Source organism: Tenebrio molitor, chromosome 4, assembly GCF_963966145.1.
Source record: "Tenebrio molitor chromosome 4, icTenMoli1.1, whole genome shotgun sequence".
NCBI lineage: Eukaryota > Metazoa > Arthropoda > Insecta > Coleoptera > Tenebrionidae > Tenebrio > Tenebrio molitor.
The window spans coordinates 14,342,216-14,414,304 of NC_091049.1; the positions used below are offsets into that span (position 1 = coordinate 14,342,216).

General features: G+C 37.8%; 1 protein-coding gene and 2 long non-coding RNA genes across 4 annotated transcripts; 2 read left to right on the forward strand and 1 right to left on the reverse strand.

Annotated features, from left to right (window-relative positions):
* The first annotated feature begins 5,835 nt into the window (after positions 1-5,835).
* On the forward strand, positions 5,836-7,252 carry LOC138129629 (uncharacterized). Its single transcript, XR_011159287.1, has 3 exons — positions 5,836-6,100; positions 6,150-6,248; positions 6,307-7,252. It is a non-coding gene; the product is annotated as an uncharacterized lncRNA (long non-coding RNA).
* A 2,698-nt stretch (positions 7,253-9,950) lies between these two features.
* On the forward strand, positions 9,951-11,492 carry LOC138129826 (uncharacterized). Its single transcript, XR_011159404.1, has 2 exons — positions 9,951-10,666; positions 10,719-11,492. It is a non-coding gene; the product is annotated as an uncharacterized lncRNA (long non-coding RNA).
* Positions 11,493-30,534: 19,042 nt separating this feature from the next.
* On the reverse strand, positions 30,535-35,868 carry LOC138129370 (probable multidrug resistance-associated protein lethal(2)03659). 2 transcript variants are annotated; one of them, XM_069045657.1, is made up of 8 exons: positions 35,769-35,868; positions 35,487-35,720; positions 35,007-35,437; positions 34,806-34,962; positions 33,038-34,752; positions 32,760-32,990; positions 32,689-32,705; positions 30,535-32,640 (listed from the first exon to the last, which is right to left on the reverse strand). In XM_069045657.1, exons 1-8 carry the CDS (start codon positions 35,831-35,833, stop codon positions 31,786-31,788), a joined length of 3,705 nt encoding a protein of 1,234 aa, XP_068901758.1. In that variant the 5' UTR covers positions 35,834-35,868; the 3' UTR covers positions 30,535-31,785. The 2 variants fall into 2 exon arrangements, with proteins under 2 accessions (XP_068901758.1, XP_068901757.1); XM_069045656.1 differs by having other exon boundaries at positions 30,535-32,705.
* Positions 35,869-72,089: the final 36,221 nt, after the last annotated feature.

A 72,089-nucleotide genomic window follows, 5' to 3' on the forward strand; every position in this document is an offset into this window, starting at 1 on the left:
CGTCGCATGCTACATGTTGCCAATTGTTGTCTTGGTGTAAGGCCGCCTTAATTAAAATGGAACAAAAAGTAGATGCATAGTCTCTTACAATTCCCTTATGTAATATCTAAATTAAACAGATGATTATTTTTCGAATTATACTAATGGAACATTGAACCAGATGTTAAAGGTTTGAGTGTATGAAGCGATAATTATTTTGATTCTATGAGATTTTGCACTTGATCATCTGTTCTGCCATTATTGATACGTGTAAGTGAAGCAGTAACGTTTTGGAATAGTGATAAAGCATTCGATCAGTTAAGTTAAGCAATATTTAAAGCGGTCTGTGTTTGGGTGTTTGGACTGCCGGAGGAAACTGTGTCATGTTGTAATAGTTTATAGCCTCCTGACTTGATTTTAGTATTGTTTGTAATCCGTATTTAGTAATTACGTATGAATGCACACATTGATGTGTAAAAAATAGATAAATAGCTATTTACAATCGAGTGTGGGAAGTTACATTTTGCAGCGCGAAGTTTCATTTGAAACACGATGTGCAGCGAAGTGTTTCATAAACTGAGCGTTGCAAAATGTTTCACACACAAGGTATGTATAATGTTTTTTGGCCGACGTTTTTTAATTTAAAATGTTAAAAACAATTACAATTTTTCACACACTTACCACATATCAAGAAGAGCCAAAATGACATCTTCCCTTACCTCCGTGATGCTTTTTATTGTTCCGGCCTTGAAACGAAACATACACCTTTTCGTACTATTGAGGACAAATTACTTTGGTCGTCAAAGTCATTTGAGTGACATAAAGTTGTAAATCAAACATTAGGATGGTTAACCTTATCTTTTACTGTCAACCATTGTCACTGACTGTCACTGTCAGACTCGTCATTGCAAAATATTAAATATCGAAAAATGGGGCACTGAATGAGAAATTCCAAGGAGGAAAACTTGAAAAGGTTTTCACAAGGCAATTTGGTTCATGGACATCCCTCAGAAGCGAGGGAGACAATTCTAAATTTTTGAACGGTGGAAGGTGGCATATTTTTGACAAGAGAAAAGTCAATAATTCGAAATTGTCATCGATGTTGACTTGACGTTAATGCTTGGTTTACATAATTTTTTTTTTGAAGTGACGGAAAAATGATGACCAAAGAATTTTGTCCCCAATAGTATGCACTTTTAGACTTCATTCTTAACAAATTCCCATTTTTTATTATTTCTTCTGGAACGTTTTGGCACATTTCAACGATGAAGATTGTTTTTTTTTTCCAAATTTGTTGATATTATTACGATAGTACCCACGGCAACGTTGGCATTTTGAGTATTGTGATGTGCCTCGAATAATTTCAGAATTTATTAAAATTTCTGATAAGATGTTAGTGTTAGAAAAAATCTTGAAGACAACGCGTGTTTTATAGTTTAAAAATCTCGGGCCTATTAAATCCTCGCTCCCTGATTTAAACTACGACCTCGATTTTTAAATCGTCTATAAAATCCTTGTTGTCTTAATAGCTATAAAATAAACGAGATCAAAGCTGCGCCTTTTGAGCCCCAACATCTTCAAATCTTAGAGGTATAGAATTTATTTATTATTTTTCTCATAATTTTCTAACATGAGTTGACATTGCCCCACTGAGTTGTTCCACGAATTTTGAGGCACCCAGTATAATTGTTTCGGGTTAAAATTTTATTGTAAAATTTATTTGCTAAAAAGAAAATCAGCCTAAACGAAAATCAGTTTTCAAGTTTTTTAAACAATTAGCAGCAATTTATCATTTGAAATTTAATGTTGGCAAAATTATTACAACGTTCCAATATTTTCAGTAATTCTGAGCATAATCAATGTTTAGAACTGTGGGAGTTAAATGACACAAAAAGATATATTGATTCCAAGTTTACCGTCACCACTTTTCAAGAAATACACCAACAAAAGTAATTATCAGCAAGTACAATACATTTTATACCAACTAGGTTTAATAAGTAAAACCAAAACAGTGCTAAAGTTTAATTTTCGCCGATTTCGGAATCGATCCATTCGTTGAAATCGTAGACGTCTGTGTATATATCTGGTACACCTGTTCCACATGGATAACCAAACGACACAACACCAGTCAGTTCGTCGTTACAGAGTAATGGACCTCCAGAGTCTCCATAACAAGTTCCAGTACCATCGGTTGTAGCACAAATAGTTTTTCTTGGAACAAGTCCTCTCCAATCGTAATCACACTGTATTTTTGATATCGGTCTCACATTCGTTTTTTTCAGTTTTGGTGAGGCTGTACCGTTAGGGTAACTAGTTAGTCCTTTTCCAAGTGCTGTACAACTAATATCGAAGTCGTTCAATTCACTTGTCGGCCTTTTGGGAAATTCCGTCACCTCTGTCACATCTTCCGTTAAAGTCAAAACAGCTATATCGTTGCGATACGAAGGAGATCCGGAGAAATCAGGATGTGGTACTGATTTTTCTACGTCATACTGACTTCCACCATATATAAGGTTATTGCTACCAACAACTATGTATGAGACTCTAAAAATATAAAATTTTGTATGACACGAAAAAATTCGAGGTATTTATGATTTGACATACGTTCTACGTGCCATACTGCCATTATACTCCATTCTTTATCTTGGTGAGTGGTCGATGCGATGAAGCAAGCCGTGGGTAGCTTTGTAAGTTTTACTTTTTCCACCAAATTTGTGTGTCGTGTAAATCAAGTATTAACTGTCATCGCTGTCATTCAGATTCAGAGTCATCGTCAAGCATTCATGTCCAAATCTCACAATCTTATGTCGCGAAAGGTAAATATATAAGCCGTACACATCGATTCTTAAATTTAACCGTTCCCGATATGAAAATTATCGGCGTCCGTCATCAGTCAATCCGACCGAACATTATTCCCGTCCCGTGCCGGGCAATATTGCAAGGAAGTTTGGGTGTGAGAAATCAACCGGATTCTTAAACCATAAACCGGACCAAATTTGACTGGAAAGTGTGTGGCCGGTCTAGAACATTTTAAAATTCCCAAGCAAGTTATTAAAATTTTAGAAGACGATGCGATATGAAGATGACACGTTTGAGGTTATGTCTCGGTGCAAATGAATCATGAGCAATTTAACCTGGAAAATAATAAATAGAAAGACTGCGGCGTCTCTGTAAGTACATTATTGTAATATTTGAATATTTTTCAACAACTACCAACGCACTTTTCCATTGGAACTTTCAAAAATCCCTAAATTCAACTTGACAGCTGAAAATTTCCCAAGGACCACTCACCAAGATAAAGAATGGTGTATATGTGTTCTTTTTAAAATTTCGTTACCTTACTTTGTCATCGTCGATGACCAAGATGACGACGTACGGCCCAGTTTCCAATTTTATAAAATTGCAAAATAAAAGATTTATACTAACCCTGGGGCGCAATGACCTGCCGTTATTACATGTCGTGGATCAATCAGTGTTCCCCCACATAAACTATAATTCCCATTTTGTAAAGACAGAAAAGATACCACAAACATGTAATCGCTGAGATCCTCTAATTCTTCGCCTCCAACAATCCTTGTATTGTCTTGACCATTACAAGTGGCTAAATAAACAAATAAAATCTATTACTTTGCTTTTAAATAACAATTTGATATTTTTATTCACACACCATTTTCGAAGAACTAACTGAATCGCTGATTGCAGAAAGGGTACAAGTCAGTGACCAGAAATTTTGAGAGACACGCAAAAAAATTGCTTTTTTTGGGACTTGCGTATGATAATTGATGGAACTTCAATCAAAAATCAAATACATATTGAAACACTATCCTTTCAGCAGTATTTCAAAATATTTGCTTTACTCGCTTAAGACTTAGTGATTTTTTAAGTAATAATCACAAAATGCTAGAAAACATGACGTGTATCCTTTCTGCAATCAGCGACGATTCAACTGGATAGTGACTACGGTACGTAGAAAATTGTCGACAATTTTTACTTCTTCCTTGATTTCTAAATTTCTCATGTTTATTTTTAATCAGCAATAAAACTATGAAGCCTTGTATAAAAATTTAATAAATTTCGTTACGCTTAACAAGAATTTTCCTACGAGCTTTCTGACAACTTTAACTTATGACTCGCTCTGAATAAAGTAGTTTAGAAGTGACACAGCTAAAGACATAATTTAGTTATTTAATTCCTTGTCACAATAATATATTTCGCAGCAAGTTTATAAATGTGATGTTTTGCTGAATGAGTACGGCTGGTTGGAATACGAGCGCAGTAAAACCACAGAAATGTGAAATATTTAATCAATCTACGAGAAAATCTGAATATAAAATTTGGAGAAAATGGAAGCCCAAGAAGGTAAAGCAAAAAGCACAATTTCTTTTAGTGAAAATATTTTAAAAGCAGCTCCTCAAGTTTACTCCTAGAACAGTCGAAAGGAAGGTATGAAAAGAAAAGCTAAATTGGCTGCTAGGCGGTAATGGTTGCCGTGCTGTAAAGTACCACTTCTCTAATTCATTTTGATGTGAAATACGAAAAAGTATCAAAAAGACGTATGATACTTACCAAGAAATATTATAGTTAGAAACAGCACTGTTGCCCTCATTATTGCTTTACTGCTAAGACCAGTTTGAAAAAGTCCAGTATGTGGCTCCTTTTATAATGCGAATGAACAGGCAATAATTTTGCATTTCAAATTAAAATAAATAAAGTACAAGAATATACCCGGTGGTTTCACTGTACTTTTATTGATCGTTTGAACGATGTCCTTGTGTTTATATCGAAATAAATAAATAAGATAACTTCAAGGTAAATAAACGTAAAAGAATATGGAAAATACACCAGAAAGTTGTTTGGAAAATGACAGTTACAAGTTATATTTTGATAGAACAATTTTAACTGACATTCATATTAAGCATAACAGACCAGACATTATAATTTTAAATAAACAACAAAAGCAAGCATATCTTTTAGATATAGCTGTTCCAAATTCACATAATATAACACAGACATATAACACAAAAATTAATAAATATTTAGAGCTGTCCGTTGCTATGAGAAATCTTTGGTGTTTAGAAAAAATTTCGATTTTACCACTTGTAATTTCAGCAACGGGAATAGTACCGCAATCTCTTTTTAAAAATTTAAAAATTCTGGATTTAGATAACACATTGGTAGTTGAAATTCAAAAAGGTATATTATTATACTCATGTCACATCGTGAGGAAGTTCCTTAACATTGACACAGAACATAATACACAACAAAGTCAAAATGCGGAGGCAAGACGCCGGTAATTATGTTGATAAGCACTGCACTATTACTTGATAGTAATATCCGTAATAGTGTATGTACTCCGGCAAAATTGCCGTGCCGCCGGGTGGAGGTGGGATAATAAATGGAAAATAGTGATAAAAATAAGTGAAAAACAAATTAACCTTGAAGTGACCATGGGGACATTTTAATTATAATAGTAGACAATCTAACACGTTGGCACGAAAATAATATTTGGTGTTTGAGAAAAAATAATGCAAAACATGAGTGTCTACAGTGAGAAAAACTGAAAAAAATTGTTAACATATAAGAATGTTATGTCACTTGTTCTTTCTTTTCTTGATACATTAATACTAGATATTCTAGTACAAAAACAGCTCTCTCAAAGAAAGGAATTACTTAAAAATGTAATAATAATGATTGTCAAATTTCTCTTTCAAATCAAATGAAATTGACACAAACGCGAAGGAACAGTGAGCTGTTTTCATGTTGTACGGACGTCAATAATGTTCCCCACATACCGGGTGACCATTTTTGCGATTACGCGGTTTCTAATTTGTCACCATTTTTTTTTCTATCGTTTGGTTTTTGCAACATCAAGAAATCTATGGTTAGCAACGGACGTTTCTTTTTTTTAATTTGTTATTCTAAAAAAATCTTGCCTGTCAGAAAACAGAGACGCTAACCTGTGCCGTATCTGAATTGGTTATTTTGGGCAAACTTTACCATTAAATTGGGATTTCCAAAGTACCATAGTCTTCAAGGGTCAAGGTATACCGTCTGTTTAGAATTACCGCGCCTTGTACCCTGTAGCTCCATTTGGAGGATCTTACGGATATAGGCATTAGAGGTATGTGTCTCTCGCATAAAATCACCGCGCCCTCACGATACTCTTTTAGCCATTGACCATCACCAGCAGTCTTGGGCACAACAGAGCGAGTATTCTGGTTTCCCATTATCCTCGATAACTACCCGTTAGGTATTTTCTCTGCCAAGAGGTATATGCGGATGATGTTAGATATCGCCTCTTTACAGCAGATTTTTTTTATTTTGTAGAATATCTCAGTCCAAGAAATTCCAACTATCTCAACAAGTCCAACAAGCTCAACTATCCCAACAACCTCAGTCCAACAAATTTCAACTATCTCAACAAGTCCAACAAGCTCAACTATCCCAACAACCTCATCCCTACAACCTCAATTCAATAATCTCGATCATCTTGACGACTTACGAATCTCGCCACGACCTGCAGCAATCGCTATAACCGAGGAGCTAAGTTCACCTGCACTAGGAGGAACGGCAAGCAAATGATCAAACAGTTCCCATAATTTCAACTTTGTCACTACCCTTTTTCCAACCGCTCCTTCAGAGCAACCTTACCGTAGCCTTTCATATTTTACTGACTAATCATTTCGTTATACATACTAATAATTCTGTAAGAGCCTTGATAGCTATCAACCTCCGCGTTTAATCTATAATCATTAATTGTGCATATCAGTAATTTAACGCTTAGTAACAACTAATTCACTAAGGCCGGTATTTATAGTCGACAACTCAAGTCCAACTTGGGTAAGTTGTACTCAAGTCCTGAGTTTTGCTCAAGTCTAGATCCGTATTATAGTCATTATTTCTGCTAAACTCGTAAAAGTTAGACTTGAGTCTTGCTCCAATTTCGTTTGAGTTGAGTTGCCATGGTTATACCATACACTTTGTGACAGCTTGTTTTGAATTCCTTTGCAAAATGAAAATCCCGTACAGTTTAAAGGAGAAAATTCTGTTGGCTTCTCTCATATACGATATGGAAGAGGCAATAGAAAATAAAAAAGCAGATACAGTTTCCGTAGAACGAAAAAATAGTGTTTAGGAAAGGATTAACACCCAGTACAATAGCTAACCAGAAAGTACTACAGTACGCACGGCCCAGCAATTGAAAAAACTCTGAACCAATATACAATACAGGGTATTTCACGAGTGATAATGAGCCTAACGGAATAAAAATGAGACCCACACTACATTTCTGAAAAAAGCCGGCTACTGAAATTGAAATGTCCGGCTTTTTTTGAAAATATATTGTGGGGTGCATTTTTTATACCGTTAGGCTCATTATCACTCGTGAAATAGCCTGTATACAAAATACGTTGTTGACGTATATGTATTTGGAACTTCTTCTTCGTAAATAAAGTCAAAACAATCTTCCATCCTGCGATAAATAAGTATTTAATGTTTACATCTAAAATTCAAATCTGAACATTAGTGCCTACCCATATAATTGAAACGAAATGAATAACAGGAAAACAGCAACTATCAGACAGTACAGAGACAATTTTGGACCTCTAAACTCATGTAAGCAAGACTTGAGTCTGCCTAACCCCTAATTTGGGCCTTGAGTCAAACTTGAGTGCTCATCAATGCTCAAGTATTGTTTATAAGACACAAATCGGAACTCAAGTCTGTCTCAAGATTGAGTCTAACTTAAGTTTGGACTATAAATACGGGCCTAATAAATCCAAGTTCGAGGACCCCCCTCTCCAACTACGTTGTTTATTTTTTTAACTTTATAGTAATTTAACATCATCTGGCCTAGTTTGAGTCCCTACCTGCGGAGGTACCTCATCGAACCCAGCTCTACCGCGGGTGGCGCCCTAACCATCACCAAACGAGCTAGCCAAATTATGCCCTTTTGGCCAGATTGTACCGTGGCAAATTAACGAAAAAAATTGACGCTTGGCTACGAAGAGACACGCATATGGAGCCTTCCCAATTATTTTGTTTATTATCAATTGTGTTGCGCGTCAGGAGGCGATTAACTGAAATTAATCAAAATTCGGAAAACATTTTTTTATCTAAATAGGTTAAAACTAATACAGAAAACAGATATCTGAAAATAAAAAAAATTAAAATGCATCACATTGCCGATTATTTGCAACTAATGAAGGCACCGCGCAACTGACAGGTACAAGTATTAAGGATGAACTGGAGTAACAATCTCAGCAAAAAGTTGCGGAATTCTTATAATGCTATGAAACGTTTATTACGAGAAATCAATATTTGAAAAAATAGTTTTTAATTTTTGGAAACGAATTGTAATGAGTTGCAAGTAAATTTTGTGTTTATTTTCTTGACATTTAAATAATTACTTACATGTGATTTTACAATCTTTTGACTAAGACTGTACGTGAAAGTAAACAAAAGCACACTGAATTTCAATTTTCATTGATTTCTGTTAAAGTTCTTAACTGCAGTAAAACGTGCGATATGAGTGTAATGTTGCATACCGACGTCAATTATATGCATTTTGTTCACTTTTATTGAAATTAAAATAGATACATAACCTCAAAAACCGTGTTTTTCCACATGTAATTAGCGATTACAAGGAAAATTCTCGACCAACTTTTTTTGTAAATTCATTAGAAAATTCTACGATATCGATACTTTATGTGTGAAAAATTTAAGAAAAATTGGCCTTTTTGAAATATGTTTTTTATCAATTTTTATGCGACCATTGCTCCATTTCTCATAAGAACACGTGTAAAATATCTCGAAACTTTAAAAGGTAATAACTTTAAAATTCCTCGACCAATTTTTTTTAAATTTGGCACAGTACTTTAGAATGGATGAAAGGACTATTGTACCAATTTTAAGCAAATTTCGCCATTTTTCAATGTTACTCCAGTTCACCCTTAATGACGTAGTTACACTAAAGCCCGGTTGTATAAAGCTTAGTTAACATCGTGTGAGCTAACAACGCGTCAAGTCGGAAATCCGTCCATTTGATTGGCTGATTCAAATAAAATGTTAAATATCCCCCAGTCAGATCGCTTAACATTACGTTAACTTTAACGACTTGACATCGCTTTATACAATCGGTCCGAATGTGTCTAATCACAAACCAATCCAGAAGTAAGATTTACGACCGGTGTGCTCGGTTTGCGGCGATGGTCATACTTATCTTGTACATGGCTGGCCGTTTTGCAGCGGATTTGAAATTGTACCTAAAAAGGTAGGGGCCGGATTTCAGCCATTTGGCGAAATTACTCGGCATCTTTTTGGAAGATATTTAATCCTAAAACGCCCATTGCCTACCATAAAAGCAGTGTTTAAATATCCAGCTTTTCAAAGTCATGGTTAGCCTTAAATTAGTTAACGACACAAGTGGAGAAGTGAAAATCGGAGTGATATTAAGTGATATTTAGGGAGGTGGTAAAGAGTTGATTTTTTTGGGGTCTTTTAAATACTCTGAAAAAAGTGCTACTAGACAAGGTTTGAAGTGGTGTGGCACAGTGAAGAGCTGCAATGCAAAAATCTATGTAGACGAATCCGTTTATCACCTTTCCAGGTACATTTTAGTCCGAGAGCTGATGATGAATTTTCGGATGGTATTTTAGGCAATCAGAAATTTAAAAGATTGTACTATTTGAATGTTAGTGAATCTGGAATCGAGAGTCGCTAAGGGCGTTTGCGGTTATTTTACTACTGCGTAGCATATGACATTTGCAAAAAATTAATTCCAAAAAAACATACTTTAGGCAACTTGAAATTATAGAGATTTTTTAGTGTAGCATTTACAGATTACAGAAATAAAAATCCCAGATTATTTGGACGGTTTTAAAGTACAGCCCGACTGCCCCAATAGTTATTTATGTATCAAGGGCTTTATGAAGATGTTTATGTTCGAGGGCAACCAGTTTAAAAGTTTTTAAGTTGCCCGAGAGCCTAAACATCGAGTAATGCCCGTGGTGCATACAACGTTTTATGTTTCACTGCATTTGAATTTGTGAACATTTAAAAAATTTATAAATTGTGAACTTGATTTTGCTAAATTTCCTAGTTTGCGGTGGCTCGTATCTATGACGACTTGTTTGAGCGGGCGTAATAAGCGGGCATCCCGTATTCATAGACAGATCTCAAGCATTTGCTTGAGAGCGTCTTGGTCAAGACGATCTTACTGCTTGAGATGATCTTATTCGGACCGCATATTCATAGTCATAAAATAAGAACATCTTCACCAAGACGATCTTGTTCAAGTTCATCTTATTTCAAATAAGACCGTCTTGAATAAGACGGCAAATAAGATCATCTTATTTATATTTCGGGCAAGATCGTAATTTGAACCAATAATATTTCTTCTAATAAAATTATTATAGCGGTATCTACAGATACACAAAATAATTGCAAGTTGTTATAATTTTGTGCAAAAAGTTGTATTTGGTGGTGTCATTATTATATGATTGTAAAATGTCTTCTCACTGTGGCAGCAAAGGTACTCGCCATGGAAAAAACAATATTTTTAGAAATACTGAAACGATTTGAAATCGTTGAAAATAAAAAGAGCGATGGTGTTACGTTGCATCAAAAAGAAAAGGCTTGGAAAGATATTGCTGAAGAGTACAACAACAGCCGTGATGTGTTGGAAAATGTAAATTAAATATAATTACTTACTACTTTCGATTTTTTATAAACATTTGTAGAGGACAGTAATGCAGTTGAAAAAGCTGTGGTCAAATTTAAAACATACCCAAAGGGAAGCTATGACCAAAGAGCGGCAAAGTCGTTTAATGACTGGAGGCGGTCCTGCATCACCACCTGCACAACTTGATCCCGATATTGCAGCAATTGCGCCCCATTTAATGGTAACGGCACCTACATTATTTTCGTCTAATATGTCGGAATCTGAACTTCTAGGTATTTTCAGTAAATTTTTCTTTTAAATATTATTTCTATTAAAGATACTTATATTGAATTATATAGAGGCAAGTGAACATATAGAGGAAGAAATTTATAGACTGACGGATAAAACGGATAAGGACGGAGAAAAAGTGACGAAAAATAATGAAGAACCAGAACAAAATACGGATGAAGAAATGCATGTTACAAAAATACGTATATTTAACAACTACAATAATAAAATAGTTCGTGACTAACTAAATTTAATAAATTTAAAGAAAAGAAAAAGAATTCATCATCGACAGATAACTGTCTTTAAAAAAGGAGACTAGAAGAACTGACGCAGCACGAAAAAAAAAGATTGACCTAAGAATAGATGAAGAAAAAAAGTTGGTAAAAATTCGGTACGAAAAGGAGATGGAAATTTGGGATTTGAAAAAACAACATTTGGTTAAATTGCAACAAATAGAAATCAGAGAAGCTGAAGCAAAAGCTACATTGGCAGAACTAATGTTAAAAAAATTTACTGAACCGAATTTATAGCTTAAATTAAATTACTTTGTAAATTTATATTTTTGAATAGGTAGTTTTTATTTTCTTTGGTGACCTACATATTTTCAGTTTTTAAAATTTGTAATTTTACTTGTTATTGTTAATTTATTTTAATAGGATAAATTAAATATAAACATACAAAAATACACACAAACTCTAATTATTATTATTATTATTATCATTAAACAAACGTTCTAGAAGAGCTCGGCGCATAGCTAGGCCTTCTGCCGGTTGCCACCGAGGTGGATCTACCGGAACTTCCTCCTCAACCTGTTGCATTTCATCTTCAGGAAGATCGTGGTCAATTACTATTGATAAGTTATGTAAAACAGTACACGCTACAATTATTGCCGTGGTACATACTAATTTGTTTCCAAGACCTCGTGATAAACAAGGAAATCTTCGTTTCCAGATGCCAAATGCCGTTTCTACTATTTGTCTAGTTCTTCTTTGAACTACATTATATTGTTCTTCTGAAGGATTGCGAGGATTTAAGACCGGTGTTAAAAGAAATGGCAAACATGGATACCCGCTATCACCCACAAGCGTTCCCGTTAAAGCCCCAGTATTGTATCTTATAAATATTCTTGAATTTCTAAAAATTCTGCTATCATGCTCACTTCCAGCCCATTCAGGAACGATATCCATAAATTCCATCCGGGGTCCTACCACAGCTTGAACATTGAAAGAAAAATAACCCTTCCTGTTTCTATATACCTCGGCATGTCTTTGGAAGACAGTATTGGTTAATCTGACGTGCGTACAGTCAATGGCCCCGTCAATGCCTGGAAGACCAACTACTTGTCTTCCCCTAACCCCTAGGGCACGGAATAATCGTCTGTTCTCTGCTACTGCCTCGTTAATCCTAGGCATCCTAACATGTTCATGCATGAGGCTAGCAAGCAGAGTAGAGACTCGAAAGACAACTCGAGACACAGTTGGTTGCGACAGACTCATAAGATCACCAACAACAGTCTGCAGAAAATAGTACTTTGTAAAAATATTACAACAATTAGAAAACATTAACCTGAAAACTGGCTGTGGCGAAAAATCTTAAGCAAAGCAACAATTGCATAACTGGCTGTACTGGTAATCCCCGGTTGTTGTTTTTTGCCGGTAAAATTCGAGTGGATTTAAAGCATCTCTAATGTAGCGCTTCGGAATATGATGTACACGGACTTCTGCATCGTCTTCTTCGCTATCTTCCGGAGAGTTTAATAAGAGCGGGTAATATATGTCAGCCATAATTACTAGTGACAGTTAAAGATTTTCTTGACAAATTCTTGAATAAGAACGTCTCAAGTCCACATCAGACTTGACTTGATCGAGATCGTCTTATTTGCCAAATAAGATCGCATATAAGAATGCTTATTTGACTATGAATATGATGTGTCTTGAGACGCGTCTTATTTCAAATAAGAACGGACTGTGAATCTGAAATAAGTCTATCTTCAAATAAGATTTGCTTCGTCAAGATGATCTTATTCATTTCAAAATAAGACCGTCTTGTTTGACGACTATGAATATGAAATGTCATCTTAAGCATTCAAATAAGATCGTCTTGATGAAGCAATTGCTTAAGACCTGACTATGAATACGGGCCCTATGATTTATACACTGTGATGAACCAAGTGGGTAATTCCAAAATCCCACCAAGCGGCCATCTCATTTTTTTTTACCAACATACGCAATGAAAATAAAACCCGCGAAATTCAAAAATGGCCAAAAGCGCGTGATCGTACCTCGTTAACTTCCCTACGTTGTGTTTTTTTTTTAATACGAATTAAACATTACCAGATTCGTTCCAACAGGGTTTGTGAACCACACAGAAGATTGCAAATAAAACAACACGATAATTATAAAGAGCTGTTTATTCAATGGTTATGATTTTTGTTAACGCCGGGATTAATGAATAATAAAAACGTCTCGGGAGAGGGCACCCAAGTCTCCCCAAATGTGAGAAGACTACTCATTTAGAACTCTAGGAAAATGGTGAGCTCTGGCCATTCTCCTAGACCCCCGAATGAGGCTCCGCTAAAACCTCTCCTGAAAATACGAACAAGTCCGAAGTGACAATGTGGACGGGACAGTTAGTGAAAATTGAGCAATGCAAATTCAGAAAAAACAGGATGGTCATGTACATTACAAACAAAACAGTTACTTCGGACCGTTCGAGCGGGAGCGGGCACTAGGCGAGAACTTCAGCATGTTTTTTTTTTCCAAGTTAATTTACAATATGCGGCAGATACGCTATAGAAGGAGTGAGTAGCTTTGGGTGGTCCGGTGGTCTGTAGCACCCTATCCTTATGACTTTAACATTTCCCGCCTACCCGTGATTTGGTGCTAAGGGAAAATCGCAACTGCTTTACGTTAAGTCAACAAATTGAGGTATCCTAAGTTCATCGGTTGAGTTGAACATGACTAGTTCAAAGCAAAAACAAACGACGCTTGTCAAGTACCACAAACTTCGGGAACAGATTACCATTCCGGAAGTTCTGTCCCAAGGAACTCGGATTCAACTTACACCATGAGCGACGTTGCGGACCAGCATTCAGCAAGCCCCGCCAAGCGTTATGGTTTTCGGGTCTCTCTTGGGGCACAACATGTTAAACGTGGGGCCCCGGGGTCGTGTTCAACGATTGGATGTTAGGAGAAACTAAACCCCTCAAACAGAGAGAGACCCTCGCGATAAGGAAAAATTGACATTTACAGCAACTGGAAAATGCAAACGAAACCGCGACAAAGCTTTGTTGACGGAGTAATCTAAGAACACTTTCAGTTTGGGATGGAAAAGTGGTAACAACCAATAACACATACATAAAAATAAAAAAAAACACAGTCCGGTCGACCCTAGCTTAGTTGAGCCGGTTTATCAACAAGGGGGCCTCCCGAATAATATGGAGGGCGCCCCGGGACTAAATGATGGAAATACCTAAATGTGGAAGATCCCTGGATAAGGAAAAGCCCGCGCAGATACCTGAAATATAAACCCAATTGGTTGCTACCGGGATGGAAAGTGGAAACTTTAATATTTTGATTTTGATTAAAACAATCAATAGATACTTGTTACACCAAAAGCGTCACTCGGAGTAATTAAAAAGGGGATCAAAAATGAAGGAGTGCGCTTATAAAAAGTGAAAGCCACAGACCCACGCTAAAACTTTTGACAACAAAAAGAAAACGTGATCCGTACAATTTTATAAAATTTCCAAAGCTAGAACCAAGCTGTCTTACGCTCCTTCGCAAGCTTATAAATGTTAAAAGTGTAATACATGGGGATGGTCAAGATAATTGTGGATTTTGTAAAACATGGCGGAAATATCACAAACCCACGTGCGACCCATTTGTGTCTTATTATTGTTAAACTACATTTCGCGCGAAACAGTGATAATTTTAGTACCCCAAACACATACCTAGTCCAAAAACAGAAGCTGGACAGCAACATTTAGCACAGTTCATACATTAAAAAAAAACTAAAATCGCACAATTTGAAAACAGACAAATACAGCGTACTTCTGTACTACTCTGCAGTCAAGACCAAAGTGTCTCCAAAAAAAAAACATGGCCGTTCATCCCCTGTCGACTTTCACCCCCGCCCCCAAGCGGTCGCCGACGGTACCAACACCATAGCTTTTATTGGCGGTTAGTTTGAATTCAACAGCGGGTATCTCAACACCCTAGGGCATTATAGCCTACTTAATATATCTCGTTGTCAAGGTATAAAAAACAAATAATGATTCAGTGAAAACATAAAGTTATTATTTTTTTTTGGATACGCAAAAAATATACTTTAGGCAGTCTGAAATTTTTATGGCAGATTTATTAATTGATATTAAAAATATGTGCAAAAAAGCTAGACGAATACGAGGGTTTTAAATAATTCCCCGACGCGAATAAACATTTTAAATAAGTGCGACAAAAAAGTCTTAGGCGTATACATAGGTCCGAGAGAGATAGTTTATGGACGTCTGCCAGTAGCAGCTAACGAAGGCCCCGGCTCGTTTTTAAAAATAGTTGTTAAACAAATCTTTTCTTCAGCAAAGCCGTTCTTTAGAATAGAGCTTATGTATCTGCTTAGATATTTTATCTTAGGTAGAATGTAGCCTAAGGAAGTCCGCTTCGGCTCAGGGACGCGAGGGTCGCGGGTTCGATTCCGACCCAGGGCGGAAAAAAAGAGGCTATATTCTATCTCGTGATTCGGAAGTCACGTTAAGCCATTGGTCCCGGTCTATTGAGTTGGTCATCACGCCCCTCATAGATTTGTAAACCAGTCTTAGACTGTGTAACAACATTTTATATAAATGTGATGTCAATTACCTAATGTTAAAAATTTGATAGACATAGGGTCGGTTGCACCAACGTGAGTTAAATTTAACTTCAAATTAAAATATACGAAAACATTGTTATAACAATAGGTAACTAAAGTAACCAAGCATTTTAACCTACAGTTAACTTTAACTGGCGTTGGTGCAACCGGCCCATACACACACATCCATGGCCCGGCGGAGGCTCCTTCCTTCGAAAAAATCCTCCCCCTTCGGTGGGATTCGAACCCATTAGCACCGGGACCGCGACCTCGGAGCACTGTCTCCGACAACCATGCGGCCACCGAGCTACCTTATTAAAATTAGTTTAATATACAGTGCGTTCGTAAAATTCGGAATAAATTCGATAAAACTGTAAGTGCTAATTTCTCGAAGATATCAACTTTGTTTTTAAAAAGTGCATATTGTTCAGTACTTTACTTATGCTGACTACCTTATCGAGGATGTTTAAATGTACACTTGCTTTCAAAACTTTCCCGTACACATTCAAAATCAAGTAACAACGATTTTGCAAAATTTAAGCAGTGTGAACGAGTAATTTTGAGATTAGGTTAAAGATGACATTGACAGCAATTAAAAAAATTATAATCGGTCTTCTACTCACGGTCCCTTCTTGTTCCCACCTCTTCTTTCCTTGTTACTTGTAGAACAGTGCTTTTATTTAACCCATTATGAGTAGCAACCCTTCTAATTTGGAAAGCATCAAAACTTTGTCTTGCTCTGTCAGTCGAGGCATTTTGACTTTTCAAAAGTTTAAATGTCAGAGTTGATTAATTACAACCCTGATTTAATAGAGTGAAAAATAGGTGTACGCGAAAGTTTTGAAAGTAAGTGTACATGAAAAAATATGGAAAAAATGTTTCCGACAAAAAAATCAATTATTTTTATTATTATTATTAACGGTAATACAATGTAAACAAAGATATATTCGTACAACATTACCTTGAAATGTTACCGTAGTGGATTTAAAATAATTTTTTCGATTTCCAAAGCTTCTAAATTCTCTATTATGCAAGATTAGGTATTGGTAGTGAGTAATCTTGTACTTTGTGATAATATGTACGATGAGAGGTAGCTGCCATAACAATTTCATACATATATTTCAAAATAATTGACCTGTTAAGTGACACTTTCAAAGACCGCCAAGTCAACAAATAAGTCCTATAGAATTTTTTTAACATTTTTCTGACGTTTACGGTAATCTCTTCTACACCGTAGTGCACCGTTAGTACGCCTTTTTTGGGACACCCTGTATATAAATCACAGCCTACTCTAATTCCGAATTTATTTGAAGGCACGGTATTATCAGAATGTGCGTGGCCTTCGAACCAAAACTGAACAATTAATTCTAAATACTTCTGACGGTAATTTTGACATCTTGGCATTATCTGAAACTTGGCTGAACATCGACATCCTGAACTCGGAATTGTTTTTTAAAGATCAATACAAAGTCTTCCGGTGTGACCGCAGGATTAATCTTTTTGGAAAACGTCGTGGTGGAGGAATTCTGCTTGCGGTTAAGTCAGACTTTCTTCCTGAATCAATTGACGTGTCCATTGCTGTTGAGAGGTTCCATCAATTAATTTAGTGGACGTAAAGATAAATTTTTCTGCCATGGTGGTTCATATTTTCTGTGTTTATATTCCGCCGACCACTTCTATCTCGGACTACGAGATCTTTTTCGATAACTTGTCTGAGATTTGTTTCAATCCGTCGAGTATCGTTGTGGCAGGCGATTTTAATTTGCCAAATTCATGAGACGTCACAAATTCTAAGGGGTATCTCCTTCACAACTTCATTGATTTTCTTAATCTCCGGCAGTGGAACAGTATTGTCAATAGCTATGGTGATATCTTGAAGTTTGTTTTCAGAACATTCCATTCTGGATGCGGATCCACATCATCCAGCCATTGTTATGGAACTTAAGCTAAATATCAGGGCCAGAACCAATTTTCCCACATCTACTCAATCAAAAACCCACAACTTTCGCCGAGAAAACTTTCCGCTTTTGTGCTCCTTATTGTCTGAAGTTGATTGGTCACCCATTTACCAACTGCATGATGTAAATGAGGTTTGCGCGGCCTTTTATGAGAAGCTATATTTTGTTTTTGACGAGAGCGTGCCATGCTATGTTCACAATGATGGACTTGACCACAGATGGTATAGCAAGAAGTTGAAGGGTAACATACGTTCAAAAGAACGCTGTTATAAGAAATATAAAAGGTTTAGAATAGAAAGTGACTACAGGGAATACATGAGGTTGAGAAGATTGGTGACTATAACGGCTATATCAATCTTGTCGAAAACTCATTGCAGAAGGACCCAAAAAGGTTCTGGTCATATGTACACGAGAGAAAGGGTCAAACCAGGATTCCATCAAAAATGACCTATGATGGTGTCACCTACAGTCAGCCACAAGACATTGTCAACTCCTTTGCTGATTACTTTATGAGTGTTTATTCTACGTCTTCTGTTCCCGGTAAGAGTACAGCAGGGACGTATACTAATAGCTTCTGGTCATCTATCACGTTAAACAAACTTGATCAATCGGACGTAGAAAAAGCGTTGAAACTACTTCAACCCAAAATTTCTTTTGGTTGCATGGTTTCTTGGTCAAGGATTGCAAAAGTGTATTCATCGAAACGTTGGCACACATTTTTAATCTGTCCCTGGAGCAGGGCACGTTTCCTGATGTTTGGAAAAGTGCTAAGACTGTACCAATTCATAAAGAGGGAAACTCGGCTCACATTAAAAATTACCGCCCAGTAGCTTTGCTGTCTCGAAAGTTTTTGAAATTGCCATTTTCAACTTCTTGTCTTCGGTCTGGAGAAGTATTATAACACCTTCGCAGCACGGCTTCCTGAAAGGTCGTTCCACTGTAACGAACTTGGTGTGCGTGACTCAGTTTATCTCAGAATGCTTGGACAATAGGCAACAAATGGATGTAATATATACAGTTGTCGCCAAAGCGTTTGATAGGGTGGATTGTCACCAGACAAGTTCTTTTTTTTTAAGATTGTAACGGGGAGTTTTTCGGGGATTTCTTTAATTAGAGTGAGTAAGGATGTAGAAATAAAATACAGTCTTTGTGTTAAGAGAAAGAGCGACTCAGAGGACGATGTGTTTCGGTACCACGTCTCAAAAGTCACTGACACTCGAAGTCGCGAAAAATGTCACCTATTATATTATTTTTTTGGTCCGGGCGGCCGGGCAAGCGCGTCCCAGGATTGCGACCTGCCGTCCGCCGGCTCTGATTGACCAGACCTGACCTGACCTGACCAAATTCTGTTCCACTCTTGGAACGTTCGGTGTCTAGCGTCTCCGAACGGTATCAGGATCACTATATTTTGCTTCAAAAACTTTCCGACTTCGGTGTCCATGGAGTCCTCCGTAACTAGTTTTCATCCTATCTCATTGGGAGGCGCCAATTCGTTTCCTGTAATGGATTTTCTTCCGGGTAATATTCTCAGGTGTCCAGTGTTCCCCAAAGTTCTATTTTGGGTCCGCTACTTTTCAGTGTATAGGTACTGTTACGTTTTAAAAAATTCCTGATCACACCAAATTGAATAGTCCGCGCAAACCCAAGCATTTCCCCCGACAACTCTTTGCGGAAAGCGCTCCCGCGTTCGAAAAGGAAATTTTTTTGCCGGGATAAAAGAGGTACGCGAGTTTCGGTTGAGCAAGTCAAGAAGCCGTGGGTAAAGAGGGTGAAGGTTGGTGCGGTCAAATAGGGGTGTCGTTTCCGGTGCAGTTCCAGGCAGGTAGGAACCACCCCGCTCGTCACGGACGGATAAAGAGACCGCGCCGCCACGAGGTTCCCTTGTGGGAGAAATCGCTCTGTGCGGATCAAAATCACTCTCCCCTTTCGGCCTGCTCGACGGAAAACGATCGGTGGCAGGTCCACCCCCGCGGCGGATCTCCTCCAGGTCCTCAAAGAATCGCCAGATATCTACAGAGAGGTTCTCTTGCTGATCCACGTCCTCCCCTTCGTCGGAGCTGAGCCTGAACGAGGAAGGTCACTCAGTCTAAGGGACGTACTCTGGAGCAACCCCGTCCTGTTGTCCACGCCGCCTCCGGAAGGACAGCACTCGCCAACAGATAATCAACTATTTTTTTTCCACGGTCTTATCTCGGCGAGGTCTCGGCCCGCGATAAGACCGATCAGTCGGAGTTCTTTTGCCGTCTTTCGCCATTTTTTTTTTTTTTGTTTAAGAATTAATTACATATTGGTTTGAAAACTCATCATTACAATTAATTTATATTTTCGATTGTCATTAAATTTCACATCATTGTACATCACATCATTTTTGTAAGTCAATATTTTTAATTATTTAAGTTTTGTTGTAAACATCAATATAGCGAGGTCCTCCTTCGGTTTGAGTTCCAGCGGTGCCGTCTTCTGTCAATTCCTGGTCACGACGCTAACCCCTAAATCGTTATTTTATTCAGTCATTGGACTGGAGCATAAATATATAACGTAACAATACATTAATGATATAGTTGCCGATTTAAAGTCTCATGCCTTGCTGTTCGCTGACGATCTAAAGATCTACCGACAAGTAGTCAACATATGATGCTGCAAGAGGATTTGGAGGCAATCGACAAGTGGTGTAGGCAGAACAACTTTGGTCTGAATATCGGCAAATGCGCAGTGGTCTCTTTTTCTCGAAAGGCAGATGGCAACACAAATGTGGCACGACATTCGATTCGAAAGGATTTGGGAGTCTGGTTTGACAGTAAACTCTCGTTTCACGACCATGTGCATCGTGTTATAAGCCAAGCTTGGATTTCTTCTGCGCAACAGTAAGAGTTTCAAATCGGTAGATATCCTGAAGACACTGTATTCTACGATTGTCAGGTCCGGACTAGAGTATTCATCCACGGTCTGGGCACCATTCTATCTGCATGCGAAGGCCGAACTGGAAAGGGTGCAGAGGCGCTTCCTGAAGTATCTTTTCTTTACGGTTGAGGGACATTTTCCACCTAGGGGTTCGGATCAAGCAGGGTTGCTTAGGCTCCCTGCAATGAAGGGGAAATATTACAGACGCGAAATTTCTTTGTAAATTAATTGTTGGCGAAGTTAACTGTCCGGAGCTATTGGAAAGAGTCTCGCTTCATGTGCCCAGACTTAACTCGAGAGACAAGTTTAATTTTCTTTTGCCGCGCCCGAACACAAACACAATGGCCGCGTCACCGAGGGTCAGAATGTTCCGCATGGGGAATTCGCTTGCGGAGGAGGTTGACCTCTTTAACTGCAACACCAGGAAAGTTACCGATGCGGTGATCGTGTGTTTTACGGAAGTTTTGTAGTTTTGGCTTTGTCGTTTTGTAATTTTGATTTTGTGGTTTTTTATTTGATTTGTAGTTTAGTTCTTTGTAGTTTGGATAATATTACTTCCTTTTAATTTTCTCCGATCCAATAAGTGTGCCTGGTCCTGTTGGAGTCGGAACTTCTTCCAAGGAATAACATCGGCCGAGCCTGTTAGCAGGTAAATAATATCCGGCGCTTCACGCTTCGATAGTGCACCCTTCAGTGGGAACAAGTCAATTATTATTATAAAATTATTATAAATAATTGATGGAAGACCATCTCGCAGAATCCGAACCGCATGTCCAACCCAGCATAGCTTCGAAATCATTTTTTCGTTTAGAAAGGTTTTTCTTCAACCAGGTTATTGTGGCAGCATGCGTTTGATTTTCTAAAGGTTTGAATTTATATGAAGTATTATTCAACAATAGAGCTTGCGTAAACGTTTCCAGGTTTTAACTGTCCGCCTGGTACGCTGCTCGACAGATACATTCATCGATGCATGCGTTGATGTCCTTTGTATTCTTCAAAATATTTTTCACAGGATGCTCCAAACGATATACGTTGATAATATTACATCCAGATAGTAATTTTATAACATGTACAGTTAATTTCAAAATTATAGAGTACACCTAATTTTCTACAGTGTGCAATGCACTTACACTTTTTGTCAATGATCAATGTCAATTTTGACAAACAAAATGCCTAATCTAACCGAAAACGCGAAAGTGCTCATTCTTTTCAAATTAGGAGAAGGGGGGTCGATCCGGAGGGTAGCCCAGGATTATAACATCGCGAAGAGCATCCTGCAGAGAATAAAACAGAGAATATTATGGTGTTCTAAAATATCAGCGACATTTTATGTTGTCAAACTTACCTAACCTATATAAAAAAGATGACGCTTAAATTTATTGATATTTGAGGTGTACTCGATAATTTTGAAATTAACTGTAGTTTATGAGAAATATCACGTTCCAAATTATGAGCAATAAAAGTTGATCTAGTTTGATTACACGTAACTTTTCACAATTTTCCTTTACACATATATCAACAATGTTGATAATAATTGACAATAATTATCTACATATATTTTTCGGTTTAGCAAGCGACACACTGCAAAGAGACCAATTTTCTTCCCATAAGGGGCGGCATATAGTACAATTTCACTTGATGTACCTAATAACATTTTTCTTGTTCAACAAAAATTCAAGATGACTATTTGATCACACTATTTGGTTCCGTGCGAGAAATGGCACATTGAAAGAAATTTTTTTGTACGACACTGTCAGAATTTCAGAATTTTCTCCTGTGTGAACGAATTTTGATAAATGTCACAACTTGTCAAAACGAAACATCAAATTGATTTTAAAAATTTTAAGTGATTTGGAGCCTTTAAGGGCCTCGTCGAACAAGAAAACGTTAAAAAAGCTCAATTTACACACGAACTCGTTAAATAAACTACTATTAAATTGAAATCAGTTGATAATGGCGCCACCAAATAACAAGTCAAATATTTTTTATTAAACCTTGTTCACGTTGAGTTGAACATTATAAGGTCAAATAATTTAATTTTTTGGCCGTGTAATTATGTTTTGTAAATAGAGACATGCAGCTAACCAACATAATGCGATTTGATTTAGCAATGCTTAATCCAACGTGAACGGTGTTTACCTGCGTGTCACTATTTACAAAACATAATTATAGAGCCAAAAAATAAAATTATTTGACCTTGAAATTGTCAAGTCGACGTCAATAACATACTATATTCACGTTTTCTCACAAATTGTATATCTACAGGATATTTTACGAGTGATAATGAATGAGCTCAACGGAATTGCAAATGCAACCCACAATACACTTGTTTTGTATTTATGCCCTGTGGATTCGGCCTGTGGTGCAACTGTTCATTTCACCGTGCGCTTAAAAACCTCGTAAAATTTGCTCACATTTCCCAATTCCCTTATCAAGACAACGAGACAACACGTAAAATTAAATTACGAATTAACATAGAAGTTGATAAAACAGAAAAGTAGTGTAAGCGATTAATTCAGAGGTGCCTTTCAAGACTTTATAAACGTTTTCCAGGTTCTCCTACTCAGCGAGCAAGCTCAAGTTCAAATTAATTACAAATCCTTCGTCGTTAGTTCTCTCTTTGTAATTCAGATATACCTTGCTTTCGTCCGTCTTTGGTTCGATGCGGATTATTTTGAAGGGGGCCACTAGGTGAGTCTCCACCTTAAACCTGCACTCCTTTTCGAAGAACTGGTGGAAAGTTTTGGCCAACAACTTGATCGATTTCAATAGGTACCACTTTTATTGATAATTGGGAAGCAACGCCAAGTACCTACATGGACGCAGTACCGAACGTCCAATGAAGCTGCGGAGAAGCTGTCGATAGAACTGCTCACTCCTTCGACCGCGATGAACTCGGGAAGAGAAAATAGTTTTCTAGTGCGCCAGGAAATTCCCTCTATCAGCAGAAACTTTGTAGTTTTCTTTTTTCTTTCTCGCCCACCTCCTGGACCTTGACTTTGAAGTCTTCGGGGTCGTTGTGGGCAAACTTCACTTTGCTGAGAGCAATGTCTACATCATGTGTGATTGTTAAATTTGCACGTTCGTCTACAAAAACTACGTTCCTCTTTCTGCAGAAAGCTGCAATGGAATGCGAAGCGTTAAAAACCCGTAGCAACAAACAATGGGGTCGTCCATACGGAGAGACTTGGTGATACGCTCTTGCAACTCGAAGTTCAAGTCGGTGGTGCCTAAATTGACAGCTTTAGTCAAGAAGGTTGGAGATTTTGATAAGTTTACTATGGAAAACTGGAGGTCCGGACGTCCCCACACCATATTCCCTGATCGTATCTTTCTAATTTCGTCGTTGTCCAGAGATTAAGACAATCCACTTTGGCCAAGTCGATGTTGATGTCGTCTTCTGCCACCGTGAGGATTTCTATTTCTTTTGTTGGGTCTCCTGGGGTTATTAAAGGTTCTCATTTGAAGTCGTCGAGACGTTATTGGAAAAGAGCTTCGCCAAACATGTTGGAGCTACGTAAATTTTCACTAAATTAAAAACAAACAGCACATAGAGAAATTAGAATGGGACAAAAAGAACAAATACCTGGGGATCAAAAGAATTGCATTAAACATTAATAATGATGAAACAACTGGAAGATTTTTCTAAAGAAGCAACTATAGTTGACTCAAGTTCCAAAAAAACACTTTGCCTTTGCTACAGCATTTTTATGGTATTAGTCATTTGAAATTCCTTTAACACTGTACTTATATGGAAAATATTCAATCCAAATTATGATTTTCTGGTCTCTTTGTGCCTTTATTTGGTTCAAACACATTGAAAAAATGCTGTTGCAAATGACAAGTGGTTTTTTGCAACTTGACTCAACTATAGAAATACGTAAACACTAATTAAAAACCGCAGATTGAAACAGTCTGAGACAAGTAAAAAAAAAAACATTTTCAAGAACAAAAATAAGCTTACTTACAAACGTAGAAGACCACAAATACAAAATATATGTACGTTCTGAGGCAGATATCAGACATGACAAAAACGCAAAAAGAGAGAAAACGGAAAAAGAAAGAGAAAAACAAAGATAACCAAATTAAGGTTAGTTGTTAAGTTTAACATGTAACTGAGAATGCAAATTATTAGAAAAGTTCAGAAAGATATTTTATTTATTTGTTTTATATGTTTCTTGTGTTTAACCTGGTTTGGTTGAGACATGTTTTGTCCATTATAGGTAACAAAGAGCTTGTGCAGCTAAATGCTCTAGTTTAAGTAGATTAGTAACTAAGAGCAAAATCATCATGAATATAAGAATATTAATGGAACTTGTTAAAATCCTTTAAGAACTCTAAGTCTAATAGTTCACTTATTGACACTAAATATGTAATTATACTTAGCACTTGATTTGTATTTCAGGAACTAGGTAATGCTCGGTTTCTAGAATAGTATCTTACAGTAGAAATCTGTTAAAATAGACTTTACGGCCGAGCCAGGGATTTTGTGAGACGAGCTCGCAGAGCGAGTCGAATAATACTGGCGAGGCAGTAAAGGCCATAACGGACGTGTATTGTACAATAGTTTTTGTAATATCTCTACGATTCATTCACAATTATCTTTTTGAAATACATTTTTTAATTAATTAATAAGTGTGCGGAGAACGTCGTCATGTCAACCGTTGTTTATGAAAAACAAAATGTTTCAATGTTGTTTGTCAGATTTGTTCAACGCTTAACTTTCTGTTGAAAATAAACGAATGAAATCAATAAAAAATCTCGATCAAGATATTCCCGATGTCCGGATGGCTGCAGAGCAAGTGAGGTCATCGTTATTCCCTGCAAAATTGCGCTTGTGTTAGTGTTAAAACTTTATCTTCGATCTCGTCTACATCTGCTAGTGGCATACGAATTTAGATTAATTCAAGGTGTGTCCCCTAACATTAAACATTAATTGTACCAATTGTAAAACAGTTGAAAAATAAAGTTAAGATCTACGTTGCTATAGTTATTTAATCATTCATAACGGCCTCTACCGCTCATAATAGCCGCCCTTAACGGACTCCGGCCGTTATGAGGTTGTTTACATGGTGACAAACAGTCCGGAAAGCCACCTTTAACAACTATATATTACAAAAACAATTTTATCGGACCAGTTAGTTAACTCTCCGATAAATACAAAAATCATGTAATGTGATTGGTTACTTTCTAGCGTTTCTATAGCAACGCTTGATTTAACCGGCCAGTTAGTTATTGCGCCGTTCCAGAAACCGGACATTAATCTGGTAACTTTAGTAACTTTTTTGGTGTGATTTAGGCTTTCATTATTTGACAAGAATCCCATATTCCTCTATTTCTAAATTTAAATGAGCTTTGTTAAAAAAGTGTAGGTATATTTTAAGTTAACTCTCGTAAGATAGGGTTAGGTTAAAGCTACAAGACCGTTGACATTATACTAATGGACGGAGCCTTGCTTGCAGATCAAGCGTAAAGCAGCGGTGACAACATGAATGAGAGATAACTAGTTACAGTTTTGGTAAGTTGATGAAGGACGCACAATAATGACCACGTGACTTGAGGCAGAAGCGCCAGTTACAAGACTCTCATTTACGATTCTTACTGTTTTTGCAAATATTCCTTTATTAAATACATTGGGGAAAATTTTTTCATATTACAAGCTATTGCAATGAGTTTACGGATACACTGAAAAAACTGACAAGATTTTTACATTTTAGTTATTTGGTAAAAATATAAAAATAAAAAACACAAAAATAGAAATATTTATTTATCTTAACAAAACCAAACAAATATCCACAAATTTCCAGCAAACTGTTCACACACAATAGGCATTTAAACACTGTTTTGCCTTCAACCAGAGTCTATCTCTTTTCGCGCGCTGTCATCATTACCTCTCTCTCTACACGCCATTCATACGAAGTATTATTACATCAATATACAAGACCTCTTTGACACTTACTGATACATTTTGTTCATTTCATTTAACGAATTTATTAAAAACGTTTAAAATTGTTGGTACTGTTTTTTTGCTCTGTAATTTTTTTGCATTTTTTAATATAAATTCCGTCAATTTGACCGACAATTTTTGTTATATTATATCTTTAAGGGTAAGGACGTAATAGGGCATTCAACATTGAATATGGGTTTTACTTGTTTATTTTCTAACTTGACAACCTACGCGTTTTGCATTCTAACTTACAGTCTACTTCCAATAACTTGTAGCATGTCAAAATGCCACAATTTTTTTGGCCGGTGTAGGAGGCCCAAGTGATCCTACTATTGTTCGCGGGAATATCACATCGCTGCTCAAACACCTGGAGCTAGCAGAGAAAAAGCACGACGTCACATGTCGACGCGACGCGCCCACCTTTCGTCACATTTTCGGGACGTTCATTTTGAGATCTTTCAGTTTTGCTTGTTTGTTTCATTATTCAGTTTTTCTGCTTATCGTTGCACTTTCGAGTTTTCTTTTGCGGCTTCATTTCAGAGTCACTGTGCCAGCCATTACAGGGCGGCTGGAACAACACGCGTTGGCTCCAAAATATAGAGCTGAGGTGGCTTCACGCCTCTAGGCTATCTAGCTGCGGCCTATCTTTTTGTCGGTCCCTTTTTTCTTCTTTCTCCATCCTTTTCCTTCATTTCCTCTTTTCTTCTTCTCAGCTCAGGTAACCGTACGGCAAAGTTAGTTCCGCTTTCCTTTCATTCCCGTGACTTGCCGGAACGTTATCTTCTTCTCTTCCTTTCCCCAACCTTCTTCCTGTGTGTCCAACCTTTGAGATCCTGCGGAAAATGGCTGTTACCATCTAACGTGAAATACGCGCGGACTCACCGACACTTTACCACAACAACATCCGTGAATTTCCAGGTCGGTGAAATCAAAACCGGCGCTATTATCGTCCATCTGTCATTTTAGAGCGCACGTGTAGTACCGCCGGAAATGGTCATTTTGATGCGCTGTCCGTGCAACATCGGGACGCCTTATAGCAACGGAAAATAAAGACCAGTCATTTCGTGTCGCACAACTGCTAGACGCGAGGGTATCGCAAAAAACGTACCGTCAGCGAAAGACGAAATTGTCGAGGACTTGGTCGGCGCCCGCCGAGCGGGCGGCTGAGCCGCACGTCGCGAGAAAGCAAATTTTAGGGAGAGGTGATCGGAATCCGCGATCATCGAAGAGAGCGGATTGCCGATCCCATTTTGTGTACCGTTTGGCGCTGCCAAATCTCGAGAGCCGCCGAGGCGCCTGAGAATTTTTGCAGTTTCGTGGTCGAGTGACCCCTCGCATCTAGGAAGAGGTAATTACCGTCCATTAGCGATTTCACGTCACTAATACCGTTCATTAGGGATAGTTCGATCCAGTTCGATTACCGTACCGTACCGTGAGGGAGTACCGGAAAGTCCTTCCTCAAAATTTTCGTCAAGTCGCCCCTTTCAGCGGAAAGGTAATTACCGGGCAATTCGCATTTTTTGATACTAACGTTCATTCGTTAGGGGCGCTCAGATACGTTCTGTGCCGTGCAATTATGTTACGTCAGGTAACATCATGCTAAAAAGTACCGAATCGGCTACGTCACTTCCTGCCCGTGGTCGGTGGTGTATTCCAACGCACCCTTCTTGGAGTCACAAACCCGTTGATGCCGGTCCCTGAAAGGGCCAAGGAATTTCCGAGGAAATCGGTCGTTCTAAAAGCGACGTTTTCACCGATCAGCACTGTGTCCGTGACGTCCGTAGACTGGTCCGGCAATATGCCACTGGCGTCAACAACCGTCACGACGTCAGCCACCAATTACTGTAACCGCACCTACCGAAGGGATTCTAGTACGTCGCTACACGCCGCAAACCCGTAGAACACATCCGTCGAGGATACGACTCTAAGTCTCCAGATAAGCCGCCAAATTTCATTTCGTTATTGTTTAGTACGACGCGGCTTAAACAGAACGAGACGCCTCGAATTTCCCGCTTTTCATTTTGAATATTCTCGCATTTCGCAAATTTCTCATTTTTAGAACATTCACACATTTTGCAAATTTTCATATTTTATAAAGTTTTCACATTTTAAACTCAAGTATTACAAATTGTAAATTCTCATATACAGGGTGTCCCAAAAATGGCGTACTAACTACTTACTACCGTATCCAGGATGTTTAAATGTACACGAAAAAAATATAGAAAAATATTTTCAGACAAAAAAATTAATTATTATTATTTTTATTATTAACGGTAATACAATGTAAACAAAGATATACTCGTACATCATTTCATTACCTTCCAATGTTACCGTAGTGGATTTAAAATATTTTTTTCGATTTCCAAAGCTTCTAAATTCACTATTGTGCAGGAGTAGATATTGGTAGTGAGTAATCCTGTACTTTGTGATAATATGTACGATTAGAGGTAGCTGTCATGACAATTTAATACATATATTTCAAAATAATTTTCCTGTTAAGTGCCACTTTCAAGGACTGCCCAATCAGCGAATAAGTCCAATAGAATTTTTTAAACATTTTTCTGACGTTTACGGTAGTCTCTTCTACACCGTAGTGCACCGTTAATACGCCATTTTTGGGACATCCTGTATTTTTGTATTCACGTATACGCAACATTCTTAATTCAGATCCTCGGAATTTTTCCGATTTCAACATTTTTATATTTTTTTATTTCATTGTCAAGGTCATTACCTTGCAATTATTGTATAAATTTCATTTCAATTCATTAGTCTGAATTTGCAATTCAGTAAAGAATCATTTTCATTTCGAAAAAGTCAATTTTATAGACCTTGTTTTTTACGTCCGGAAACATACAAGATGTACTAAGTTTAAGTTTATTGAAAACAGAAAAGTTACAAGGTCCCTGTAAGGAAAAGCTTTTCTAAAAAGACCAGAATAAGCGCTAATTTCTAAGATCTTTCATGTAAACTGGTTCAGTTTTTTCATTTTCACCCATTTAGAAAAATCATCTTCAATTCGACGAACCAGCGCACACCACTTGAGAGCTTGTTAATTTAATCGCTCTTTGAGCAACCTGAATAAACGAGATTATTTAATTTCAGTCGAAATTAGATTTTCATTTGTCTTCCGACGTTTTAAAAACTAGAGCGCTTGTCCCGACAGCTGGACAAGGTATCAAAGCTCCCGAATAGTTGCCTGGCGCCCACATACGAACCCACCCCTTTGCCCCAAAAGACGCCCTGAGAACCCGGAGCAGTCAGGTTGGCTTCCTAGCCCTTGGGGTGGGGAGTGGGTGGCCACCTGCTCTACAATTTCAATATTTGATTTAGTCCCCAACATAAAAAAAAATCATAAAAACAGAAGAATTTGAATTTTGCCGTAATTCAATATAACATAAAAGTTACTCAAGTCAAAAAGAAAATAAAACGTATATGTATATGTGTATTTTTTTGGTCATTATATACAGGGTGCGTCTACTAAAACTTTATATCCGAATATCTTTTTTAATTATCAATTAAGGTAAACAATATTTAGCAATATTATATATCTCAATGACCTCTTGACATGTGCTTAACAAAAGTTAACAAAACCTGCAAGGATACAGAGCTATTTGAAAAATAACCGCAGTAATTTTTATTTTTTTTGGCTTTTTCTCAGATTACGGAGTATAACATATTCAGCTGTGGCCTCTGTATCTCCCTGTATTGTTTTTATTACACTTTTACTGATGACTACGCAATAAATTAGTGTTAAAAAGAACTAATTTTCCAGCTGTGTTCAAAACAGAGTTTATGCGTAAAAAGTTGTTCCGAATTTGTTTCACAGATTACTCATTTTTCAGCAAATAATTTAGATACGTCAATTTGACGGGGCATTGTTATTTTATTTAAAATTCTTTTATTTCTGAACTATTCAGAAAAATACAATGAAAATTCAAATAGGTATGTATGTACAAACCCCGGTGTAGGTACGTCTGCATCCTAGGGATCAGTCTTCTGTGGAAAAATTTACTTAAACTATTTTAAAGTAAGTTTTCAATAAAACGAATTTAAATGTTATTAATTTTATTTTTTAAACAATGAATCATGGGGTACCCGGTACCCTCCTAATTTTTTTGTTTTTATTTATAAAAGTGGCTATAATGGAAGTGGGTGCGTGAAGCTTAAAGAGGGGGTGAAGGTGAATAAATAATTTAAGCACATCCTAAATAATAACAATTAAAATATCTGCAATAAATTCAACAATGTAACACAATTAGCACCAAAGAAAATTTAAAAAATGTACTCAAAATAATTATAACTAAATAAGATGCTCAAAATTTATTTCGACCATTAACTTCCACACACCTTTCAATTCTGGAATAAAAACTCCGTGAAGTTGCAGTTGCTGGATCATTTCATATGGATGAAATTTCAAAGACTTTAAAGTTCTAATAATCGTGCTTTGTGAGACATTCAGTGTAGCCGCTACTGCTCTTGTGCTTGTGTGTGGATTTTCAGTTACCTAATCAACAACGGCATTTTGAAAGTTAATATTTTTGGGGAGTGCATCCTTTACTCGTGGCAATTCTTTAACACTGCCAGTATCTTCAAACAGCTTTACAATTCATCTGATATTCATTTCGGAAAATTTATCATTTTCTTGACGGGCCTGAAGAATTCTTGCTGCGGCTCGATAGCACCTGTGACACTCTCCATACGTAAAAATAATATTAATTTTCTCTTGCTGTGAGAACATCTTGTATAAAAGATTATTTCAAAGATTTCACAATCTTTTTTACTTTGACGTTGTCAAATAATAAATTAATTATGTTTTTTTTTTCTTTGTAAATCAGTAAGCCGTGAAGTATTTTTTACGTAAATACACACTGGTGAATGAAGTCTGGAAATTGTCTTTATTTAACATTAATTTATTGGTCAATAATAAGCACTAGGATGATTGTTAGGCAGAAAATATACACAGAAACATTTGATATGCAGGTTAAAAGTTATAATGTTAGAAAATGCTGAAAATATTTTTTTTTCATTAATTTTTTTCTTTAATATTCCTCTTCTGTCCAGATCCTTGTTAATTTTTGTAGTGCCTATGTAAAGAGGGCAATGCAGCCTTTATTAAGACTAAATATCATTGAGCAGTCATTTAAAATAACGAAGATATTCGGATATAAAGTTTTAGTAGACGCACCCTGTATATATAATAAATTTCCTTAAGTTAACTGTTGAAAATATAAGTTATTCCTAAAATATTCATCATGATGTTGCAAAATATTTTCGGTGTCGTCAAATTCCACAACACTTCCCGAATCCATCACCAAAATTTTATCGGAATCTATGACAGTATTTGTGCGATGTGCGATCGTTAACACTGTCGAATTCTTGAATTTTTTTCTGATGGTTCGCTGTATCATTTTATCAGTTTCCAAATCCACACTAGCTGTGGCTTCATCCAGAATTACGATTTTAGCATTTTTCAAAATGGCTCTGACCAGACACAACAACTGCCTTTGTCCTACACTGAAATTGCTGCCGCCTTCTGAAATCGCACTTTCGAGGCCAGAAGGCAAGCCAGAGACGAATTCTTTCAGCTCTACATCTTCTAGAGCATCCCACAGAAGATAATCCTCGTATTCCGTGAATGGATCTAGATTTTGGCGCAGTGTTCCCAAAAACAAGACTGGTTCTTGAGGTATAATCGCAATTTTTGAGCGAAGAGTGTGCAGAGATAGTTTCTTCGTATCTATGCCATCTATAAAGATCCTACCGTCAAAGTCGTACAGATGGAAAATAGCTGAGATGAGAGAAGATTTGCCGGCACCAGTTCTACCAACAATTCCGATTTTTTCTCCAGATTGAACGATCAAATTTACTTGTTTAAGTACAAGTGGTTTATCAGCAGAATATCTCATCGAAACTGAACTAAAAGTTACATTTCCCTCACTTGGCCATGATTCTGGAGGCATAAAAGTGCCTCCAAATGCTTCCGGTGTAACATCTGCGTATTCTACTACTCGTTTTACAGAAGTCATTTGATAATCAAGATCGTTCCAACATTTCATTAAGTACTGAAAAGTTATATTTAACACAAGCAGTTGCGTTACTGATAACCCAACCTGTCCAACTGACATTCCTGAAAAAAAATCGTGTTTTTTATTTAACAAACTTCAATCCATTATCAATTTACCATTATCAAAAATAATTATGCACATGAGAGCAACGGAGATGTAGAAAGCACAAGTTATATCTGACCAAAAAGCAAAAGAAAAATAAAAGGCCTTGTGCAAATAGTAAACAGAGCTGTGAAGATCTTGATAGTTGTCGAATTCTAAAATTGAATGTTTTTCGGCTTTGAAAGCTCTTATTGTACTTAATCCCTTAACCGAAGCAGTTGTATGCGTGAAGATTGGACTTCTTCCTAAAACGATTTATCAGTGATTGAGGAATTCTAAAAATAAGTCATACTTGTTCCTTCTATTCCTTTAACGTTGGCTATCATTGGCTTAAATGTCGAAGCATAGAAATAAATTAGTAAAAACAAGGCAACTGTAGGTATTATCATCCAGTAATTGAAGATTATCAAAAGAACGAGAGCTCCACTTGCATGAAGAAACGTCTTGACCGTTTCTGACAATGAGACAGGAACAAATTCATCAATCATCCCCATGTCTTTTGAAAACCGATTCAAAATTCTTCCTGACGAATGGTTGTTGAAGAAAACTAAAGAACCGGCGAGTACTTTATCTAACAGTGCGATATGTAAGTATTTGGAAGCATATTTACAGTATACCACGGCAGCACCCACGTTTGAATAACAAGACACAATTATGATTAAAAGTAAAGTACCACAAACAAACAAGAAGTGTGTATCATCAAATAAATTATGGATTTTTGTTTTAGAATTTGCAGACCTTTCCATAGAATCTACCCAGATTTTAAGAGAGCAATCGTAAAGATTCACTAGCACTTGGGTAAAGGCGAAAAACATGACCAGTAGACAAGTTGTTGTCCAACCGTGTCCGGCCAAACAATAACTCTTGTAAGGGTTGAGAGTGTCAGTACCACGATCTTCATGTGTTTCAGAAGGTATATCATATTTCTTCAATGATATTATGCTGGCCGATGAATTCTTTTCGGCACTTTTCTCAACTGATTTGTTTATGAATCCTTCCATTTTGGTATAATTTCCAGATGCTTTCACTTTTCCTTTATCTAGGAGTAGTACTTTGTCTACATTTTCGAGAAACTGGACCTGGTGCGTAACCAGAATCACACATTTGTTCTTCAGATGTCCTCGTATACATTCATAAAATATTTTGTTAGCGACGTAAACGTCGACAGCTGAGAAAGGGTCATCTAGAAGATACACATCTGCATCTCTATAAATGGCTCTTGCCAAAGAAACTCTTGCTTTTTGTCCTCCACTCAACATAACTCCTTTCTCCCCCACTAAAGTGTTGTCACCATAAGAGAAACTAGAAATGTCGTGTTCCAAACAACACACTCTTATTACTTCTTGATATTTTCTTTCATCCATATTTTCCCCAAATAAAATATTTTCTCTGAGAGTGCCAGTAAAGATCCAAGGTTCTTGAGGTGCATATGATAGAGATCCTCTAATGTTAAGATTTCCGCTCAAATGGGGAACTTCCTTTACTATGACTTGCAGCAGAGTGGATTTGCCACTGCCAGCAACTCCAACAACTGCTACCAGTTGACCAGTTGTGGCTGTAATTGTGACGTCGACAAGATTACTGTTGGATGAAGTGACATCCCATTTTGCATTAACATTTTTTAGAGAAACACCACAGAGTTGATCAAATTCTTCGGTTCCTTTTTCCAATTTGTTAATATTTCTGTCAATATTATGCAAAGATGGCTCAATAAAAAGTGGCAAGTTGGTTGTATGTTTCTGTTCCAAAAGAAGAAATTGTTCTATTCGTCGAAGTGAAACCATCAGTTCTGAAGTGGAAATCAAGCTCCAAGACCAGAGATGACTGGTTTGTCTCAAGGCGTCGTAAATAATCAATAGTGCAAAGACGTATTGGGGTGTCAAAGTTTCGTTGTATAAAACTGCAACCAAAATGCATAGAAAAACAGACGTTTTTTGAAAGAAAATGGCCAAGGAAAAGTTGCTAATTCGATAACAATTTCCTTTAGCTATATCTCTCATTTCTGCCCTAAAAATAAATATTCCTATATTTTTTTGACGAACAACAAAACCAAATTTAACTTTCTAGCATTGTCCACCAATTTGGCAAATGGTTTTTCCCAAGTGAACATTTTTATAGATCGGATACCGTTAATTGTGTCGCTTAATACGCGAACTCTTGAATCCACTTTCGCAGCCAAAATCATTCTTAAATAAAAGAGTTTTCTGAAAAGAATCACTAAAAGACAGTAACAAAGCTGTACAAAAAAATTAAATACTTACTTTGAATAAGTAAACATAGTACTGGTACCACCATTCCCACAATGGAACTATAGCCATACGTAACCACAAGATAATAAGCCGCTATTATGACCTTTAACGGACCTATCCACAAGAAATTAAAAGAAATCACAGCTTTGTCAAATTGTTCTACATCATTCGACAGCAAATTCACAATGTGACCCAAAGAAACGTTCTGAATTGTGGTGCTTTTCATTTTTAGTAATTTCCTGTAAATGAGGGAGGAACAAGCAATACGGAACTTCATTCCTAAAGAGGTGAGCTCCAGCAGCAATGTATTGAAACTCAAAGCGCGGATTAAAAACGCCAACAAAATGATCAATCCATCAAATAGTGCTTCTCTTTTGGTGATAGATGATTGATGCAGTGTGAAATAATTTAACAAATCTCTCAAAAATGTTGGTGGTAATAAACTGCAAATGTCACTTGAACTTGACAGACATGAAGATTATTGTCACTCACCATACAGCTACATCTACAGGACAGAACAACACTCCGTGCAATATCAATTTGAAACCGAACATCTTCACCAATACCCTTGTCAACGACGGTTTTTTAGATGAATCTTGTTCGTTGTTCCAAAGTTTTTCAAGTTGGTCTCCGAGTGGTTTGGACTCGTGTATCCTAACTGGTGCAACAACATCTTCTTCGTTGAAATTCTTTCTCAGTCTTTCCATCAGCAAGCGTAATTGCCAACTAAATACAACATTTATTACCTAGAAAATTCAACTTTTTAGCGCTTACCAATGCAGAAAATGTGAGAAGAAATTTGCCTTGTCTCGTGGATGGGTCTGTTTAGGACAGTTCATTTTACGAAAAGTTTGTTCCCAACTTTTAAGTACTATCACTTTTGTTTTTAATAGAAATAGATATGACGTTGTTCTACATATACATATAACGTCTATAAATGAACAACAGATAAGATATATTAACATGTATCAAACTACACGACCTTATTTCGAAATTTCCAGACTTGACTCAACAATTATGTAAATGCAAGATAAAATGCATTTTTACTACTACTTACTGTATATTTCTAGTTACTGTTACGTTATTAATTTCTATCACAACTGGTGAAAAACTAAATTTCCCAACTACTCCGGGGAAGATTTAAATAACGCTTTTTGCGACTGATTGTCTCCTAGTCCGGTACACACACACTAACGTCTCGAGAGCAAGACTGTTGAAGAATACAAATGATGTTTTAAGAATACGGTGGTATACCAGGTGTTAGATAAAAACACAGATATTATTTACTAAGTTTAATCCTCGACTGTTAGACTTACAGAGTGACTCTTCAAATAAAATAACACCAACCTAGATGCCACTGCGGGCGATACACTGTAGTCTAATAAAAGGAGATAATAGAACTTAAACTCAAAATGATACACTGAATACAAAGTTAAAGTATTGACTCTTACGGTAAAATTTTACAATTGAAAAGGTTCAAAATGAAATGAAAAGAAATAAAATAAAAAGAAATGAAGTCAAGAAGTAATCCAAATTGAAACGCAGAAGGCGCTTAAACAACTAGCAAAATTTACAAAAAGTGCCGGCTCTACCAGGCTATACTCAAAGTTTAAACAATTAAATGAAGTTAAAATAGGAACATCCCTTACACCGGGTCGGAGGCTTGAAATCAAATTGGAGTCCCGGGAAGAGTGAGCTGGAGGAAGGTCCTCCGAGTCCCTCTTCCGCCGCTGGTCTATCACGCCGTCCGTATCCTCGGAAAGTCCTCGCGGTCCTTCCTCCACTCGACCCTTCCTAGGAATAAACGCAAATAAGTGAGAGTTAGCCCCGGTGTAAAAAAAAAGATAATGAAAAGTAATAAAAACTTTCCGAGTGCCAGCTGGCGCGTCGTTTCTGGCGAGGTCACCTCAGGTCTGATGGCGCGAATCTAAGTCTAATCTAAAGAAATGAGCCAAAATGGCGGACAGAAAAGGAAAGACGCTGAAGGACCTTGCCAGATACGAGTTGCTCCTGGACTCGGGTTCCTCGGCCAGGGACTGTCCGGTGTGAGGTCCTGCTCCCTGGTGGGATCCTGGGGGATGACGCCGGCCCAACAGGGTGGCGAAAATGATCCGTTGTCGCGTAGGGTCGATGACCCTCGTGAAGGAACCCTAAATCCGCCGCAACGTACGGTTGGAGCTCCTCCTGAACGATTTCCCAGCCGCTTCAGTCTTCCTCCACGGGTTCGCCAGCACCTGTTGCACTGAGAAAACACCCCCTAATCTCCCCCTTTGAGCACAAACACACACACACACGGATTCGGTCGTAAACCTCTACCGAGAACCAGTCGAGAACCTTGTCGAGAACCCCCAAAATGGCGTCTGTTCCACCTTTATATCTTTTCCCCTCCTCTCGCAAATTTGTCGCGGCCGGCACCGGAAGTCGGGGTCCGAGAGCCCGTTCTGGAACGTTCACGAACCTTCTAGCATTTACGATTTACCGCGAAATTTAAATCGTAACATTACCTATAAATATATTTTTTCACTACTAGTCTCAGAAGGCGTCATTATTGACTCTCGAACCGACCCCAGAAGTAGAATTTCTCTCCCTAGGTTAATAATATAATAATGAACAGCCGTCACCTAGCAACGAAAGATTTTCTTTGATTTTATTGGTTAACGTAGACAGACGATTTTCAATTTTCATAGCAACCGTTGAAAAATGAGAACTCGGATCGTCGCATCAGACAAACAAATTTAATTAATAATTATTATTAGAAAGGGTTTTAACGGATCTAGTAGTGAAAAAAATAGTATATAAACCACGCTAGAGAAGACAATTTTAAGCCTCGCTTCTTTATTCCCCTTGAAGCTTCGCTTCTCGGGGAATAAACTACCTCGGCTTAAAAAAATGTCTTCTCTACCTTGGCGTATAATATACTATTATATAGTTATAGTACTCGTATATATCAATTTCATGAGGATTAAAATGGACACAAAATACAAATCAGTACATTGAGTGAAAATTTTTATTTGTGTCGATAGTTTAACATTTTTATCAAGTCGAGAAACGAAATGTATCAGTTTCGCATTTTGTCTTATCTTTTGAATAATTTGAATTTTGCAATTTATGCTACACAACCTATAGCTAAAACACGTACCTACTTCTAAACATATTAATCTAGAACCGAACCTATTAATATCACTTAATTTACTCCGTTTATTCAATAAACATCACTCCGTATTATTGAGCCTGATGATCAATAAATAAACTTGACAACCACGTAGCGTAATATTTTTATTATATTTTACACAATGCACCGGTTGAAGACAACAGCCATAGTGTACCTATACAGAGTGTTGGAACTCGTTCATTTTTCTCCACCTCAAATTAACAAAAAAAAAACATTTTGACGAATGATCCTGCAGTGGGTTTAATTTCTATGAACCTCTACTTCATTTACAATCTTTAACAGCACCAAAGGCTGACGCAAATACGCCGAAATTGTCTCCACAATTGGAAGTGTCCTGTCGATTTTCACCTGTAGTGTCATGCCTTGGAGAAGAAGGAACTAACTAAATCCAATCGCTTCTGAGTAAAATCTGTTAAACCAATCGCCTAACAAGTGTGAACCACGAGCCCATTAACTGCCTGAAAATTCTTCTGTTCTGCGGTATCATAATGATAGCTGATTCTTTCCAATTTTTGAAGAGACCCTTCTTTTCCTTGTCCTGCTTCTTTCTACCAACGGTGGTCAATATCTTTAATCATATTTTCTTGGACAACATTTTCACATAAAGTCCATTCACGTTGGATTTTCCCTGCCAAATTGTTGTCACATTGCAAGCCTGCGCCTCCTGTCCTAGTAATCTTTACATTATCCTGTTTTATTCGTGATAGAGCGATTGAGAGCGATTTGACATCTTTAATTTTGAATGTTAGTTTGACGTGTGAAATAAAGTCACAGATTTTTTAATAAAATTCTATTCCTCGATGATTTTACCATGGCGAAAAGAAAAAAGGTTAATTTTAAAATTGCGTTAACCTTCCACAACTGACGTAATGTGACGAAACCCGCAAGCTAATATGGACTCAAGAAAAAATTGCTTCACTTCGAAAATTAATTAGTTAGAATTCTTTAATATTTAATGTATTTTACTATCCCACCTCCACCCGGCGGCACGGCAATTTTGCCGGAGTACATACACTATTACGGATAATACTATCAAGTAATAGTGCAGTGCTTATCAACATAATTACCGGCGTCTCGCCTCCACATTTTGACTTTTTTGTGTTTTATGTTCTGTGTCAATGTTAAGGAATTTCCTCACGATGTGACATGAGTATAATAATATACCTTTTTGAATTTCAACCACCAATGTGTTCTCTAAGTCCAAAATTTTTAAATTTTTAAAAAGAGATTGCGGTACTATTCTTGTTGCTGAAATTATAAATGGTAAAATCGAAATTTTTTCTAAACACCAAAGATTTCTCATAGCAACGGAGAGTTCTAAATATTTATTAATTTTTGTATTATATGTCTGTGTTATATTGTGTGAATTTGGAACAGCTATATCTAAAAGATATGCTTGCTTTTGTTGTTTATTTAAAATAATAATGTCTGGTCTGTTATGCTGAATGCGAATGTCAGTTAAAACTGTGCGATCAAAATATAATTTGTAATTGTCATTTTCTAAACAACTTTCTGGTTTATAAATGTAATGTGGTTGTGTATCCTTTAATAAATTGAATTTAACTGCTAAATTCATGTGTATAATTTTTGCGAATATATCATGACGATTTTTATATTCGCTTTGAGCCAAAACGGTGCAAGAAGAAATGATGTGTTCAATGGTTTCCCCTTCAGTTCCGCAAATCCTACATTTATCAATGATCGATTGTAAACCACATATGTGTGTGTGTATTATATGTATTATATGTATTAACATGATTATAATCTATTTACGACCTTTATTGAGCAGTTTTAACAATACAATGTTACTTTAAAGATAATATGTACTATCGCGGCAAAAATACTTTGGTCGTCACTTTTTGACACTTCAAATGTAAATCAAGTATTAATGTCAATATACATGACAATTTCAAATTATTCTTGTCAAAAATATGGCACCTTCAGTTTTTGATAAATATAGAATCGTCTTACTTGCTTCTGAAGGTTGTCTAAACCGCGACCATGTTGATTTTTTGCTTTTGAACCCTGCCTCCACAGCTGGGATTTACCCCACCCGTATGACACTGATAGATTAAAATAATTTTGACAGTAGTAAAAAATAAGGTTAAACATCCTAAGGTTTGCTTTACAATTGAATGTCATTTATGTCACATTGACGACCAAAGTATTTTGGCCGCGATAGTACTCGTACTATGCCGGCCAAAAAATTTTGGCCGTCATTGTCTGTCAATTCAAAAAAAAAAAATTGTAATCCGTACTTTATTGTCATCATGATTACCGTCTTGATTATGAACGTTATTTTTTGGGTGGTAAATTTCAAAACTCAAAATTATTTTGTCATTTCTACAACACAGAACGTTTACCTCAGGTTATCTATGTACGATTGCTCTAATTTTGTTCATTCATGTCGGATTTTTGGAATATCTGAGCTTCAAACAGTTTAAATTGATTGCTAAAATGACAAGAATCGAAGGTGGGGTACGATTCCTAAAGGTCTATTTACACTTTACTTGAATGTCAAGAAAGTGACGGCCAAAATTTTTTGGCCGCCATAGTACATCGAAAAAACTTAAATTAGAAAAAAAACCTTAAAAATTAAAATACACCTTTCTTTTGTGGTATGCAATTGTAACAATACATTCTTGAAACGTCACAACCACAATCAAAACGTATAAGTGTCTCTGAATAACTGAAATGTTATTGCCAAATTTGTTCCATCATTTAGAAGAATTCCTTACTTCCATCGCTTCCAATGAAAGAAACTTCCACACAATTTCCTATTGGGTTCATTTTCTATAACTTATCCTGGTTCCTCGTAACTCATCATGTTAGTCGTAGAAGGTTAAGTAAATGTAGTCATTAAGGGTTTTCTCACTTAATCAACAACGCAAGTAGAAAAATACAACGCCAGTAGGTATGTTCCTAATCCTATCATACCAATTAACAACTGACACTATTTTTAGTGCAAATGATAACAAAATGGATGTATTATTACCAATTGTTATCCTCTAGAAAGTTTAATAACAATATATTTTGAAAAATGAATGTTTCTTTGCTGACAGCGAATAACATAACCTCTACAGTCTACGAATGACTTGGTTACTTTATCTAGGACTTTATCAGCCCGTATTGGTGACATACACAGCTAAAGCATTTTTGAACTAAAAATCACACCGCCACAATATTGAATTATTTGACCTTGACTAGGAAAATCCAACGTGAATGGACTTTACAGTCGCAGACAAAAAAAAGTAGGACAATGTTTTTTCGCTAATGCAAATTTGCTTGCCCTTTCTATGGTTACTATGAAAATATTTATTTATTTATTATAGTAACCCCGGTTTACTCAACTCAGTTTTGGCTAAATTTCTTATATGACTTGTCCTACTTTTTTTTTGTCCGCGATTGTATCTTGGTGCCAAATTCGATATGCTCATTGATCAGTCAACAACACTTAAGTAGTCTAGGACATCGAACGCATCCAGAAACTCTCCTTGCGACACTGCCACTTGTCCTAGCTGACCCTCCAATTCACCAGATGCTTCAAAGTGAATACTTCGATGGAAATGATGACGTGGTTTGGCTACATCGTCAATTCAATGTTCTTCGTTGTGTTTGATTTGATCTACGCAAAATATCTTGAAAGGTAAATCATGAAATTAACAGGTGCACTAATTTACCAAACATTTTGATCTTACGGCTCTGCATAATGTTGAAAATGTATGTGCGGACTAAGGACAACATTGGGATGAGTTGAAGAATCTTGATTTTAGACAAGTCGAGCTGTGGGGTATGTGCACGTCATTTGGAACAAGTTTGTCATGATGAGGAAAGTTAACAGTGAAATTCGCCACATCCAGTTATTCTCGATTCGATTTTCAACACCAAACTGAAATTTACTGCGATAAATTTTTTACTTTCGATTGGTCTTTCTGTGCGCAGTATTTCATGGGACATTAGGTAAAATTTGATTAGTTGACTACAGCCACGTGTATCATCAATCATCATACTAGTCCAGTTCAAAAGTTAACAGCAAACCTATTGTTCTCTTATTTACGCAAATAAAAAAAGTCCAAGTGATAATTGTATGATTCCTAAGATCTTAGATAATTGCGAAAAACAATGACCGAGTTTCTGTAGAATGGAAAAAATAAATGTCACATTTTGTTTTAGGATAATAATCACACCGTCAAACAAAATATAGTTATTTACACTACGAGAGAGTGTAAAGCACTCTCGAGTGCTGAATTTGGTTTTGTTCGATACCATAAATACCTCCTTGGAACATGAGTCTGTAAGTTTATAAATGTATTCCAACTTAAAAAAAACGATGCTTGGCCATGACAATCTGACAGATTTCATCCTGTATATCTCAATAAAAGTTTGGTTAGGAATTTTGAAAATTTTGAAGTCACAATGTTGCCATACTTATGTTCCACTTTTTTGCGAATCAATTGAAACTCTATTAAAACTAATTTATAAAGAACCAGGCATTTTTTTATTAAAAACTAGCTGACCCGACAGACGTTGTCCTGTCTTATCTATATGAATATTCAATTCGAACTGAAAAAAAAAACAAAAACAAAAACATAATGTTTATTGTAATGCTTTTTGATACACAACATTGATAGTTTTGTTTTCTGGCGCGTAAATAAATAATGTTGATGGTTTTCCGACACGGGAACATGCGACATACAATTGGCCATGTGAAAAACATGGATTTTCAAGATTTATGCCACAAACACTTAGCGACTGCCCTTGCGATTTATTTATCGACATTGCAAATGCAAGCCGCACTGGAAATTGTACCTAATCGTTTAAAATGGAATGGCATGTCGTTCGGAATCATAGGGATGCGTGGAATCAAAACGTCTTCGCCTTTGTACTTCCCTTTCAAAATTGTGGCTTCGATTACGTTGTTCATTAATTTCTTCACCGAAAGCCGGGTGCCATTACAAAGACGTGGCTGGTTTATGTTCCGCAACATAATTATTAGCGATCCGACTTTTAATTGCAGATTATGAGGTGGTAATCCGGGCAATTCCAGCGAATTTAAAAATTCCGTTGGATAGTTGACAACATCATCTTGGTTAGTAACGGAATCAACCGATTTGTATGTCATCAATTCGCCATCTATCTTATTTTTAATCTGAAAATTCATTTCGTTGACATCAACGTTTTTTGCAGCCAAAATAACACGTTCGCTCAACCAAACATGATCTTTGTAATTTTGACTAATGTTTGGGAACACCATCTCGATGAGTTCTGTCTTTGATTCAGTAAAGTGACAAAAATTGGCAGGAAATATAATGTATCCAGGTCTGTCAACAGGAATGTTGCCATTACCAATGTCGAGCAATTGTTTGGAAAAAACTTCTCCACATCGGTCGTTCTGCAATTCGACTCGCATGTTCATATTTAATTTGACTGTTTTGACATATTTCCATAAAGTGGACGACTTCAAACATGCATTAAGTTCGTCGGCTGGCGTTGATCGTGGAATCACTGGCAATGTTTGTCGAAAATCACCTGCCAATAAAATCATCGCACCACCAAACCGGTTTTGGTTGTTTCGTAAATCTTGCATCGTGCGGTCTAATGCCTCCAAAGATTTTTTGTGTGCCATCGTGCATTCATCCCAAACGTTAAATTTGCTTTGCTGCAACACTTTGGCCATCACAGAATTCCTCCAAAGGTTGCAAGTTGGAGTTTCATTAGTTTGCATGTTCAACGGCAACTTGAGTGATGAATGAGCTGTTCGACCGCCTTCCAACAACGTAGCTGCACTACCTGATGAAGCAAGTGTAAGTGCAATTCCATTTTGCGACCGAATCGTTGCCAAAATCAATGATATTAAAAACGTTTTTCCAGTTCCACCGGGAGCATCTAAGAAAAAAATTCCGCCAGTTCCATCGTTCACTACTTTCATGAGCGTATCATAAGCGTATTTTTGTTGCTGATTTAAAAGAGGAACGTTTCTTTGAAAGGTTTCTCCCAACACCTTGGAATCGTATTGGGTTTCGCGTCTCAACTCTTGATTAAATGCGTCTTGCATTGGGCGATTGGGCGTTGTCATTCCTAATTGTATAAATCCTTTGTTGGTAAGCATCAAGCACATGTCCTCAATTAAAATTAATGCTTCATTGTGAATTTCTTCGTTCATTTGCAAATCTGGATTCGATGTTCTAAGACGTATCTGATGCAATATATCTTCGGCCATATGATCTTTATATTTGTTCCATAAATCAATTGGTGTTGATGACAAAATTATAGAAAACAATGTTCGTATTTGTTTAGCATTTGACGAAATCACAGCATCTTCGAGAGTGTGATCCCAATGAGTGTCATTCTCTAGTAATCCCAAACGTTGACAGGCTTCTCTGTATGTGCCGCACAATACGCCATTAACAGTTCGCAGATGTTGGAATGATGTTGGGCCACAAACATTGATTACCAGTAAACGCAAATAAAAACACTCCTCTTGGTTGGGATGAACTGTGTAAATACGTCCTAGTGCATCGGTGGAAAATACTTGTGGGTAACCTGGAACTCGATTTCCTTGTTTCCGTCGTTGAAATTTCTTTGACGATTGATTCCAGGTATAATATCTTGGCATTTCAGAGTAAAGCAGCGTTCGGGCAAAGTCATCCTTCTGGCACATTTCAAAGAAGCTGGTCAGTGTTGTCGATGGCGGCCTGTCAGCTCGTTGTAATACGTTCTCCGCTGTAAAATACACTCTTTGACCATTTTCCAAATGTACGGCCAAGTGAACAACAATGGGGTGTCTTTCATGTATAGCGAATGAAAAAATACGCCACATTGCTTCGTTACTGGTAACATAGCGGCCCATTCGAAACTGAGTGATTTCATCGTTGGAATTTTCGGCAGCAACTCCAAAAACAGCCATGTCACTACCTTTGTTCACGTACTTGCAAATGTATTTAATAGATTTTACGGAATGGCAAAATTCGACATTTATGTGCGCTTTAAATGTCTTGGAGAGTAAAGGCGAAAACGGAACAACCCAACGATTATCAACTTCAATGTCCTGTTGATTCACTTTGACTATTGTTGACCTTCCATTGTCATCAGTGGATCGGCGGCGATAAAGTGGATAACCATCATGTCCAGTAATAGTTTCTGATATTAATTGTCTTGGATAGCGTTTTGAACATTTTCCGTCAACAATACAGGGAGAATTTGGATTTAATATTCCACAGGGACCACGAATCATATTTTTTGTAACAACCTTATGTAACAGTGGATCTTCTTAATTATCCGGAATTTCTGCTGATATCACATAATCGATTTCATTTGGTCTTATCCTCTCAACCAACCAAATGAGAATATGTGCATGTGGCAATCCGCGTTTTTGCCACTCGACTGAATACATCCAACAGCGCGTCTCGCCGAACACGCGATGCTTAACAATAAAATCCATGAGTGATTTTAATTTTCTTTTGAACACCCTTGCGGTGATGTCGTGGCGATCAATGGGTGATTGGCCAGGGAATAATTCTTGTCGAATTTCTGTCCACTTTGGATTGCACGTGAACGTGATAAACAAATCTGGTGTGCCATAATGACGTACATACGACATAGCATCTTGAGCATATTCATGCATATGTCGTGGACTTCCGACGTATGTTGCTGGGAGAATAGTCATTCTGCCGATATTCTGTGCATTTCCGTCAACATTGATGGCATCCTGAAGATGAATGTATTCCTCGGAACGGAGTTTTGCTTGCTTCAACCTGATAAATGTCAATCGCTCAGTTTCAACTTTGACGTACATATCCACAGCATATTGGTGAAATAGACGGCGACATTTTAAGATGTGATTGTCCTCATTTTGCCGAACCATCAGTCTGTATGAATAATAATTCATTGAACTAACTTTTTTGTTAGTTTCGGCGCCTGTAAATAAATGTTTGTGATTTAGGTAGTAAAGGTAGATTGGTTATTTACCTGTAACTGGATTTATCATCTTCATTGAAAAATTATACCCATCTTCACCTTGCCAAAATAAGATAGGATATTGTAGCGCATCATATGATCGATGTGTTTCGGACACACGCTGCAGTTGATCGTTCCGCCGATGTAAAACAATATCTCGGTTTTCTAAATTTTCACCGACGACGACAATAGCAACTTCATCAATTGTCGGTGCATTAAAACGTCTTGCGTGTTGTCCTGCAGGCGTCTTATCGGCTCTGATGACAATTTTGTGATTATCAGATGGCATGCGGTCTAATGCTGTCTTGAATAATGCAATCAATTCGTTGTGTTGATGGAAAAATGTTTGGAGTTGTTCCACAATTGGTCTTTTCACCGAATTGTTGTGTGCATAACGCGTATCGACTTGTCTTGCTGAATCGCCCATAAAATAAATTTGCAAAAATTTGTAGTCACTGTCCGGCGTTGGCAATAAGGAACCTGTTCGATGATAAAATATTTGACCCTGAATCTGCAAGGGTAAATAGATGTAATATACGTAATTGTATAGCGAAGTGTTTGTACCGCCATGTGGCTGGCAAAATACGTTAGCAGCACTGCCATTCCCCTATCAACTTCTGTAAACACACTTCTGGTTGCTTTTGGCAATTCAGAGCTACTAACGTACTTTACACCATGTCAATTGAAAGCTGCCAACGTATTTTGCACCAACACGTGGTGGTAAAATTTTATTGTTTCTCATTATACTTACCTTGAAAGTAGGCATGAAATTATCTTGAATAACTTTTGTTGCGCCAAAAGACGTCATTTGAAAGCAATTATTGTATTTCTGAATATGACTCAAAAAATGTATAGAATCTGGCCCAAATCCGGAAACCAATGAATGTAGTGGCTCTGGTGGCGGTATCAATGGCGTCAATTTGACTTGGCCACTGGCGCAACACAATCCAGGGGCTTCATTTTTAAACTTCAACGCCTTGCAATGTGGACACACAACGTTCATTGGTCCAATAGCAACGATTTGCTGTGAATTGTAATCGATTGCCACGTTATAATTGAATGCAGCTCGATGGGGATTAAACGCAACATTTCTACGTTGTTGATTTCGATTCCATCGATTCCGTTCAACTTCATTTCGCGCTTCACGTTGCTCGTCAGTTTGACTTGCTCGTATATATCTTTGTCTTGCAGCATTCCGAGTTCTGCGACTTAAGTTCGTACGTCTAATTGGTTGCATTTTGAAGAACCAACCAGTGAACTAACTGCGATGAACAAACACTTCTCAAAAAATTCACTAAACAAACTGAAAACTGTCGATTGTGCAGTGTGCACTAAGAAATGAATAGGTATAATCTATTCATTTTGATTGTGACCACTCCCTAGTAACTTTTCAGTTGCTAGGTTATTGATAGGGAATTTTAGATAACACTAAATCCAGTCGCAGTTGGCAACTCTCGGAGGCGCCATTTTGACAGAAACGTCACGCTCACAGACGCGAACTGTCAAACGCGCTAAGTTTTCTCAAATTTTCCAATTTTCTGCGCAATTTTCTTAATTTTTCGTTCCGTAAGAACCTTCTACGAAGTATTAGAAAACATTAAAAAAAAAGATGAATGAAATCGGTTAAGTCGTTCTCAAGTTATGCCGTGACCAAGGGAAATAGGGATTCATTTTTATATACAGTGAGCGGCAAAAGTATGGAATAAATTCCTTAAAAATTAAACATCCTGGCTAGGGATGATGCGGCTCGCTCCGACGGCGCGCAGCTAATGATGATGGTAGGGGTCCAGCGATTAGATTCTCACTGGCGGCGGTAGCGCTTCGAAAGTGTTAGTACGGGGCGCTTTGGTATTACATCCGTGATTTATGCTACATCCTCCACCTCAGGTCTAATAGAATCGGCCCAATTATTGGACCTGATTCTTTCGGGGTCTGCCGCGCTTCTTGATGGGGTGGATCGGTTTGGGCGCGGCGTCCTCAGATTCTGGATACGGGGTGAGTTGCGAGACGTGGTAGTTACCAAGGGGCTCTGCTGGTTTGTCTCGGGCGGCTAGGACATGGCTTGTGGGATCGTTTGAATCCATGTGCTGCGTTGCTGAGGGATGGAGGTTGGCGTACGCCAGAACGGGGCTGTAAGCCGGCGTTTGGAGTCGGCGTACTGCTTACGGCAATCTTGTTTTTTTTTCATGGGTCTCTCGAGCTTCCTTTCAGCTTTCGTGGAGTTGTAGAAGTCGGGGGGTGACTTCAGGGCGAAGAACCAAGGTAATAGTCGACAATCAATGATGACGACTATGCTGGTCTCTTTGACGTAGCTGCGAAATTTATTAATTGTCCACACATTGGCCAATACTTCTCTTTCTCTGGTTGAGCAACTCCTTTCCGTCTTGGTGAGAAGGCGGCTAGCGTACTCGATGGGGCATTCCTCGGGCGCCTCCCCCTGGAGTAAGGCTGTGCCAAGAGCGTAGGCGCTGCTATCGGTACGTAAGATAAAATGGCTGGATAGGATTAGCTGTCCGGAGAACAGGGGTGCTAGTGAGCTGCTTCTTTAACGTTTGGAAGGCTTCTAAAATGGCGTGAATCTCTGTCTGGGTAGTCTGTCTCTTACCCGGAGTGAGTCGATACGGGGGAGGAGCGATCAGGGTGCTGCCACCAGTATCGATTCGGTACTGTGCGAAGGGGGTTGGAGGTTCAGTTTTCGCGAATAACTCGACGTGCTGGTCCAGCAGGGCGTTGAGTCGTTCTTTTTCGATCTCTGGGAGCGAGGCTTCTTCCACAGGACGAAGGTGCAAAGTGGCTAGGTGGATTCTTATCGGGCTGTCGTACCCGGAACTACATTCCATCTCGTAATCCATCAGAGCATCAGCTGCGTCTTGCATAATGTAGTCACTACTACCTTGAGCCTGGTATACATTCCAGACGCCTCGTCCGTTGCGTATAGCTGGTTGCGTAATTCTACTTGTTGGAGGCTGATAGTCTCTAGCGTCATTGTCGACAAGGGGTTCTATCAGACTCGGCATCTGCATCTCCTGAAAAATAGCGTCGATCTTATCCATACCTGGACCAGGCGTCGTACTCGGAAGGAACGGGTACCAACTTCCTCGTGCGTAGTTGAATCCGTACTTTCGACTACTCAAGTCGAGTACAAGTTTGGAGTCCTCGATAAAATCCGCGCCTAACAAGGTACGCGTGGAGTCGCTCTCGGACAGGACGACGAAGGTGGTGCGAATCTCGTGATCCGCGAGTTTGACGATAGCTTGGACCGTAGGTACGTAAAGAGTCTTTGTATTTTCGTCGGCGAAGGTGACCGCCACGACTAACTTTTGCGTTGGGTAGCCGGTTGCTAACAGATGCTTGTAGAGATCGGCGCGGGCAACGATGTTGCAGGCGGCAGTGTCTATGATGGCGGACTCTTGTAGGTCGGCTATGGATACCAAGACTGTGGGACTTAGTCGTGGTACCACGCAGTGTACGGTGAGGGCGCAGATCTCATTGGAAACGCCGCTGTTTGGACCAGAGCACGTTGGACAATTGTTCCGGTAGACACCAGGACGGTGGCATCCATAGCAGTAAATCTGTTTTTTCTCAGCAGCGGTTTTTGCGGGCCGTGGTGCCGAACGCGTGGTTGAAGCTGTTTGGCCTTTGGCAACGTCTCGTTGTTTCTTCCGACACTCGTGTTCTTCGTGACCGAAGTTTCGGCAGTACTCACACTTGATCGAACGGTTTCCTTGGCTTTTCCTACCTCTCTTTTCGAGAGCGGCTGCTTCCTGGAGGGTTTTCCGGGACTCTCGTTCGCTCTGTTCCACCACACGCGCCTTTTCCAGGAGTTCTGCGAAGTTGGCAACGGCGTCGCGGGGGACTCGATCACGGATGGCGGAATAATCCGTACACGACATCTAGTTGCCATTCTTCGTCGAGTTTCCTGGACATTCTTGCGAGTCGATCTCGTTGCATCGTCACATATTGATCAGTTGAGATGGTGGCGGATTGCGGAGTTTCGAAGATGTCTTGGAAGAGGCGGTAGTTTGGGACCCTAGGAGCAAATGCGTTCCTTACCAGGTCCATAGCTTCTTTCCGGGTGCTGGCGTTGCATTTGATGCCGTTCCACCAGGGGTTTGCTTCGCCTGTCAGGAGTAGAGGTAGACCTTCAAGAGCGTCCTCGTCGCTGATACCTTCTACTTTCTTATAAATGGTCGCCGCCGTCACGAACTCCTCCACTGCAGCTGCGCTTCGTGTTCCGTTGAAACGAGCCGAGCATTGAGTGAAGTGTCGTGGTATCCTGGCTTGGGATTGGTAGAGTAAGACCGGTTGGACCGTCGTCAGTGCCTTTCAGTGCTTAAACTCTGTCGTTCAATTTTGGACGAAGGAGACTCTTAGAGTAAGACCGGGTGGACAGTCTTCAGTGCCGTTCAGTGCTTGAACTCTGTGTTGAGTCGTGGATTTTGCATTTTTAGAGTAAGACCGGGTGGACCGTCTTCAGTGCCGTTCAGTGCTTAAACTCTATCGTTCAATGTTTGGACGTTGGAGACTCTTTGAGTAAGACCGGGTGGACCGTCTTCAGTGCCTGTCAGTGCTTCAACTCTGTGTTGAGTCGTGGGTACTTTGGAAATGTTAGAGTAAGACCGGTTGGACCGTCTTCAGTGCCTGTCAGTGCTTAAATTCTGTCGTTCAATTTTTGGACGAAGGAGACTCGTAGAGTAAGACCGGGTAGACAGTCTTCAGTGCCTGTCAGTGCTTAAACTTTGTGTTGAGTCGTGGACTTGGGAATTTTTAGAGTAAGACCGTGATCACTGATCAGTGCTTGAACTCTGTTGGATTTTTGGATTTTCAGAGTAAGACCGTGCTCAGTGCTTGAACTCTGTTGGTGGGTCGTGGATTTTTGGCCCGAAGTTGAGTGTCACTTTTAAGATTTCGGGCCCCACGTTGGGCGCCACTTTTAACATTATGCCCCACGTTGTGGAGCCACTTTTAACAGTGTTTGTGTTGTAAATTGTTTATTTACATAAAGGTAAACAAAGTTAATAAAGGTTTGCAGTGAGACTCTTGAGGGAGCTCGAATGATCATATGAATAATGATTGATTTGTCCTTGCGTGCATCCCTTTTATAGCCTGGCTGGGGATGGTGCGGCACGCTCCGACGGCGCGCAGCTGATGTGATGGTAGGGGCCCAGCGATTAGATTCTCGCTGGCGACGGTAGCGCTTCGAAACGGTTAGTACGGGGCGCTTTGGTACTACATCCGTGATTCATGCTACAAAATCAAATCTTATCTATCTATCTTATCTTGTGGTTTCTACAAATAACGATGAATCCTGTAGAAGATTTGCCCCCAGATGTGGTAAAAGTGGCACACATGTGGTTTTAGACTAATTTCCGACAAAATCTGGAGAGATTTATGACACTGCATACGAAATGGTACAAGGAAAAAAACATTAAAGCTTATTCAGAAAGTTTTATTGGTGTATTTTGCTGATTTGGCAAACAAAATAAAATCATCCACATTGTGGTCGCAAAATTCAATGGTGAAAGCGACTTTGAGTATAAAAAGTGGCGTAGAAATAGAAAAATTTACGAAACTTAAGAGCATTTTTGAAAAGACAAGGTGAAGGCTACAGCCCGAAGAAATCAAGAGTTTTAACGAATGAACAAATAGAAGTTTTCTTAAACGATGCTCCAGATCACAAATACTTAATGATAAAAGTAAGTTTATAACCTTAATAAAAAGGCTTACATTTTATGAATTGTCTTTTAGGTCGTTGTAATCTTCGGAGTGAGCGGAGCATGTCGTAGTCTGGAATTGGTCAAATTAAAAATTGAAGATATTGAAGAAATTAAATTAGGTTTATTGGTACAGATTCCTCATACCAAAACCAAAAAACCCAGATCATTTACGATTATGAAAGGCAATTGTTTAAGAACGTACAAAAAATATCTACCCCTTCGATCGAAAAATTTTAATGAACGTCGATTTTTTATTAAATATCAAGACGGAGTGTGTCACCGACAAGCAGTTGGCATCCACAAAATTAGTAGTGTTCCCCAAGAAGTAGCCAAAGGTTTAAACCTGGAAAATGTAAATGGCTATAGAGGACATTGTCTACGCTGCATTTCTGCCACCCTCCTCGTAGATTCTTCTAAATCATGTAAAGTTTAATTTAATAAAATTGTAAAATATTAAAGACTACATCATTTTGAAAACAAATAGAAAACAATTCAACATTTTTTTATGCAAGGAGCAAAAAGTACTTTGTGTGCAACCGTACGCGAAATGAGCACTTCGCGTGCCTAGAGCAGGCCGCGAAATTGAATTTCGCAGCCGTTGCCTTGACGACGGCCGTAAAAGTAAAAGTCATTTCAATATTTATTTATTATCACAATTACAACATAGCTATCGCTATATTTGCGGTGTGATCTTACAAAATCTGGATTGGGTACAGTTAAAGTTTGATTTATGCCAGTTTTTGTGTCAACGGCCGCTATTAGTACAGAATTTTCATCCGGTTTGAAGTTCCCGCCAATTTCAAATGAATGACGAGTCGGTAAAAAAGATCCCCATTATCGATCTAGAACAGACACGTATGAATTAGGTTAATTTTTCACCGGTCAAGAAGAGAAATATCTAGTAACTAGTAAGATATCCTGAATCCTGAATGGCATCAACAGACATTTTGGTTTATTTGTCTCTTCGCACGGCATCTGATATTTCCACGATTAAAATAACCTAAAAGGAAGCAGACGATACAACTTATAACAGAATTTAACATTTACCTGCCATAATAAATAAATTCCAGTAAATAGGTAAGCCAATGCAACATTATCCGACACGGTTTTCACATTCTTCTTGTTACATCAGTTTCAAAGTCACTGTAACATTTTTTATATTTCTGTTTCGATTTTTCAGGTTTCAAATGCGACACAGCACAATTTATAATATTTTTTTAACTCTGGATGAGTACACGTAACAAGAGCTGCATATTTGCGGTATAATCTTACAAATTCTGGATTGGTGACAGTAAAAGTTCGTTTTATGCCAGCTTTTGTGTCAGGAACGACCACTATTAATACAGAATGTTCATCCTTGATGTCATCGGTAGACATTTTGGTTAGTTCGTCTCTTCGCATGGCTCCTGATATTCCCATGATTAAAATGACCTAAAAAAGGGCAGATTATACAGCAAATTGATCTGGTCTCGTGTCAATACCTTAGACTTTTTCGCCTGATAACCAACTGACTTTTTTTCAAAAAAGGTACCAATTTCAGAAACTTCGTAACACCAATGCCATGCCGTATGTTCAGCGTGAGCTTCAACATTATATTCAGCGTGAGCTTCAACATTGAATATGTGCTCCATAAAGTTGAACTTTTCACAGTTTTTGATTTTTTCATTAAATAAGCCAAAACAACATTCTCCGACACCGATTTCACATTATTTTTATTACACCGCTCTTTAAAGTCATTGTAACACTTATCGTACTGCCGTTTGGACTTTTCTGGTATTAAATTGGACACTGCACAATCTGCAATATTTTTTAACTCCGGGGAAGTAAACGGAACAAAAACGTTGTAATTTTCTTGCAACATTTTTCCAATTTTTCTCAAAATGAATTGTTTTATTTATGTCGTTTCCATAGCGACATGGCGACATGTAGGCCGACTTTATTTTTATTGACAGTGAAGGAAATTTTATAATTACAAATTTTCGGGTTGCATACAAAATGTTGTGTACACCTTGGCTACGAAATCCTTTGACGACCTCGAGATTGTCTTGTCTCGGCCGCAAAACGGCCTTGACGACAATTTTTCTCTCGGTTCGTCAAAGTAGGATTTCTCAGCCTTGCTATACAAATAACAATTTTGCTCCTAGCATAAAAAAATGTATGTTGCCTTAGTAACATCGATTTTTTTTTAGTTACAAAAACGTATATTTCAGCTTTCAAAATTGGTATTAAAAATGGCATATTTTAAGACGGCTGGAGAAAAAATAAATTTTATAACGAACAAAAACAAGTCAAAAACTGTGTTAGTAAGTACTTTTTTATACATACTGTCATTTAGACAATTGAAAGGGCTATCAGAACCAAAAAAAAAAAAAATAAGTGGGTTTCCATTTAAAAAAAGTATCGATGACGTCATCACTCGAAAACAAATGACTGCTTGGAATTTTCTTTGGTACTAAAACATGTATTTTTATAAACTAAAATTGACCTGTCCAAAACATTTTTTGAAAAAAATTTTGTTTAATTTTTAAGGAATTTTCTCCATACTTTTGCCGCTCACTGTATAACAGATCGTCCCACCTATAAATTAATTATACAGTTTAAGATTTAATCGAATACAAATTCATTGTTCTCACATTGAAGATGTCCACCAATCTGTTAATAATCGCATCGTTACTTAGATCGGGCCTATTTCGTTTAAAATGTGTGTAGCACTTCAACACACTACGTTTTGTCTCGAAAGACATAACTTTTGGCATTATGCACTTTTAGTAAACCGTTTAAATTATTACTTTCTGTTGTCTAATTTAAAATAAATTAGAAAAACGTCAAAATGACATTTATTGATAACTTTTTGTTTTCGAATCATCTTGCAACATAGCATTTCAAATTTAGTTAAAAAAGGTTTACAACCAAAATGAAATGAAATATAACTTCCACTTTCCTCAGAATTTTCAATTTAACAAAATTAAAGCATAGCAACCTATTGTTTTTTTTTTAAAGATGGAATAGATTATACAGGCTGTCCCAGAACTCGCGGATCAAATTGAAACTGTATATTCCTTGATGGTAATGAAGGTAAAAAACGTTTAGAAAAATATTCAGGGTGCAACAGCTTTTTAGTTATGAATTAATCAAATTGACCAATAGAGCTCGATCTAATTTTCTCTTTATGAGAAAATTGATTACCTTCCCTAAATTGCCAAGCAACGTATAATTCGGTGAATAATAAAATTATTTTCAATATTTGTCTGGTCAACTTGTCGAAACAGACGTCAAAAGTGACAGCTACTTTTGAAATAACCAAAAATGGGAAATTTCGCCAAAGGTAGTGAACAAATGTATAGAATCTAAATCAGGGAACGCAAGAAGTTTCTTCTTCCGGCAATGAATGAAATATGGTTTGTTATGAGTGAAAATTTCCAGAGGAATTGTAACCTTGAGGGGTATAGGAAATTGACGGGAGGGATATGATGAATTGAACCTTTGTTGATGGAAGGTAAAATGGCGACGTAGCGCCAAGTGAGTAATACATATTACTTAAGAATCTTAGTAAAAAGTGAAATATACGGGTATACGGTATACAGGCTGTTTGATGAAAAACGCCTCAACCCATAACTTTGTTATTTATTACCCGATTTCAATGAACAAAAAAATCAAAGATATGGTTTTTCAAGCGCTACAAAACAGTCATAAAATATTTTTTTTTGGGCGTAATCTTCAATAGCTAACGATAGTCAACTTTTTTTTTTAAATGGACACATGTAGTTTTTTAGGCTTTGTCTGGTAAGGTTTTTTTTTCTGGATCTAATGATGTATTGAAAGTTATCATTTGGTTCATAGCTAACTGAAAAAAAATAAAACATTTTTTTGTGGTTCAGCTTATTATAAAATTTTTAAGAGTGCCGTGAAAAACAATCGGAATACAAAGTACGATAAATGTCATCTAAACGTCAGCTTAGAAGTTTTCATCTGCTTTTTTAAACTTTTTTTATTTAAGTATAAAATAACATTGTCAATCATGCAGGATAGCAGTCATTTGACTATTATTTTATGTTCGAGTGTAATAAAAATCGTAATTAGTCAAAAACAAAAAGTTAATAGAAAAAATAATAATAATTAAAAAAATTTTTTTTAAATTATTATTTATGTTTTCCAAGAAAATAATAATAAAACTCTTCAAGATTGCACCTGAAAATTTTCAAACTCACACTTGACATTTGTTGCTATTTGTATTCCAATTGTTTTTCACGGCACACTTGAAAATTTCATAATAAACTGAACCACAATTAAAAATTGTTTTATTTTTTTTTTTCAGTCAGCTATGAACCAAACGATAATTTTTAATACATCGTTAGATTCAGAAAAAAAAACTTTATCAGACTGAGCCTAAAAAACTACATGTGTCCATTAAAAAAAAAAAAGTTGACTATCGTAAGCGACTGAAAATAACGCCAAAAAAAATTATTTTATGGCTGCATCGTAGCGCATGAAAAACCATATCTTCGGTTTTTTTGTTCATTGAAATCGGATAATAAATAAAAAAGTTATGGGTTGAGGCGTTTTTTATCAAACAGCCTGTATACGGGTCTGTGAAGTGAATCGGAATCACAAGAAATTTATCCTGACTCCTGTGCATACTCTCTGCATCTCCAACGTATTAGCGCAGCTATGCACGAGCGGGACTTTTCATCGTCGAAATGAAAGAAAAGACTTTTAGGAACATTCTTGACATTGCAAAAAAAGCTGGAGTTACACGTAGGTTTTGAACAACAGATCAAGCATAGTGGCAGTTCTGAAAGAAAGAAGACAAAACTGGATTGAACTAACCTATTTATTTTAGCATCATTATTAGTAAAAATTTAAGGTCAAATTTTATAACTAAATGATGTAGAATGCAACAAATGAAATAAGAAACATGCAAAATAAAAAGAATAATTTATAACAAGTGTTCAAAATGACCACCTTTCATCTGAAGGAATAGGCGAGCTCGTTTTATTAAATTTTCCCTTGCCAGTCTAAGCATATTAGGAATAACAGTAGCCACTGTTTTGTGAATTTGGTCATTTAGTTCTTCTAAAATATTGATAGGTTCGCGGTAAATATAGTTCTTCAAATATACTTCTTCTACCGTCGTCATCAAAGGACTGAAAGGCAGCATCTTCAGTCTCTGGCGTTCTAACTTCTCGCGGGGGACCACCAATTGCTTGTCAGGTAGGCACCAAGGACCCAGTGTCTCGAGCACGGTACACCAACCATAGAAATACGTTATAATTTGGATGTGGCAAAGGGTCGTGGAAAACGTATTGCATATTCCCTTGCATCCTCACTTGCATTGCGCCGGCACTCTCCATAAATTATGAGCATTTCGGTATACTCTGCAGCTGTATACATGATTTCAATACGAAGTTTGACAATTTCGAATCAAATTAAAACTTGACGTTGTCAAAATATTTACAGTTGCCCAAACATTAAAGAGTTTGCGGTAGCGCATTTTTCGTTATAAAAATTGTCGTTATGTTTTATAACGTCAAACTCATACAGAATTTATACCGTATACCGAATTTCCTTACACTATTTCGAGAAAATAGGGGAGCCAATCCGAAAATATTCCATTATGAAAAAGTGACAGTATACCCAATTTCATATTAATGTCAAATATTTTCATAGTTTTGTTAATAAAAAATATTGTGCAAGATGCAGAATTGTTCGAAAATAATAACAGGAGTCTTAAAAAACATACCAAGTATTCCCGAACAAAGAAGATGCTGTACGATCTGTGTCAGATAAGTGAATTTTGGTTTAAAGTAGGTAGATGTTCTAAGTTTGATACTTTGTAGGTAGATCCAGCATTTGCACAGTCATTGTTATTTCATGCACAATGTACTGGAAATGGTATTGAAGTCACCGTGTCTCACATTGAGCAACGAAATTTTGAACGCAAAGACACATCTGTAGTCAGTGAATAGAGTCGTTTCCTTTCCTCAAGAGCCCTTTGTACCACAATAATATATATAAAATAAAATAATTTCCGTCATCTTGTTCGATTTGACATTCTGTCATTCTAAGAATCTGTCATCAACTGTTATCTTATACGTTATTAATTTTTTTGTTGTTAACCGCACATCTGTTTCCTGCAATTTACATTATATTTTGTTATACGGTAAAATTCTCGTATAACGTAACAGAAAATGCGCTACCGCAAACTCCCTATTTACTTGAAATTCCATACCATTCTTACTAGAATTATGTTGCTAGGCAATTCAAACCGTTGGTTATAGTTACGTGAAATTCAAATTCAAAAAATCAGTTATACCCTGTCCTTTTTTTTAAACGCTATTGCTTTCAGTTATCACCAAGGAAAACGCACTGTAAGTTCGATCCGCGAGTTCTGGGACACCCTGTATATTCAAAATTTTAAATAACATCAAAATAAAATAAATAAATAACATTTTCGGCGAGATCTGTTGCTATGGAAAGAAGAAAATTCAAAATAAACAAAGTTTTATAATTTTATAACGAACAAAAACAAGTCAAAAACTGTCTTAGTAAGTACTTTTTTATACATACTGTCATTTAGACAATTAAAACTTTAACAAATGCGAAATCTTTTGCCGTTCTGGAGACACAGATTTAAAAGTCATAAAGGAATTTCAAAATTTAGCACCAGGCATTAAAATCTGTGACCGAGAAGGTTTATCTCTTTTAGGCTCTCCAATCTTTGACCAAGGTTTCAAAAACACTGTCGAAATAACTATAATTACAGTTGAAAATCTTTTAAACAAAGCTGAACTCCTTAACAGACACGTGGCTTATACTTTAATCAAAAACTGTCTTTTCATACCAAAATTTAATTTTTTATTAAGAACAACTACATTTTGGAAATTTTCTAATTATGTTAATTCAATTGATTCTTCTTTAAAGTCTTGTTTAGAGAGAATACTTAATTTACGTTTAACTGATTTACAATGGCGTCAGTCAACTTTACCGATTAGATTTGGTGGTCTGGGAATTCGTCGCATTTCCGATATTAGCCTCCCTGCTTTCCTATCTTCAATTAATGGGGTTAAAAAGCTTGTTTCTTTATTAATAAATTCACATTCAGCATAACAGACCAGACATTATTATTTTTTTCTAACACTAATATCTTATACTGTTTCCATGGTGCATTTGAGCTCACAGCTTATGTTTCCCATAAAATACGCTTTTCTCTATAAGACACGTCGTCAATAGCAACGTATCTTATAGAGTCATAAAATACGCTCACACATATTATTCAAGTAACATTTTATTCATCATTTTTACAGTAATTATCACAAAAGTGAAAAGTACAATTATTGAATTGGAACTGCCATATTAGCTTCGTGCTCTTGTTCTTCATCTTCTTCTTCAACTTCTGCTGTTTCATCCAATGCAAGTGCCCGGCCATCGAAAACTGGCAATCTTTACATTTTCTTCAAATGATTCTTGCCGTAGTGTGAATTAACTTTTAATGAAGTTCTACACACTTACCCCATATCAAGAAAAGCCAAAATGACATCTTCTGTTACCTCCGTGATTCCGATTGTTCCGGCCTTGAAACGAAACATACACCTTTTCGTATGCACTTTAAGACTTCATTGGTAACAAGTTGCCCCTTTTTTCTTATTTCTTCTGGAACGTTTTGGCACATTTCAACGATGAAAATAGTTTTTTTCCAAATTTGTTGATATTATTACCATAGTACCCACGGCAACCTCCGCATTTTGTGAATTGTGACGCGCCTCGAATAATTTCTGAATTTATTAAAATTTCTGATAAGATGTTAGTGTTAGAAAAAATCTTGAAGACAACGCGTGTTTTATAGTTTAAAAATCTCGATCTATTAAATCCTCGCTCCCTGCTGTCGCTCTGATTTAAACTACGATCTCGATTTTTAAATCGTCTATAAAACCCTTGTTGTCTTAATAGCTATAAATAAACAACAAAAGCAAGCATATCTTTTAGATATAGCTGTTCCAAATTCACACAATATAACACAGACATATAATACAAAAATTAATAAATATTTAGAACTCTCCGTTGCTATGAGAAATCTTTGGTGTTTAGAAAAAATTTCGATTTTACCATTTATAATTTCAGAAACAGGAATAGTACCGCAATCTCTTTTTAAAAATTTAAAAATTTTGGACTTAGAGAACACATTGGTGGTTGAAATTCAAAAAGGTATATTATTATACTCATGTCACATCGTGAGGAAATTCCTTAATATTGACACAGAACATAAAACACAAAAAAGTCAAAATGTGGAGGCGAGACGCCGGTAATTATGTTGATAAGCACTGCACTATTACTTGATTGTATTATCCGTAATAGTGTATGTACTCCGGCAAAATTGCCGTGCCGCCGGGTGGAGGTGGGATAGTAAAAATTCAAAGGATAATGAGCTTATTATTCACCATTATGATGAAGCTTTAGCAGTCTGGGATGTAGAAAATGAGAACGAAAGACCAACAATCCCACAATTTCAGAAAAATTGGGACAATATTAATATCAAACGAATAATTGCCAATGACTTAATCTTTAATTCACCTAGAGACTTGGCTCGTTTTAGGGCTTTGCAATGCAGAGAATCAGGATCTTGGTTACATGCAATACCTTCTCCTAATATTGGTACTCTTTTAGATAACACTTCCTTCCAAGTTTGTATTGGTTTAAGATTGGGTTGCAATCTTTGTACACCTTGTAGCGACCTGTTAAAAGCCAGCCACTGCAACCAACAATACATCCACAACCACCAATAGATCTATCGGCAGATTTCCCAACGATCGCCTAAAGATGGCATCACCAGCTACTGCCTACCAGCCGTAGACGATCCCAATGGAACTTCCACCAGCATCAGCGATCGCCGATAGATGGCGACCCAAACCCTCGACTACCGCTTTGTGAGGCACCAGAAGGAATCATATTCCACCCAAGCATCACACCGGGCAGTTCAGCAGTTCAGTTCGACCAAATCAGTTCCGGTCTTAGTGAGTCAAGTGCAACGCAACAGTGGTGATCCCGACACACAGTGCTCCAGTAGTGATTCAGTAGTGTTTTCCAGTGCTTCAGTTGTGAGTCAGTGTACCCCAGTGCCCCCAGTGCTCAGTGCTCCCTAGTGTACCCAAGTACCCCCAGAAGTGCTCAGTGCTCCCTAGTGTACCCAAGTACCCCCAGCACTGCTCAGTGCTCCCAAGTGCCCCCAGTAGTGTCAGTCCAGTCTGCCAACGTTCGCGAGTGTTGTGTGGTGATTACAAACTTCTGACCCCTGGACTGCGCACCATGCCCAACAATGGCGAACCCACAGCTCCCGTGCAGATTGAGGCCCCTGCGCTCCGCAACCCTGAGGTAGACCGCGTCACAGTTCGAGTCCCACCATTTTGGAGTAACCAGCCCGCGCTTTGGTTTTCGCAACTTGAAAGCCAACTAGCACTAGCTAACGTCACGGCCGACACCATCAAGTTCCCCTACGTGGTCTCCTACCTTGACTTCCAGAACGCACAAGTCGTCCGCGACATTCTGCAAACATCAGCTAGGACCGACAAGTACGAAGCACTCAAGACAGGCTTAATATCCCGCCTGTCGAGCTCCGAAGAGCAACGCATTCAACAACTTCTCCAACGAGAAGACCTAGGGGATCGCAAGCCCTCTGAATTTTTACGGCACTTCCGAAGCCTTAGCGACAGTACCAGAGAACCTTCTGCGATCCCTGTGGACAAATCGCCTGCCGCACCAAACTCAGGTGATCTTGACCACACAGACAGACTCCACTCTCGACAAGCTCGCTGAACTCGCAGACAAGATCCACGAGATGTTGCCCACTGCGCTACACATTGACGCCACTCAAATAGCGACAACAACCGACCTTAGCAAAGAACTCGCGCAACTACGTAAAGAAGTAGCTAAGCTCCGCAAAGCATACAACCGCCAGCAGCGCCGTAACCAATCACCAGCACCACAAGACAAACCAGAAAACACAATCTGCTGGTACCACAACCGCTTCAAGGGGAAAGCGACCAAATGCACCCAGCCTTGTTCCTACCAAGCGGTACCCCAGCAACGCCACCTTTTCGTAGTCGACGTCGCCACAAAAGAGCGATTCTTGGTGGACACCGGCGCCGAAATATCTGTTTATCCCGTCAACAAGCTACGCTACCGTCCCGCCGCAACCGAGTTACAGCTACACGCCGCAAGCGGTTCCACCATTACAACTTTTGGTTTTCGAGCCATGGATCTCAACTTAGGTGTACGACGACAATTTACCTGAAAATTCATCGTAGCCGCGGTCACACACCCAATCATCGGCATGAACTTCCTGAGCCACTTCAACCGAGTGATCGACCCCCGCAACAAACGGTTAATCGACACCCAGACGTCCTTCAGCGTCCGTATCGTCTCTACCATAACCGCGACCAATCCTCCCGCCTCCTTCCGTTCACTGATTCAATATATCGCTCAAAGAATTTCCGCAACTAACCAACCCACAGCAAACCAGAACCACCCTCAAACATGACACTGTGCATCACATTCGCACCACGCCAGGACCTCCTATCTCTTGTAAGACTCGACGAATGGACCCACACAAACTGCAGATAGCCAAGACAGAATTTCAAGCACTACTCAATGACGGCATCATCCACCCCTCAGCAAGCTCATGGTCTTCACCGCTACACCTAGCACCCAAAAAAGACTCCTCTTGGCGACCCTGCGGCAATTACCGCACTCTCAACGCACGCACCATACCCGACCAGTATCCCGTGCCGCACATTCAAGACTTTTCGCAAAACCTTGCGGGCTGCACCATCTTTTCGACGATTGATCTGGTGCGCGCTTTCAACCAGATCCCCATCGCACCCAAAGACATCCCGAAAACGGCAATCACGACACCGTTCGGACTGTACGAATTCATGTATATGTCCTTCGGCCGCAGCAACGCTGAACAAACGTTCCAGCGCTTCATGTAAACCGTTCTACGCGGCCTGGAATTTTGCTATGTGTACATAGACGACATTCTCGTGACATCGAAAAAGGAGGAAGAGCACCTAAAACACCTCCACACTGTGTGTGAAAGACTCGCAAGCTTCAACATCCTCATAAACTGTAACAAGTGCGTGTTCGGCCAACGCGAAATCCGATTTCTTGGGCACATCGTTTCCGCGAGTGGCATCCGACCGACGCCCGAAAAAATCGAGGCGATCACAAACTTCCCGCGACCGGAAACAGTGAAACAGTTACGGCAATTCTTGGGATTAATAAACTTTTATCGGAACTTTATCCCGAAAGTAGCTAGTCACCAAGCTCCTCTTCACGCTGTTCTCACTCCAAAAACGAAAAGCAAAGCAACGATCAACTGGACCCCAGAGATGGCACAAGCGTTTACAGACTGCAAACAAAGTCTCTCCACCGCCACGCTCCTGGCACACCCCGTCATTGGAGTTGACCTCGCCCTCTCTACAGACGCCTCCGACTTCAGTATCGGCGCCTGCCTCCAACAGCGAGTCAAGAACGATTGGCAACCGCTTGCCTTCTTCTCCAGAAAACTAACTCCAGCACAAACTAAGTACAGTGTTTACGACCGCGAGCTCTACGCCGTGTACGCCGCGATCAAATACTTTCGTCACATGCTGGAGGGCCAAACATTCTTCATACTCACCGATCACAAACCACTGACGTTCGCGTTCGCACAGAAACCCGAGAAGTGTACACCGCGTCAATTTCGCCATCTCGATCATCAACTAATTTACCACAGATGTCAGATACGTCCCAGGCCCCGAGAACATCCCCGCCGACACCCTGTCACGCATTGGGAAAATCTCCTCAGCCGGCGACTTCCGTGCCCTCAGCATGGCCCAAGAAAACGATGCCGAACTGCAGGAATTTCTTCGCCCAGACGCCAACACAGGCCTCCGTCTGCAAAAGATCACTATCCCTGGTACCAACCTGACACTCTATTGCGACACAACAACGGGTGAACCACGTCCCTTTCTCACACCAATCCTCCGACGTCCCGTCTTCAACTCATTGCATAACCTCTCTCATCCAGGCATTCGTGCCACTACAAAGCTTGTTACAGATCGTTTTGTATGGCCCAACATCAAGAGAGATTGTCGACAGTGGACCCGCACATGCATCCAATGCCAGCGAACTAAGATTTGGCGTCACAATTCGCCTCCTCTCGGACGCTTCGCACCCCCTAATCACCGCTTCGAGCACGTGCACATCGACATAGTAGGCCCCCTACCTCCTTCCAACGGGTACCGCTATCTGCTGACGTGCATCGACCGCTTCACCAGGTGGCCCGAAGCATTCCCCTTGACCAACATCGACGCTGCTTCCGTCGCACAAACATTTGTAGCAGGCTGGATCTCCAGGTTCGGTACGCCTCTTCGCCTCATCAACGACCAGGACCGCCAATTCGAATCCGAACTCTTTCACGCCTTAGCGACCCCGAATTTATTCAACAATTCAGAAAACTGATGAACGACCTCCGTCCAACACCAACAAGCAGGCACGGAAACAAACACATTTTCACTTTCCGCAACTTGAAAACCTGCAGCCACGACGCCACGACGCAGTCAAACCTCCCCTTCAACCGGCACACGACGGACCCTACAAAGTTTTCCACCGTGATCACAGAACTTTCCGCCTGCTCCGCAACGGTCGTCCGACCTCCGTCTCGACAGATCACCTCAAACCCGCATACGTCGCCAATGAAAACCCACCACAACCCACAATCACTTCACTAACCACAGCAACAAACACAACAGATACCAACACCAAACAAACGCGATCTGGACGCAACATCCAACGCCCTGTCCGCTTCCGCGACCATCCCGCTGGGAGGGTGGTGATGTAGCGACCTGTTGGAAGCCAGCCACTGCAACCAACAATACATCCGCAACCACCAATAGATCTATCGACAGATTACCCAACGATCGCCTAAAGATGGCATCACCAGTTACTGCCTACCAGCCTTAGACAATCCCATCGGTTGATTATAAAATCTCGGCTCCGCCTCGATTTTACAATATCTCAACCTCGTCTGTTATATAACCCATATCGGCCTAATACCGTTATATACTATAATTCATTACCCAGTGGAAGCACAGATCCGATTTCTATTATGACTAATGAGAATAGTACAAATAATATCTATTTTTTGTTTTAAAGGGGTATCGGAAGTTCAAGTACGGGATGCAATCACCAAGTTACGTAATACCCATTCAAAAGATATTTATGGTCTTTCTGTACTGATTATAAAATGTGTTCAAAATAGTCTAATTCCACCTCTTACTAAATTATGTAATTACTGCATTAAAGAAAATATTTTTCCTGATTGCTTAAAAAAGGCCGTTGTCATTCCACTGCATAAAAAAGGAAATCCAGCTGATATGAATAACTATAGACCTATTTCTCTCTTGCCCGCTATATCAAAATTTTTTGAAAAATTATTATTTGAACAAATTTAAAATTTTTTGAATGATAACAATCTATTGTCTCCTCAGCAATTTGGTTTTCGTACAGGATCTTCCACCGTAAAAGCAGTTACTAATTTAGTAGAGAAAATAATAGACTGTTTTGAACGTAAAGAATATTATTCAACATCTTTCCTGGACTTGAGCAAGGCTTTCGATTGTGTGTCACATGACATCCTATTGAGGAAACTCTATACGTATAATTTTCATCCGTCGAGTACACGATTAATTTTATCATATTTGAGTGACCACAGTCAGTGTGTTAGATTAAACAAAATATTGTCTGATTTTTCACGCATTGTTTATGGGGTGCCACAAGGTTCTATCCTTGGCCCGATTTTGTTTCTAATTTATATTAAAGATCTATCTTCTTATGTTTCGTGTGCTGATATTACATTGTTTGCCGATGACACTACTGTGAGCAATGCGGAAATATCCATGGAGAATCTTTTACTTAAAAAAAATATAGTATTTCATTAACTGAAGAATGGTTCCTGGCAAATCGACTAAATTTAAACAAATATAAAACTGTACATATAATGTTTACTTTAAAACAATTTGTTGGAGGAGTAGAATATTCAGAACAAACAAAATATTTAGGAATATATGTCGATATGCAGTTAACCTGGAATGCACACGGTGAACAAATGGCTTCTAAAATATCTAGAAATATATATCTATTACGTAATCTAGCTAACAATCTTCCTCTCCAAAGTCTTAGACTAGCATATTTTGCATTAGTGCATTGCCATATTGAATACGGTATTTTAATCTGGGGTCACTCAGGTACTCTGTACAGAATTTTCCGGTTGCAAAGAAGGGCTGTTAGGGTTATTGCCAACCTTGGTTTTAGAGACGATTGTCGCGAACATTTTGCTAAATTGAAAATCTTGACTCCTCCCGCCATATTTATATACAAGGTGATTTACGAGGAATAATGAACCCGACGGAATAGAAAATGCAACCCGCAATTCATCAGGAGAAAAACCCGGACATTTACCGCTTCGATGTCCGGCTTTTTGTTGCAATGTATTGTGGGTGGCATTTTCTATTCCGTCGGGCTCATTATTCCTCGTAAATCACCCTGTATATAAACCATTCACGATTATTTCAAATTCGGACTATCTATGAAAAGCTGACATTTTAGTTGGCAGTATTGTGATTTGTCTTAATAAATCTATTTTAGGTTATAATTCAACCGAACACTGCTCCCAAGTTATTACATTTTTTAAATAATTAAACACATTAGGAACAATAATCGTAAAATTGTAATTGAAATGAAACATACATTTGTAGGGCAGTTCTGGGTAAATTCTTATTAACTAAATTAATGACGGAATTGACAACAATGCGAATATTTAAAAACGAAACGTCATATGACGGGACCTGACGCCAATCTAACAAAAAAATATCGCGGCCTCCTGCGTGTTTAAAATAATCGTGAACGGCATATAGATGTTTGGAATATGTTATTAAAAATCCGAAACTATACCCCAAACTATCATCTTATCATCAATACAGTACTAGGTCTCAAGACATTGATCATATATCTTTACGTTTAGCTAAATCACAAGATGGAATCCACTATTATTGCATTAAATTTTTCAACGCACTTCCGGACTCTCATAAAAATTTACCTCCAAACCAATTTTTAAAGCAAATAAAAACTTATTTATTAAATAAGATAATTTACTCTTTTGATAAATGTTTAAACAATTCATCTAATGATTTGAAATAGTCAAATTTGTTTTATTTTATTTTTTTTCTTCTTCTCTCATTACCATTATGTATGTAATTAATTTTTCTTTCGTTTTGGGACATGTGTAAATATTATTTTGTATATTAACACGAATAAACAATTATTATTATTATTATTGAAACGCAACCAGTTATACTTTTTCATCGCCTTCGTAGATCATTTATACTTATTTAAAAATTTAAAACATAGTTGGTTTTAATTTATTTTTAATTTGACATGAAGTTGACATCTAAATTAATGTACATTTTTTAGGTTATTTTTATTTTAACACAAATACATTTTAGGTTCGATAGATGTCACGTAACGACAACTGGAACAAGGTTGGTAGAACTGAGTAATTTGTTTAGGAGGTTGCCTCGTTGAATCAAAATTTCAAAAGTGGGGAAAGGGGGGGAAGGTTACTCGTGACGTCACGAAAATGCGGTAAATTTGAATGTGTGGATAACATTTTTAGTTTTCACAATTTGCAACAGAATCTTACGTGATAAAATAATAAACACGGTCTTAGGTTAATTTTTTTTTTAATTTTATTTCTCGCTGAACTAACTTTGTATTTCAATAATTTACAATTATTCTGTTCGTTACGTTTATAATTTAAATGTTTCATTCTGATGTATAAGCGCTGTTTGACAAACGTTTTAATTATAATATCGTCAACATTTTGATATTTAACTTTAATTTTTTTAAATAGTTTTTGGGTAATGTTTTTAGAATTGGTTAAACCTTCAAACATGTAATTATTAAATTCTCCTTCTAAGCCTTTAATCACCGTCATCCAGGAAAGGATAGTGAAATCATTTGAGTAGCGTTCTTGTAAATTGTAATTTGTGTAATCGCCTAAATGAGGGTGGCTGGCTTTAAGTTTTTTGGCTATCCACCCAGCTAAATACTCAAGAGCATCCTGTTCCAAAAGATTTTTTAAATAATTTGAAGTAGGTGTCTTGACCTCCAACTTTTCAAAAGTGTCGGATAAACTGGAAGTTGAAGAATTTTCAATGACAATTTCGGTATTCAATTCTCTAATGACATCTCCCACAATGTAGATATCATAACAACGTTCAGTATTTGCATTGCTCTGCAGATTTGTGGATTTTCCTAAAATAATTAGACGTAGTCGTTGTAAAGCATGTAGAGGTGTAGGATGATCATTCAAGCGTCCTCGTGTTCTCAGCTGACCAAATAAGTTTTCCAAAGATTCTTGGTTTAACATATGTGTTAAAATGTAGGACGTTCCATAGAGCTCATTTAAGTCGTTTCGCAAATACTTTAATGAAGTAATAGATAAGAGTACTCCTTTTTGGAAAGTTTGAATTGTTCTTTTTTTCTTAAAAATAGTCGTACTCATAAAATTATACATTTCATCAAGAACTGCTAGCGGCTGCCACTGCCGAAGTATTCTCGGGAAAATAATGTCTCAGAGCTGTTGCTGTTGTATGACTCAGTAATTCAGCTGCCATACGAACATTCTGCCTCTTTGGACCTTCAACAGTTAAACGGTTCATTGTTAATTTAAAACAACTGCTAATTTCCTTTTCGTTTGATGATATCAATTCATGTAATATATCCTTATTAATTTTGCTACCATGAAATACAAATTCCGAGTCGGGTAACCAGTTTCTAATTAATTTTAAAAGATGTGGAACATCAGCAAAAAAATAAATTTTTGAACCCGTCAATTGGTGGATAATAAAAGGGTGTTCATAAGACACATTTAATTTTCGCCATAATGAAAGATTTGTAGGTCCACAGTCACTTACACAGGCAACAACTTGAAAACCTACGTGGTCTAACTCAAATATAATTTTATGCAAAATTCCTGGTGTCATCCTTTGATCAAAATCGGCAAAAACAGGAGTTTTCCATTTTCCAATTAAGCCTCTGGCGTTTACAATTTGAAGCCGTGAATAGGGTCCTATTACGCGATCGTGCTTTGTATCATATTCGTAGGTTTCAGCTATTTTCATTTCATCATATTGCAGAACTACGAGCCTATCAGTGGCTGACATAGTCGTTCCTGAAATCTTTAAAAATTGTAAAACCATTTTCAATAAACCCTGTTGCATGTCCATTTTAGAAGCCCATTTTTGCAGTGTCGAAATTCCTGCATAAACAATGGGTAATTAATACATTATTTATACTACAGAATATATGACCCTGGTAAAGGATAATTCAGAGAATCTCTCAAGTATACGTAGCTCCTCTTGCTCAAATATCTTAACGTAAAGGCTCGGGTAATATCTTCTGGTGTCCAAGTAATTTTTTTAAAACCTTTCATTTTGAGAATTTGGGAAGATGTAAATGATTTGGATAAAATATCTGCACATTTACACGAAATACCGACTTTTCTTCTCATGGCCCTTAAGTTCTTAAGTTATAAATTTTCTTTCTCATAAGGCGTAATTGTCGATCCTTCTTCGACATTTCCTCGCTGAGTCTTTCAATAGTAGCTTTCAAATTTATTATACTTTCTCTTTGCCAATCAGATATATCTACAGTTTTTACCTCCATGGGCTCCTGCAGTTCTGAAGTTGAACTAGGTACAGATATGAAATTGTTATCTTCCTTTAGTTTATTAACAATAATTGGTAGAGCTCCTAATTTTAATTTTTTTGCTTTTGGTGTATAATTCAATAATTCTGCTTGAAGGTCCCTTTCAAAATCATTTGCATACAGCTAAACAGCGCCTACTATGTTTTTCGTTGTGGCCACAATCAAAGTGAATAGCTATTACAGCGTGATAAATAATGATTGAGTCTGTTGGCAATGAAACAATTGAAAAATATTGGTGTTTTTCTGTTTCGTAATTGGCACTGACCGGATGTTTTAACTTGACACGAAATAAAAAAAATTTAGGTTATGTCGGGTATGTTTATGCATGGCCAACTGTATCAAAACGCTAGGCGCTTATTATGGCCGTCCGACTCGATGATTTCTCCGTAAGAAAAATTGTTCTTGACATTTAAAAAAATCGTACGTACAGTAGAGACTTCAAGTGACGATTATTTGAATTAAAAGACAACGGATGACAGAAACGCCTTTTTTTTTCTGTAATTGGTTATGTCCTATTCTTGGTTATGTCCATCATAAATATTTATAAGTAAATAAATTAACTGCAAGCGTTAATTGCATGCAGTATCTAACAAAATAATAAAAATAGTAAAAGTGTAAAATAAGAAACATATAATAGGTAAGGTGTTGTGTCAATAGCTTAAAAACCATTAAAAAAAAACGAACTTCAATTGCTTCAAAATATCAGACATAACCTCAAATTGTTTTAATTCGAATTTAGTATTTTTCTGAATACATTGTGTTGTTGGATAATGTGACTCGTGTCAGCATTAGAATAAGTGAGCACATCATTCAACAAGACAATGGTACCTAAATTTCCTAGAATGGAACAAAATTTTCATGGTTGCAGAGGTTAACCCAAATGGACTTAATAAATACAAAGATTCACCGACCCAGCTAGCAAATAAGTTACCAGGAGCCAACAAATCGTTTACCAAAAAGAAACATTCAGTTTAAAGGAAAATGCATATGGGAGGAACACACAGGATGAGATCCTAAATTTGTAATAAAAGCTTTAAAAATGTATCGACACGTTTATTTACCTTTAAATGTACACTTTTCTATGAAAATAAAAAGATTTTTCAGTATTAAAATGGTATTTGGAAATAGCGACCTACGGTTATAACGACCGAATTTCACCGGTCCCTTCCACATCGTTATAAACGATATATACTGTATATGGTTTGGATAATACCAAATCTGAAACCATTGGTGAAAGACCTTGCACAGCCAACAAAATGCTCTGCTATGTTATCCACGGGTTATCAACTAGATACACAATTGCTGCAGTGTACTTTTTCCATTCAACATTAACAACGGCACAATTTTCACAGATTATGGTTTCATTGCTCTTTAGCTTGTTACTGACAATCATGCATCAAATGTAGCTTAATTTAAAAAAAATTGCAGCGGAACGTTAAAAAATCAAATTGACCTTTTTTTCCACTATTTCTAAGTTTTGATTAGGTACTAGGTGCGTTCGGATACTACCTCGGAGATGCAAGCACAAATTTAATAGACTTGAACAACTGATTGGAGATCAATCTGAAATAAACGAACGAAAATAGGGTAGGTAATTGTTCACTTTAGCTCCCGGTCGAATTTTTGCGTTTTTTTCTGGTCAGACACCCTTAGGGCGTCCTCCTACATCGTTTCCCACCACTCAAACCTTGTGCAAATGCCCTTGTTTTTCTCTCTTGTTCCACATACCACATACCTAAACATAACCAGATATAATCCTACTATTGTGACAGGCGCCAAAATCTCAACATCCTCGGTCGAAATACTCCTAGCAAATCGAGCTTCCTCTAATGACTCTGACGTCTAATATCCGAACGATTTAGATTTACATCAATTTGCTCATTTTACAATAACCGAACGATTTTGACGTAAATTAGCTTAGCGTTTTGATACAGTTGGCCATGGTTTATGCTATTACAAAAATGACCCTTTAGTGGTAAACGTCAAATTCGCCTGTCAACTCTGTCAAAGCTGAGAACCGGAAATGCGTTTTGATTACAATGGTACCAAAATCATTCAAATTTTCATTGTTACCAACAGATTCAGTCATTCTTGTTTTAGTCTTGTCTTGTTTTAGCATCATTTGAAGCGCAATAATTTCATCTTTCTATTGATACCATTAACTTAGCTATAAGTTCAATTGGCGAGCAGGAATCACCAAAAACGTTGAATACAACGTTAATTGCCTATGTTTGAGTTTGAGAATGCACAAGCTGTATAAATTTCAGTGTATCATTGTCATTGTTGATTGGGTTTTACTCAAAAATTGTGAAACAAGAACTTTAAATTAAATTTGAAAATCAAATGGTTGGTTGTGGTTACAGAACCAATTAATACTAAATTCCCTAGAATTTGACAATTAAATTTTTTTATTTAAAAATTAAAAAAAAGTGCAAATTCGAGAACAAA

Coding starts and splice junctions, on each gene's coding strand:
- LOC138129370 (XM_069045656.1), bottom strand. CDS start 35,833: ATGAACTGTCCTAAACAGACCCATCCACGAGACAAGGCAAATTTCTTC. Junction 35,721..35,768: donor TTCTCACATTTTCTGCATTG/GTAAGCGCTAAA, acceptor TGTTGTATTTAG/TTGGCAATTACGCTTGCTGA. Junction 32,706..32,759: donor CATAATTATTTTTGATAATG/GTAAATTGATAA, acceptor ATTTTTTTTCAG/GAATGTCAGTTGGACAGGTT.